This window comes from Cricetulus griseus, chromosome 10 (genome assembly GCF_003668045.3).
Source record: "Cricetulus griseus strain 17A/GY chromosome 10, alternate assembly CriGri-PICRH-1.0, whole genome shotgun sequence".
In the NCBI taxonomy this organism is placed as follows: domain Eukaryota; kingdom Metazoa; phylum Chordata; class Mammalia; order Rodentia; family Cricetidae; genus Cricetulus; species Cricetulus griseus.
The window spans coordinates 22,768,786-22,840,874 of NC_048603.1; the positions used below are offsets into that span (position 1 = coordinate 22,768,786).

Consider the following 72,089-nt stretch of genomic DNA (forward strand, 5'->3'; position numbering starts at 1 on the left):
ATGGAGTAACCTAAATATGTGTCCCCGTGCCATGGTCACTCATGCTTGGTTCAGGAATAAAGTATCTATTTCTTCCTTTGAGGTACGAGGTGTGCTTTTATATTGATATCAACTATCAAACGTTTCTACCAGGTTTGAGCAGAAAAGGAATGTGTGAAAGTGACAGATGACGTAAGGATCCCTGGGGAATTCAAAACAGTCACATGGGGAGAGTGTATATCCAGAAGCAGGGCTCAAACAACAGTCTGAGGTGTACATAGTAGGACCATCTGAAGTCATGCCTGGATGCAGATGGTTCTTCCACAACTCCTCGTCCTGCTGAAGAGACCAGCTCCCCATTTTGGCAGCCATTACAGCTGAACACATGCTTGTCCTACCTTGTCCTAGTCACTAGAAGTCAGATGCCTGCCTCGTGGCAAGGAACCAATCAGAAGTTAGCTGGTGGTGCTATGGCTTTACAGCTCTGGGTGTGCTTTACGGACAAGTGCACAGCAATGACGAAAGAGCATAGCAACCACCCTGGGAGGGCCTATGGGCCATAACATCCAGTTGAACAATCAACACAGGGCAAGTCCTCCAAGCCTGGAGGCACACCAATCCTGAGCCTGTGCGTACCCCTAGACACTCCCCTTATGCTGCCCTACAAGGTCTCTCGGCAGCTGGTTCGAGTTGTCTTTGCTAGCCATCCGCAACGGCGGGTGGGTGAAAGACCCAAGCTAACATGGGGTTAGCTCGTAAAAAACAAACAAACAAACAAAAAACAATAAAGCCTCATGCAGTTTGCAGCAAGCTTTTGAATCTGCTTGGTGATTGGGGTGACCACAGTTGTGGGCTGAGACCCTGGAGGCCTGAATTTTTCCAGGGGTCTAACACTGCTAATGAGCGCTCGCACATGCACAGGCATGCATGCACACACACCCTTACAGGTCACAGCCCACAGCTCTTCCTCCGGCTCCTTTGATCTCCCTTCCTCCCACTCCAGCAACAGGCTGCTCTAACCATCCTACCGTAGTGCACATTTACACCCCACTAGTAGCCTTCAGTGCCCCTGCTACTCACTCCAGCTCCACTGTGGGACCCCTTCTACCTCTCCCCACCTGGCCTACACCAAGCACCCTTTGGTCTCCCTTTGCAGGAGGTTGCCAGGGTAGATGGACTGGCCAGGGTACATGTCCCTCTCTCTCTCTCTCTCTCTCTCTCTCTCTCTCTCTCTCTTTCTCTCTCTCTCTCACTCTCTCTCTCTCTCTCTTTGGTTTTTCGAGACAGGGTTTCTCTGTGTAGCTTTGGAGCCTTTCCTGGCACTCGCTCTGGAGACCAGGCTGGCCTCGAACTTACAGAGATCCGCCTGCCTCTGCCTCCCGAGTGCTGGGATTAAAGGCGTGCGCCACCAATGCCCAGCTGCCCCTTCTCTTTAAGTAGACTCTCTCAAATAGATAAAAAAAATAAATAAACTAGAGTCTTAGACCTCTGACTCCTCTATTTTCATTAAGAATTCCAATATGTTACCCAATCCTATAGTCTCACCTTCTGTGACATAGACATGATTCTAGCTAACAACCTACTTCCCGAAGAGCAAAGGAGAGTTTGGGGCAAGCAGGCTAGAGCACATGCAGATGAAATCCACCAAAGTAACTTAGCCTACACAGCTGAGGTGGTCCTCATCTGGGATCCCCAGTGGAAGTACAATACCCCTGGGGCATTCTAGCTAGAGATCCACAACCTGCCTCCTGGCGGGCCTTCACAAACCAGTAAACTATGAGAAACTCCAAGAAGTCATCTAGGATCTGCTTCCTGGCTGGTCCTTATAAACCAAACTACGAGAAACTCCAAGAGGGCATCTAAGACAAACATGAAAACCAGTCTCAATTCCAAGAGTGCCTTACAAAGGCCCTCTTACAATATACCAACCTAGACCCTGAAAACACAGAGGGAAAAGAACTCATGACCTATTTCTTTTCCCAGAGTTTCCCTGACACTAAAGCGCACGGAGAGAGGAACCTTAACTCCACAGGAAAAAGTCTTGGCACTGGCCTTTAAGGTGTACCATGGGAGAGATGAAAAAGTCCCAAAACAAAACCAACAAATGCTTTGGCCAAAGCCATTCAACCAGCTTTAGTGAGGGCCTGGGCTCCCTTGTCCTGAGGACCAGTCCATGCTTCAAGTGTAGTCATGAGGGTAAATAGACCTGGGCCTGCCCTAATCCCCACCTCTGGCCATGTCCAAAAGTGCCATCAAGAGGGACTTTGGGGTGTTGACTGCCCGTGTCCCTCATGGCATGGGGACATCAGACCCAAATCACCCTCCAGCCAATCTCTTAGGCTTGGCCATGGATGACTGGAGATGACCGGCTTCCTTTTGAACGACCACTGTCATCTCCAATAGGGTGTGCCAGTAGTCATTCTGGTATCAGGGTGACCCATCTCCTTCCTCCTGGACACTGGGCCACTTACTCAATCCTGACAGAGTTTTGGAGACCCAACTCTCCTTCTCATTTCCTTATTGTCAGAGTAGGGGACAGCCTTACTGAACTCATCAGACCCCAAAACTCAATTGCATTTTCAGGGGTGTTCCTCTCCTTCATTCCTTCCTGGTGGTGGCAACCTCTCCTGTTCCCTTATTGGAGAGGGATCGTGTAGCCAAAGTGGGAACCCCTATTGCATTTGCTCCCCCAGCCACTTGACCCCAAGCTTACCAGCAGTACCTCCCTTCCTTCTCTCTGCCACCCAACCTATCGGTTCCAATGTGCCTTTTCCTTTCTCAGCCTTCCAGGTGGACCCCCAAGTCTGATACCAGAAACCCATCTGTTAGCAATTACAGGATCCCAGCTGGTACATCACCCAAGCCCAGGACCCATTTTCACTCCAGGGCCTCAAGGGACTTAAGCCTATCATCTCTGACATCCTAAGGGAAAAAAAAAAAAACACTTTACCCCATGCCTTCCTCCTTTAACACCCTGGAGTTGAAGTTAAAAAGGCCCAATGGAGCCTACCACCTGGCTCAAGATCTCTGGCTCATCAGCTCTGCCGTGGTCCTCTGTACCCTGTTGTAGCTAACCCTACACACTCCTTTCCACTATCCTTCTCAGGGGCCACCCATTTCTTCATCCTAGACCTATCAAGGATGCTTTTTTTTTGTTTTTGTTTTTTTGTTTGTTTTTTCGAGACAGGGTTTCTCTGTGTAGCTTTGGAGCCAATCCTGGCACTCCCTCTGGTGTCCAGGCTGGCCTCCAACTCACAGAGATCTGCCTGTCTCTGCCTCCCGTGTGCTGATATTAAAGGCGTGAGCCACCAACATCTGGCCAAGGATGCCTTCTCGTCTATTCCTCTCAACACCCAGTCACAAAACATCTTTGCCTTCACCTGGACTGACCCTGACACCCACCTGTCTACCCAACTCACCTGGAATTGTCCTACCCAGGGGTTCTGGGACAGCTGACACCTATCTGGTCAGACCCTGGCATCTGATCTACTTACTCTCTTTGTCTCCCCAAATCTGGACTTGTGCAATATGCAGATGACCTCCTCTGTGGTCCATCCCTACAAACTAGCCACACTGATACCTCTGTTCTTCTAAAGTTCTTGTCAGGCTGGGTCTATAGAGTATTACATCTAAGGTCCAACTGTCTACCTCTTAGATCACCTACTTGGGACTAACTACAACCCCAGTCCTCAAAGCTATTACCTTGGATAGAAGGAAAAAAATAAAACCTAATGCAGTTCCTCAAGGTTCCCTCTGCCACAGAGGTGATGCTATTATTCCTGGGAATAGCTGGCTTCTTACGCTCCTGGATCCCCCCCCCTTCCCTACCCTCAGTAAGAGGTAGCCCTTAGCTCCTCCACATGAACCCCTTCTCATATCCATTACCAAGTCCCTTCAGAAGCTGCAAGAGGCCCTTGTTCAGTCCAGGCCACTATGCCTCCCAGACGTAATCCATCCCCTCTCCATCTATGCGACAGAAAAGAGGGATGTGCACTCAGGGTCCTAGGCTGCCAACTGGGATCTTCCTTTGCACCCATGTCATATCTGCCAAAGAAATTATACCTTACTCCCTGGGGTAGGCACCCTGCGTATGTGCTTTAGCAGCTGCTGAGATCCTCATTCTTGAATCCAAGATATCAACTTTGGGTCACCTACCACCCACTATCTTCTACCATAACTGTCCCACCACTTAATGTATAAATAGACTTAACTAATTCTACCCCCTCCTAGGTTCTCTTTCAGGTGACACCAATAGAAGAGGCCACACCTACTTTCCAATAATTCCCACCCCTCAACATCTCAGATCTTCCCAGACCAAACACAGACCACTCCCCATCTAATTTTTGCATGGAAACCTTAGAAGAACTAATGCGCCATGGATCGAGCACTTGGGAGGGCACATTGCCTCAGGCCATCTAACCCCAGTGTATGGAAACAGCTCCTTTTTACACAAGAGGGACTGAAATGCAGGCTATGCCATCATGTCAGTTACTGTGGTTAAGGCACAGGTCCTGCCTGCCCATACCGACAATCAACAGGTTGAACTAATAGCCACTAAGTTTGAGGGTCTCCCTAGTTAGATTCACCAATACCACCCCAAGCACCTTACTAAACCTCCACCTCAAGATAACTTCTCTTCCTTAATACCAACCCCAACTAAGTTCCCTTATGTTTCAGAGGACACCAAGGTCAACCACCTTGTCCCCAGTTACAGAAGACGAAGCTTCACCCCAGCAGGTGTGCTGGGTCTTACTGGATTGGACACAGATGTTTTCTCCTTTCCCTCCTGTCTACCTCTGTCCAGGGCAACTCTTAGAGCTGGACTCATGAATGACTCCTCTGGCTCGGAATGCTTGAGTCTTATCAGAAGAAAATGCCTTTTCTTTGTCCAATTTCTTTTTCAACAGTGCTTGCTGGAAACGACTCTATTGCAGACACTCTTCTAGTTGCACACAGAGAGAAAGGCACACGTGGCGTCTGTCTTTGAGGAGATCAGTCTAGATGCAGAAGATAAAAACAATTAGGGAAGTAAGTGAGCTGGTAAGGTTTAGATACCAAGTGCTATAGAAAAAAAAAAATCACCTCCTGTAATGATTCCAAAGAAAATGGCCCCCAAAGGGAGTGGCACTATTAGGAGGTGTGGCTTTGTTGGAGTATGTGTGGCCTTGCTGGAGAAGTGTGTTATTGTGGGAGTGGTCTTATATACGCTCAAGCCACACCCAGTGTCAGAGTTCACTTCCTGTTGCCTTCATCATGTAGGACTCTTAGCTAGCTCTCCAGTACCTTGTCTGCCTGCACTCTGCCAAGATGAAAATGAACTGAACCTGCCAAACATTGGTGGCGCACGCCTTTAATCCCAGCACTCGGGAGGCAGAGGCAGGTGGACCTCTGTGAGTTCGAGGCCAGCCTGGTCTCCAGAGCGAGTGCCAGGATAGCTCCAAAGCTACACAGAAAAACCCTGTCTCGAAAAACAACAACAACAACAACAAAACAAAAAAAAAAAAGAAAAAGAAAATGAACTGAACCTCAGAACTGTAAGCCATGTAGCTAAATATTTTCTTTTATAAGAGTTGCTGTGACCATGGTATCTCTCCATAGCATTAGAAACCCTAACTAAGACACCTCCTTAACAGAGACTAAATTCCTTTGTTTAGTTGCTTATACATTTTAGTGAGGTAATATATGGAAAACATTACCTGGGTGTAGTAAATGAATGCACACACCTTGTGACTGTATCAAGCTGACAACCAAAATTAGTCAACCCAGGCCCCAATTCTGTACACGAATGGTCTACTCTTATGATCTAGTTTACCTCTCAAAGGGGTTGCCTTCTGATGGTGAAATCACCTTGGGGTGGGGACAGCATTGCAATATATGAATTTTGGAGAGACAAAAATTCAGCACACCAATGCAGCCTATGATGCATTTTGCCCATGCTCTGTTCAAAGCAGGTCACTTTGAACGATGGGAGACAGTGCTGGTTCAAGAACTCAGGTCTTAAAGAGGATGATGAATGAGAGGTGCTTATCTCATTCTGACATTTCACTGACTTCTGAGAGTCTACAACTTTGGGTCTACAATTTGGCTGTTAAAATGGGATGAACCACGTTTAACATAAAAACAATGCAGAGTGATTGCTATTAATTTCACCAATCTGAACTGTTTAAGAAGATTGTTGGTCCTGGGTGTCTAGCTCTTGCTTTATCAACTACATGCAATTATTGGACAGGGGATGGGGGGTGGGATTAGGGAAGACAAACCAGTTTTAGTAAGGTTCAGCAACTATTACCAAGCCTAGCCACCAGTTTTGTTTTTCCAAACAAACTCAAGATTCTCTACTAAGTACCCCACCTGTGTGCTCAAAAACACAGTCATATCAAAGGCGAAAGGACTCTGCTGTGTTTCTTTTTTTCTGTTGCTAGCTGTGTAAGTGTTTACATGCAAGGGCCTTAGAACAATCTTACATTCAGGAAACAAAGACACCCTCTGTGGGCATGGCGTGTGTGTTATGAGTGCATACTTGTATCCACAGGAGGGTAGATGCTGGAGGCCAGTGTCAGCATCTTCTGAACTTTCTCTCCACTTTACTTTTTAAATGAAAATTTATTAGTTCTTTGGGAATCCAATTCAGTATATCTTTTTTTTTTTTTTTTTTTTTTTTTTTTTTTTTTTTTTTTTTTTTTTTTTTTTTTTTTTTTTTTTGGTTTTTCAAGACAGGGTTTCTCTGTGTAGCTTTGGAGCCTATCCTGGCACTCGCTGTGGAGACCAGGCTGGCCTCGAACTCAGAGATCCGCCGGCCTCTGCCTCCCGAGTACTGGGATTAAAGGCGTGCGCCACCAACGCCCGGCCAATTCAGTATATCTTAATCATGTTTTCTCCCAACTCCGGATCCACTCTCCACTGCCTCTCTCTCTCTCTCTCTCTCTCTCTCTCTCTCTCTCTCTCTCTCTCTCTTTCTCTCTCTCTCTTTCCATCAAGACCAATATGTGTTGCCCAAAATCTTCAGTGTGAGGTCTGTCCCAGAGAGTGGTTGACCTCCCAGGTATCACGCCCTTGAAGAAACCCAACTTTGCCCCTCTCAACAGTTGTCAGTTGCCAATAGCTTCTGAGATAGGGGTGGGAATTTCTGCCTAGCTTCCTGCTTTGTGCTGGGATTTTGTGTGACTTGAGCTTGCACAGGTCTTGTCATGCTATCACAACTGCTGTGTGCATATGTGTAATTTCTCTGCTGTGTCTGAAAAATACTGTTTCCTTGTAGTCATCCACTGCATTAAAATCTTACTTATGCTATAATTTTTTTTTCCGAGACAGGATTTCTTTGTATTGCTTTGAAGGTTGTCCTGGCACTCACTCTGAAGACCAGGCTGGCCTCGAACTCACAGAGATCCACCTGCCTCTGACACTCCGGAGTGCTGGGATTAAAGGCATGTGCCACCACTGCCCAGCAAATACGTTTTGTTTTTTTGTTTGTTTCTTTGTTTTCGAGACAGGGTTTCCCTGTGTAGCTTTGGAGCTTGTATTGAAACTAGATCTTGTAGACCAGGCTGGCCTCGAACTCACAGAGATCTGCCTGCCTTTGCCTTCCAAGTGCTGGGATTAAAGGTATGTGTCACTACTGCCCAGCTTTATCCTATAATCTTTTATCCCACTTTTCTGTGATGGTCTCTGAGCCTTAGACAGAGGGGTGTGATGCAGACATCCCATTCTGGACTGAATGCAATCTCTTAGTCTTTGGACTAGTTAATTAATTGAAATGTCTTACAGTGTCGGTGGTAGGTTGTACAGAGACAAAGGTGAGCAAAAAATAAAACCCATATTGAAAGTAGGCAGAATGTTGTGTGGCCCTACATTCTGTGGAGAAAGATATAATGAAGGGTAAAGAATGCTCTGATGCGGAGAGTTTTAATTTTTAGCTGAACAATCAGGAAACAGGAAGGGAGAGAGATGCATAGGGGATGGAAACAGGGAGGGGTGGAGGGAAGGAGAGAGGAAAGAGATGATTAAGGCATACTGCATACATCTACGGAATGAGAATAAAGCCAAAAGGAAAAACAAAAAGTTGACGTCCAGGCAAAGGAGCTAAGTTGCTTGTCTCCTTGATGTGATAAAAATATATGACAAGAGCAACCTAAGGAAGGGAAGGTTTGTTAGGCGAAGGGAACCCGTGCTGTGGGGCCGGCACATGCAAAGGTTCTGAGTATCAGGTCTGTCACGGCAAGAAAGCCAAGGAGACTGGATGGAAAGAGAAAAGGGGATGGTTAGTCAGCAGATTAGCCTCCCAGACAAACTTCTAAGAATTCTACCCTTAGTATATCTTCTGGGACTGGGGAGACAACCACAGGATGACTTTGGGACTCACTGGGTTCCCTGGACCTACAGTGGGTCAGACTTGGTCTGAAACATCACTGGTCACCTGACCTGTATCAACCCCTACTTTAGCTGGAAGGCCGTGATGCTCAGTAGGGTCTCCCAGAATTGGCGTCAATTCAGAGCTAATATCTAGTAGTGTCCCCAACTGCCAAGTACGATTATTTCCTTTACCTTAGCATAAGGTTAGCCTAGTAAGAGGCCACAGGTCCCTTTGGGGAAGGTTGGGAAAGAGGTTAACAGCACAGCCCTTCTGAAATGGGAGCTGGTCTTCCCTTCAGTCAAGGATAGCTTTACTTCATCTTTGAACTCCTAGGTTAAAATCCACCACTGAGGAAAGGCAGAGCACGTACTCAAGGAAGGAATCTGGAGGCAGGAACAGAAGCAGAGTCTTGGAGGGACGGTGTTCACATGTTGCTCCCTGTGGCTTGTTCAGCTTACTTTCTTACACAACCCAGGGCCACCTGTCCAGTGGGCGGGGCCCTTCCCACGCCAGTCATTATGAAAATGTCCCCCAGAATTACATATAGAGCAATCTCATGGAGACAATTTGCTTTTTCAATTTAGTTTTTCTCTTCCTCCCCTGGAGATTCTAGCTTGTGTCACACTGACAAAAATTATTTGGAAGAATGGGACATGATTCTCTTACTGTGATTCAAGTTAGCTTTTTTCATGTTTTTTTTTTTTTTTCTTTCTTCCTGTGCAGCGGCTCAGGTCTGCCTTCTAGGATCAGGTAGGTTAGGCTGGGCCAGGTTAGTCATCCTCATGTAATAGGCACCGGGACCTTAGTGCAACTGGCACCATGTTGGGGGCCCAATTCCGACCTTAGAATCCAGCGCATAGGCCTGAACAAAGACCATAATTCCAGGATTCAGGAAAGGCCCTAGATATGCTAGCCTTGCTTTTTGGCTTCCATAGTTTCACTTCTCAGTAACTATTCTTGCTAACTGAAGCATGTTAACCTCGGGTATTTTTTTTGTGCATGAAAGACCAAGCGCTTGCATGATTTTGGCTAGCTCCCCGTTGTAGCTGCTGGCCGTTGTAGCTGCAATACAGACTTTCCATCCAGCTTTACGTGTGTCCATGTACGTTCTCTGGTGCAATTACGCTTCCATTCAGAGGTTGTGGGGGACACTTATAATACATGCAGTTCACCAGGGGACAGCACCTCAGCAGCATCTAGGCAGCTCTTGAAGGGGCCCCAGGTTTGGTTGACATCCCTGAACACTGAATATGCCCACGGACCTTACAACTTGAAACTTCTTCCTTGTTTTCTTTCTGCGTTGATCTGACTAGTGTTTAAAAGCTCATCTCAGGAAGTATTCTCAGGCTCTTCAGTGTATATTATGGTTTGTATAGGAGATGCCCAAAAGGCTCACAAGTCGAGGCTTGGTTCTCTCTCACTCTACCCGTGCTCCGAGATGGAGTGATGAGATCTTGAGGTCTCTGATTTCATCTGTGGATTAATCATTTGACTGATTAGTAATTTGATCCCACTTCCATAATACCACTTGAGACTCAAACAACTGGCCATGGACTGATCTTAAGGTACGAACAAAATAAATCTCCCCTCTTTTGAACGGTTTGGGGTGTTTATCTGAGAGATAAAAATCCGACTAACAGAATGGAGTGTGGCTTTCTGAACACTTCAGCTTGCTTCTCATACAGTCTGTTTCCAGAGGTGAGATCACCCAGTGGTCTGGGCCCTCTCACACCAAAACTTCAGAAAGTGCAGATTTGAGTGTCTTAAGCACCCTGCTTGTAAGTTGTCTCCACACCTGGCCATCATCTCTCTTGAATCTTGCATCTTGAAGCTAACTTTTGGAAGCCACGATTCATGTCCTCTTAGGCGATGTTCTATGTCGCCAACGCCGCACAATTTTAGGCTTGCAGCAGGTATCAAGTTGTTATTTTCACATTTTGAATTCTGTTTTAACTGTGACATTTCACAAATTTACTCCTGTGCTCTGATGTCTCTCTTTGCCCTCGTAACGGGATAAAAAAATGACATTTAGACCGTGGGTGCCGCCTCCTCCACTTCTTCTGACATATGCCTGTGTCTAATACAACTCTGAGCTCTAGTTTTTTCTTGAATGCCTTGTTTAAGGTAAGAGCATCTATTCTTAGCAAAGAAACCTGCGCTGGGAAGTGCTTGCTGCTGACCATTAGATGGCGCTGCAGGCGAGGCTTGCAGACACGAGCGTTTTCTTCCACTTAGCTCGGTGGAGGAATGACGGACGCCTTTTCATTTTCACAACAGGGATTTATTTTCTGTCCCCTGAAGTGGTACTGTGACTGTTGATCAGTGCTTAGGAGAACCTGTAAATTCCAGTGTTAGAACTGAGAAATATTTAAATACACGTTACTCTCCAGCCAGGAAAGCAAGCATTTCTGAGAGTCCAAACAGAAGACGCTTACTCTTCTCCAGCAACAAAGCCATCTGAATCCATTACAGGCACAAAGCATCAGATCACACTCGTGAGTTGCTTCTGGCTGACTTCAACAAGTATCTCCTAGACCTGCATCTTTAAGCCCGTAGCTCAGGAGGCTGCAAAGAAACCACCCCAGTTTGGACACTCTGGGTTCCATCTGCAGACCTGCAGAAAGGGTTTTTGCTAGACGGAGCCACTGCCCATCTTTAGAGGTTCTCAAATGGCAACAAACCCTCATGTTCTTTGAGGGTGTTTCCATGGTCTGCTGGGGACAGCCTTTGGCCTCTGATGCTGTAGACGGTATCCGGTGACCTCTCTGGCTAAAAGCGCCTTCTTTCCTCCTGCACTACCCTCCTCAATAAGGAGTGAGAATTCTTCAGCAAAGAACAGGGGAGCCCTCATCCTTTAGAGTTTAGGTCAATGTTGGGAGCCAAATCTCAGGGCTTGGCATGAGATCCTAGGCCATGCTTGGCCGGCCACATAGTTGTATATTAACCTTTACATAGCAGCTCCTTAGAACCTCAGCTCAAGAAAAGAAACAACTTGACCTAGTCCCCCACTCAGAGGCTCAGCCACCTAGGCAACCCCTTCCTGGACCTCTTACTCATTAACTCTTTACCCTGCCAAACATCCTCTTTGTGGCTTCCTAATATCCTGCCTATACCAACACCTGGTGCACAAACAACCCATTCTGACCCTCCCCATATCCTGACTATATAACCTAGCCTGAGAAAAGTAAAGTTTGCCACTTGATCCGAATTCTGTCTTGTGGTTGTTCTTTCTGCATCTCTTGTTCCCATTCCCTATCCCCGACTCTCTTGCCCCAGGTTGACGTCCTGCAGGTCCAGACAGTTCAAAACTCATGTCTCCAATGACACGCTCCCCAAGCTTCTTCGATAAGGAAACCACACATTTCCCAAAGGGTTTACAAGACGTAGGTGTTGTGTTTGAGTTTTTCTCTCTGTCTCACACATTTGCTCTTTCTTGCAATGTGGTGCAGTCACCATCAGCATCACTTGTGTAGAGGAAACTGAGGCTGAGAGAGCACTATAGGTTACACGTGAAGGGCTCCTTGCAAAGGCTCATGCGTTTAAGGCTTGGTTCCCACACGCTGACACTACTGAGAGGTTGATTAATGCTGAGGTCATTAACTTCATTCATTGGCTGGTGAGTTCACAGTTGAATGGTCTATTGGAAGGAGGAAGTAGGAATGGAGTGTGGCCATGGAAGGTTATTTCTCATCTCGGGACTCTTCCTGACTCTCTTGGCTTCCTGGCAGCCATGAGATGAGCTCCTTTGCTCTGCCAAACATCCATACCATGGTATTGTAGCCTGTGGTAGCCCATCCATAAAGAGGCCAAAAGCCATGAGCTCACACCACCAGTCAAACCAAACTCTTCCTTCATTTCAGGGTACAGGTGCAGCATTTTGTCACAGTGGTAAGAAATTACTAATACACAGATTTAAGGCAATTTGTTTTAAGACCAACATTGGGAAAATGGTATGGCTGGGATTAGGACCTCCGTCTAGCATTTTGTTTCTTTTCCTATTACACATGTCAAATTAATCGTGCCACCATCTGTTCCCACAGACCTCAGCGTTCATTTACACTGTGTGGTTTAATCTGTAGCTTTCCCCAGAACCCCTGTGCTTTAGTTAGGATTCCGGTGTACACTTTCTGTTTGCCCTTGTCCATCAAAAGTAGACTCCTTTGAGAAGTGTTGTCTCTGTCAGTTGCATTTCCTTGAAGTTCCTGCAGGGCTACCTCATGGTGCATAACAGGACTCCCCAACATCCTCGTGGTCTCCTTTCCTAAGAATGAACCACTTTATCACTTGTACTTGACAATGAGTTAAGAGGTTGTACCTCGTAACTGTAATTTTGCGGCTATTGTATGTGTTTCCAGAAAATTCTTTTTCAAATGGTCTTAAGTGACCCCTGTGAATGGTGGGGTCGGGACCCGAAACTTGAGAGCCACCGCCTTACTTAATAGGAGGAAAAACCTTCACTTTCTTCCATTTGTGAAAAAAGTGAGGTGTGGAGAAGTTCAAGCTTCCGGACACTGGGTGGCGCTGTTTCCCTTCCAAGAGGACATCCATTTAAAAGCCCCGTCCTTAGGCTGCTCCATCCTTAGCTTGTGCCCTGGTGGAATCAAGCTTGCCTGGTGGGACAAAGGTGACTCACAGACATGGGAGCAACTCTTCCTCTGCCTTGATGCAATGAATGACGTCTCTGTGGCCTTTTCCAGGAAGATCTAATGTACGTGGCGCTATCAGTTCCTCTCAACATCAACTTCCTTGTTACAAAAATATTTGTTATACTCCTGACACAATCTGATGTTTGAAGGTCAGCACTACATTCGTCATCCTTTTTCTTGTTGCCTTCTCTGTCTCCCTTTTATCCTTGTTGATTTTTTTTTCATTTTTGTTAAGGAGCCCCCGTGGTATTCTCTGGCATGTTTCTGCCTCTCTTCTGTGGTCCTGATGTCAGGCAGGAGCGTTTCATCTCCGAGTCTTTAAATTCTGTCTTGCAGAGAACATTCCCAGAAGTCACTTATCAACTAGTAGCAAAGAAAGCAATGAAGAGGTATAGCAAGCATCGAGGGAATCCGGACAAGCCAGCGCTGAATGCTTCAGACACTGCTGGGAGGGACAGGTGACTTCTTCACAGGGATGTGTGGAGCTGGACCATGCTGCCTGTATCCACTGAGAGCCCGTTGTTTCTTCTGAGATCCCCCGTTCTTCCAAAATTGTTCCTTAAAACTTTTTTTTCTTTGTTTGTGTTAACAGTTGGGGAAGCCGAGTCTCAAAGAGGCCGATAGCCTGCCCTAAGATTGTGAAACTCTCTTTTTTTCTACCATCCTATCATTTATCATATGTTCATCAAATACTTGTTGGGAACCTGTTATATATGCTGTTGCTAAAAACCTAACTATCACAGGGAGCAAAATGCTAAATCCCCAGGGTGGGAAGGAGCTGTGCTTTAATGATAGGAGGGAAAGAAAGTAGACAGAGAACAGTTACAGAAACACGCAACTTGTCAAGACAGCATGTCATTCTGGTGTGTATCTGTGCGTACACACCTCCTTTATGTATGTGTTGTCTGGGTGGGTGTCAAGGAGATTAATAGAGGAAAGATAAGGGCTGGAGAGATGGCTCAGCCATTAAAGGCTGGGCTCATAACCAAAAATATAAAAGGAAAGATAAATATTTCCATCCATAATCATAAACTTATAGGTTTCCTTATTTTCATTTAAATTATATATACATATACATACATACATACATACATACATACATACATACATACATACATACATTTTAGGTCTGATTACTCTGTCTGCTTTGCATGTATGCCTACATGCCAGAAGAGGGTATCAGATCCCATTACAGATGTCCGTGAGCCACTGTGTGGGTGCTGGGAATTGAACTCGGGACCGCTGGAAGAGCAGTCAGTGCTCCTAACCAGTGAATCATCTCTCCAGCCTCGTAGATTTCCTTATTATCAAGATTCCCTTTGCGCAATGGCTCCCCACAGCTCTCCTTATTTCCTTCCTTCCAGAGAGTTAGAAGAACACCGCAGTTCTGAGGCAGCGGCTAGGCATTTTTTTTCACAGCTCTGTGGTATGAGGTGGACATAGGAGACAGTGGTCCTGCAGCAGGTTGTTTAGCTCAATGGCTCTCAGAGAAAAGAACTCTGACGCTGCTCATTAAAGCAGTGTCCCTGACAAGCACACGCTTATCTGTATCCTTCTTTCCTCTCTCTGCTTCTGAATCAGGCAGAAAAAAAAAATTCTGAGAATTTCTGCCAGTGGGTTCTCATTAAGTTTGTAGTACGCTTTGCCAAACATAGCCCCTCAGAAGTGACCGAGTGAGGGAAGTGAGGCCAAGGGCATTTCTGGGAACGGAAATAAATGCATTAGAATAAGTCAGTGCAGTTAACAGAGAAAAAGGCTGGAGGCATCCAAGTGGTAGGAGAGAAAATGAGAGGCTTGGGGAAGGCAAAACTAGGGAGGCCCTGATGGCGCTATCAGGCAATGATGGGGACTTAGGGCTGCTTTCAGGGCGGGTGACGACCTGTTTGACAGATGGCTAAGGCTGGGACGACTGTGGAGAGTAAGTTGGAAAATGACAAGCAAAAAGGAAACCAGAGGATGGAGAGTAGACCCTGAAATCACTGTGTTGAGAATGTGACGGTCAGAATTGCTTCCCTGGTTGGGTCAATAGAACATGTTAAGGAATCAATGTGTTCTAGAAACTTCTCGTGTCAACTCATACCGCCCTTCAAACAATCCCATAAGGCAGCCGCTATTGTAATTTTCTCTTAGAGATGTGGAAACAGATTTGGAGATGTTAAAAAACAAATAAAGGCTCAAGAAGACACTGTTAGGAAGGCAAATGGCTCTTCCTGGCTTGCTAAGCCTGATTTGTTATAGAACCCAGGACCGCCATTCCAAGGGCGGCCTCACCCACATTGGGCTGGGCATCCCACAACACAGATTAAGAAAATGCGCTACAGCCTTGCCTACAGCCTGATCTTACAGAGACATTTCTCCATGAGACTCCACCCTCTCCAGTGACTTTAGTGGGTGTCAAGCTCATGTAAAACTAGCTAGCACACAGGGTAGAGAGAAATATGAAATGCACAGTTCAAAGAGAAAAAGAGAATCAAGGAATGTAATGTTGGTGCCAAGTACTGTGCCCAAATAGAGAAAAAGCTTAAAGAAAGGCCTGAAGCTAAATGGAATTAAGGGAGTGGTGACCTCAGGGCAAGGCACCACCATCCAGCTAACCCTACAGTGTATGGAAGGGAAATGTTGCAGTGGTTTTTTCCACTTAAAAACCATCAACAGAAAACCTATGTAGATCTGATATAGGAGGAGGCCAGGTTCCAGTCCCAGCAAGTCAAACAACTTGGCAGTTTTGGCCTTGTGATTGTGGATTTAGAGTCAAGAAGGACACGGACAAGGGGTTGTGGATGGTTAAGGAAAGCCACTGAGGCCCAGCTCATGGGAGAACAATCCTCCATGGAGGCCCACAGGAGCCATTGCTCGAAGTTGTAAAGGTGAAACCTGGGTGACATTGGAGACCCCAATATTGGAAATCCTAGAGCCATTAGACCCTTGCCAAGGAGAGCCACAGACAGGATGTGAAACCATTCCGAAGAATTAAAAGTGTGTTGCAGTCAACAAAGCCATAGCAGTTGGAGTACTGAAGAGTTCTTTGACATCAGACATGGAGATGCAGAGTCTGGAGTTTGCCCAGCTGGTTTTCAGTCTTGCTTTAGTCCTGCATTTCCTCACTATGCTCCCTTTCTTCTCTTTTGGAACCGTGATGTATATTCTGGCCATCTTATGCTGAAAACGTGATCTTTTTTTTTTTTAAATTTTGATTTTATAGGGGGTTATTGCCTTGACTTTCAGAAGAGACTTTAGACAGTGTTGAGGTTGAAAGACTATGGGGACTTCTAACGTTGACGGCATGTGATTTGCATTATGGTATGGCTGCCAGCCTACGGTGGCCAGGAAAGTGGAACGTGATGGTTTGAGTAAGAATGGCTCCCACAGGCTCATATAGTAGAATGCTTAGTCACCAAGGAATGGCACTGTTTGAGAAGGATTATAAGATTTAGGAATGTGGCCTTTCTGAAGCAGATGTGGCCCTGTTGGAGGAAGTGTGTTACTGGGGGTGGCTTGGAGGTTTCAAAAGCCCATGTCAGGCCTGGTCTTTCTCTCTTCCTGTTGCCTGCAGATCAGGATGTAAGCTCTTAGTTCCGTGCCTGCCTGCTTGCTACCATGTTTCCTACCATGATGGTAATGAAGTAATCCTCTAAAACTATAAGCCAACCCCTGATTAGATGTTTATTCTATACAAGTTGCCTTGGTCATGGGATTCAAGGTTTCACTCATATGAAAAGTGTTCCTGTCTAGGTTTGCACTGTTCAGACTTTGATTTCCGCAAACATGTATTCCAGTCCTCAGGTGGTCTGTGTGCCTTCAGAGGACAGAGACCATTCATTCCAGTTACAGTTATGTTGACAACACTCTCCTCAGCAGTAACAACCATTTGGTTTTAATACTCATTGACTTTTCTTTCAAGGATCCAGATAGTGAGCTGTGGACTTGGCTTCTCTTCTTTCTGGCATCCGAGGCCATGATTTGGGTGACTCAGCCAGCTGAGGGCTGACTCATCTGGAGGTGTCTTCATTCACAAGTGTGACTCAGCGGCTGTGTCGAGCTAAGACTGTCAACTGGTCATCTATGTGGCCTTTTACTCTACTGTTCAGCATCTTGGTTGAGTTCTAAAGGGAGAACCTAAGAGCAAGGAGAAGACCAGCTTTTCCCTAACCAAACAGAATGAAGAAGCTGAGCTCTGTGTCCTCTTGTGAACTCTTCTGTTGGAGGAAAAATTGTGAATCACAAGCCTCTCGGGGCAAAGCCCAACATATAAGTATCAGAAACAGGAACAGCTACTGATGGCCATAAAGAAGGGATCATACGTCCTCATGGTAAGTATTCATCCTTGAAAAGGGTGCATTTATAAATCCAAGGGACAACAGATGACCTGCAAGCTGTGCACAGTGTGTGTGTGTGTGTGTGTGTGTGTGTGTGTGTGTGTATAAGGACAATTTGCAGGAGTCAGTGTTGTTGTTTGCTGTAGTTGTGGGCAATGAAAAATGAACCATAAAACTCAACAAAACCCACATGGAGTATATTGGGGAGGGGAAGTGAGCGAAAGGGTTGGCGTTGGCCCACTGGGAGTGGAAATGGAAAGAAAGAGAACAGGTGGGAGGTGCTTGCTTCAAAGGGAAAGCTTGCACATAGGTACAGAGTCCTTACCCAGCCATGTAACACATGAAGTAGCCACACAATGCAGGGCCCTTTGAGCTGTCTAAGTATCTGCCTGAATGCAGGTGTGCCTACTCTGTCAGTTGTCAGGGGCCTGGATCAGATTAATGCCACCATATCAACAGTCAGTTCTTCTACCATGTGGGTCCTAACTCAGGTTGCCAGACTTAGAGGACAGTGACTTTACCCAATGAGCCTTCTCACCATCTCTTTCAGTTTCATTCTTAAGTCAGGTATTCTCTGAATAGCTGAGTTTTACGAATTCTTTCGGTATTTCAGATACTAGCCATTTTGTCTGGTATGTGGTTTGCAAATGTTTCTTCCCACTTAATGAGATCTCTTTTACTTTCTAGATTTTTTTTTTTAACACAAAGATTTGCTTTTGATGAACCCTAATGCATCCATTTTTTTTTTCTTATTACTTAGGGTCATATCTAAAAGATTCATTGTCAAATACAAGATTATAAAACCTTACCCTTTTGTGTTCTCTTGAGAATCTCACACAGTGTTAGCTCTTATGTTTAGGTCTTTGATCCTCATCTTCTACTTGCTGGGTCTCATCCTCATCAGTTCCTTCTAGTCCTCATCTTTACGTGACTACGTCAACCTCATGGCCTACCCAAGCTCCTTCTCTTTCAGTCTCAACCACTTTACCTCCAAAATCCTGTGTTTAGTTTTATGCTATGACATTCATATCATTCTCAAATTATTTCACAATTGCTCATTTTAAGTAGACCTCCTGAAATTTCTCTCTGGGCCCTTCCTAAAGGGAAGACAACTCACATGACTTTAACTTATAGATGCCATTTGTACAATAAGATAACACATACAGGTATTTTTGTGATGTGATGTCTCTCCATAAATAATTTGATTTGTACTTTTATATAATGCATAAAGCTTGGTAAAGTAATTGTGATGTTTTTGGTGGCAAAAAAGGTCAACTCCATAAATATGTCTAATTGATAAAATGATAAACATAGACATGTAAACTAGCTCAAAAGCATGCAAAGTTTTGTAAGAACCTGATGTAATGAATCAACATGACCTTGGCCACATTCTATCATTTTCCCCAAGATCTTAGTGCTTTAGGTTTACATGTAAACGTCAGGTGGGCCCTGTCATTTGGTAGATATTTAATTGCTACTGGAAGATGAAAAGTTATATTTTTTTCTCCTAAATTTAATTTGATTCTGCTGCAGTGATGGACAATGAGGAATAGTTGGTAAAGTTGAGTTTTGATTGGTAGATGTAATGTAATGTTGAGTTATCTGGAGAATTTTGCTAGCATTCATAAAAGGTGTAGACTGAGAGAGAAAATGCTAAGGATTATGTCACAGAGTATCATTCTTATCAGTAAGACTCAGACAGTTGCTATCTAGAAAGTACACCATACTCCTTCTAATTCTGTGTAGTGCCGTACAGGTTCTTAAAAATGTTCAGCTCTCACGTATCAAGGTCTAGAGGTGAAGATACTTGTCATTTGTATTTCTTAATATGCAATATAGTATATCTACTTTGAAGTTATCATAAAGAAACAGCCTCATCATAAGGAAATTAAACACAAAGATACTATGGGGGCAATAGCTCTGTATTTACTGGTCAAAACCACCCAGTCTTTCCTTCTTCATTGGTTTGTCTGAAATACTGCTTACCCTAAGTTGTCTTATATCCTGTAGAGTGCACAGACCACCACACCATTGTCTCCAGGTTTTCCTAGTGCTTGGTTTAAGGCTGTGAGACTGAGCTCTTGACATAGGAACACATGTGCGAGTTGTGCATGGCATTCCTAAGCAAGTGCCCAGATTTCCCATGGAGCTTTCTGTGTTCCCCTTTCTCTTTTATAGAACTTCCAAGACTGATAGCTGAAACCACATTAGTTTGTATAATTAATACAGACTTAAAAATAAAAAGAATGAGGACAATAGCCTAAATGGATCCTGGATATATGAATGACCATGTGGACCAGAGCAGAATTCTGTCTACAGTGCTGGACGCTGAGCTCCACATGCAAAGTAATTACAGGTGGTACACATCCATTGATTTGGTTTCTGTCTTGGTGTTTATTCTAATATATTTGGCGTTGCTACCTCCTTGTGTTTGTGTTATTAGAGTAATCAATAAAACACAGGGTAATTAATAAGTGGTTTGATGCCACTTTGAGGGGTAGCCTTTAATCTTAACACATGAAGTAGCTGACCAAACATGAAAACCCCTGAAGTCATCCTGGACCAGAGATAAATAGCATTTTGGCATGAGTGACATCAGAAATCACCAGCACTTACGTTCCTTTCCTGGCAGTATTCTGGGGCTTAAATGGGAAACTACCAATGACCTATAACAATGATAAATAAGAGACCTTGAAGGGAAGTCACTAAGTGTGGGAGGTTCTACCGTAGAAGGTGTCTCTGTTGGGTATTGGGCTTTTCTTTATTACAAGTGTTTTACTAATTGAAAGGAATGCATTGTCTTTTGTCAAAGGGACAGATAGTTGGGCTTATTGAGCTTTCTTTTAGAAAATCCCTTGGAGATCAATGTAAATCTTCATGGTCTTGAAGAGGAAAACAATCTAAATATAAACTGTCTCACCTGAACCTAAAGGAAAATAACAACCATCACCAGAAAACTCCTTGGTCTCTTTTCATGTGTTAGTGTATTAAGTTGTGCAACGTCCATTTTTTCTCCTAACTCTTTCATCTCTTGCTTTTTGGTTTGCTACGCAGGCATGATTGAAACCTTTGCATACTTGAGGAAGCTTTTGGGAGCACTTAAGAGAGTCGGGGGTCCTTACATGTGTGCAACTATAGTGTTTTGCTCATAATTGTATTCAATTCTCATAGTCCAATTTTTTTTTTAGTTATTTGCCCACATGTCTTCTGTCCTCAGGATACTCTCCTATCAGCAGTGGAGAAGAGTTATCAGGTTACCTCTTAGCTTACACACTAAGCATTCAAAAATATCCAGTGAATTCTCCTCTTTGTGGAAGAGAGATTCTCACTGAGGAAAATCAGAAGCAAAGTTGTAATGTATTGCATTCCAATTTTTCCATCATTCTGTCACAGAAGGAAAACAGACTAGTTTGATGCTATTGATTTTGTTCAAAGTCCTGCTGTGTTTTCACCCCAAACCCTGTGCTCTCATGGCTGCTTAGGAATTGATTTGTAGAGAGGTATTCGGTTTGTTTGTTTGTTTCGCAGTACGGTATGGTGAGGGAGCCGTAGGAGGACATACTACCATTTTTCTTCTTTGATGAGAATGGACTGTAAATTGCTCCTGTAATGTGTTTTGACCACCTCCTCCAAGCTTCCAAGTGAATTATTTCAAATTATCACTCATGATTGTAACATCCACAACTTGACCTTGAATAAAGTCAACCTTGCTCATTGAATGTATGTTCCACTTAAGACCTAAGCAAGACTTCCCCTGGTTATACACACATAACAGTTAAAAAATGGAATTCTCTTAATCCATTGTGGCTTTGGTTACCCACAAAAGATTGTCTCTGTCACCATCTCATCACGCATGCAAAAAGATGTCAATGCCACCACACCTCTCATCATGGTCCTGTAGGTGCTGACGGAGGAGGATTCATTTCCATCAGCAGTGTACTAATAAGATGCTTGTGTTTCAAGAAATAAAACCACCATTCAAGTTCATGCAAACAACAAATAAACTTAGTGGGAGAAAAACTGAGTTTTTAAAAAAATTTTTTCAACATTTTTATTTGAATTAGAAACAGGATTGACTTATATGACAATCTCAGTTCCCTTCTCCCACCCGTCCTCCCTTAATATCCCCCCCAACTAAAACCCTATTCTTTCTGCTCCCCCCTGGATGGTGAGGCCTTCCATAGGGTGTCATCAGTGTCTATTGTATCCTTTGGGATAGGGCCTAGGTCCACCCCCTTGTGTGTTGGCTCAGGGAGTATTCCTCTATGTGGAATGGGCTCCCAAAGTCCACACCTATGCTAGGGATAAGTACTGAACTTCTACAGGAGGTCACATAGATTTCCGAGGTTTCCTCACAGAAACTCATGTTCTGGTCTGGATCAGTCCCATGCTGGCATTCTAGCTATCAGTCTGGGGAGCAAGAATTCCCCAATGTTCAGGTCAGCTGTTTCTGTGGGTTTCACCAGCCTGGTCTGGACCCCTGTGTTCTTCACTGGTCCTTCTCTGAATCTGGGTTTCAGTTCAGTTCAGTGATTAGTTGTGGTGTCTGCTTCTACTTCACCAGCTGCTGGATGAAGGCTACAGGATGGCATATAAGTCAGTCATCAATCTCATTATCAGGGGAGGGCATTTAAGGTAGCCTCTCCTCTGTTGCTTAGATTGTTAGCTGGTGTCATCTCCAGCTTTTCCCTAGTGCCTGATTTCTCTGTAAACCAAAAATGTCTCCCTCTATTAAGGTATCTCCATTCTTGTTATCATCTATTCTTCCCCTGACTCAACCTTTCTGCTCCCTCATGTCCTCTGCATCCTTCCTCTTCTCCCCTTCTCATTCTCCTAGCTCCCTCCCCCCTCTTCCCATGCTCCCACTTTGCTGAGCAGGTCTTGACCTTTTCCCCTTCTCCAGGGGACCATGTATGTCTCTCTTAGGGTCCTCCTTGTTTATTAGCTTCTTTGGCAGTGTGGATTGTAGGCTGGTAATCCTTTATTCTATGTCTAAAATCTGCATATGAGTGAGCACATACCATGTTTATCTTTTTGTGATTGGGTTACCTTGCTCAGAATGTTTTCTTCTAGTTCCATCTACTTTCCTGCAGATTTCAAGATTCCATTGTTATTTTCTGCTGAGTAGTACTCCATTGTGTAAATGTACCATGTTTTCTCTATCCATTCTTCGGTTGAGGGGCATCTAAGTTGCTTCCAGGTTCTGGCTGTTACAAATAGTGCTGTTATGAACATTGTTGAACAGATGTCTTTGTTGTATGAATGTGCTTCTTTTGGGTATATGTCTAAGAGTGGAATTGCTGGATCTTGTGGTAGACTCATTCCCATTTTCTTGAGGAGTCACCAACTGATTTCCAAAGTGGCTGTACAAGTTGGCACTCCCACCAGCAATGGAGGAGTGTTCCCCTTTCTCCACATCCTCTCCAGCATACACTGTCATTGGTGTTTTTGGCCATTCTGACAGGAGTAAGATGGTATCTCAGAGTTGTTTTGATTTGCATTTCCCTGATGGCTAAGGATGTTGAACACTTTCTTTTGTGTCTTTCAGCCATTTTAGATTCCTCTATTGAGAATTGTCTATTTAGTTCTGTAACCCACTTTTAATTGGATTGTTTGGTGTTTTGGAGACTAGCTTCTTGAGTTCTTTGTATATTTTGGAGATCAGCCCTCTATCAGATATGGGGTTGGTGAATATCTTTTTCCAGTTTGTGGGCTGAAAAACTGAGTTTTGAAAATGTTAATAAAAAAGTATGTTTTTGCTTCTTCCCCATAAACTATCATAAAACTCCCATCTGATTCAAGTTTATCCCCATGAATCATTCCTGAGAGACACTGAGACTGCCTTCTGTATATGAGAACAAACCCTCTGTGCTCTATTATTCTACCCTGTCCTTCTAAGGACATTATATTCTAAGATACTGAAACATGTTGACTATGGCAATTTTAGAGGGGCTTCAAATAGATAGGACTTCTGGGATTGTAAAATGAAGGATTAGGGAATATAACACTGGAATTTGTACCTATTTGTGGCTACTAGGTTGTTATGGTTTTTCTGCCTGGTTCTGCCGCTGCCTCAGAGCTCCCAAATAACACACAAGACACTATATTGATTATAATCTGTTGGCTGGTGAATAGGCTTTCTTATTGGCTAGCTTTGTCTTAAGTATTAACCCATAACTACTAATACATGTATTTCTACAAGGTCTTATCTTACCAAGAATGCCAGACTCATGCATCCTGTCCTGGGATCACATGGAGACCTTACTACACGTCCCAGAATCCTCCTTGTCTCCGAGTCCCACCTATCTTGTTTCCCTATTGACTAACAGTGTTTTTGTTCATCAACCAATAAGAGAAACCTATGTACAGAAAACTTCCCCCATCACTAGGGCTTATGACCATATGCTTACGTTTAGATTATTTTCCATCGCCGGACCACCTTTAGATCTAGACTCATGGTCACAGTGTTTCACTCAAGAAACTGAGAATTGTCCTGATCCACAGGACGTCAGCCTGGAGCAAGAGAGTCAGGGATAGGGAATGGGGACAAGAGACGCGGAAAGAACAACCACAAGACGGGATTCTGATCAAGGGGCAAACTTTATTTTTCTCAGGCTAGCTTATATAGTTGGCAGAGCAGGATATGGGTAGGGGCAGAATGGGTTGTTTGTACACCAGGTGTTGGTATAGGCAGGATATTAGGAAGCCACAAAGAGGATGTTTGGCAGGGTAAAGAGTTCATGAGTAAGAGGTCCAGGAAGGGTTGCCTAGGTGACTGAGCCTGTTGGTGGGCGACTGCTGTCAAGTTGTTTCTTTTCTTGAGCTGAGGTTCTAAAGAACTTCTATGTAAAGGTTAACGATGTGGCCGGCCAAGCATGGCCTAGGCCCATGCCAAGCCCTGAGATCTTTGGCTCCCAACAGAGAATTGTTGGTGAAAAGACAAAACAAAACAAAACAAACAAACAAAAAAACAAAGCATTTGCACCAGGATACAGTATTGTCCCAGAATTGGTTAACTGATTGCCATTGTAAGGTTACCAATTTCTGAGATAAACCTACCATAATAAATGATTACTGGGGCTGGAGAGATGGCTCAGCCATTAAGAGCATTTGCGTCTCTTGCTAAGGACCTGGGTTTGGTTCCCAGCACCCATATTGGGTGCTTCACAACTGCCTGTATCTCTAGTTACAATATATCCAATGCCCTCTTTTGGCTTCCCTGGAACTTGCACACATGGACACACATAGAGCGAAGCAGGCGCCCACACACATACATAAAAATAAACATGTTTTTTTTTTACAGAATTAAATAAATGATCCTAGAGATACAAGTCTTTCCTGCTGTTTAATGAACTTCCTTGCTTTACAGAAAGTAAAAGGAAAATGATACCACGCTCTTAAATTAACCAAGGAATGTTTGTTCAGCAGTTACTTTGTAGGAAAGCCATCCAGTTGGCAGAAATGATACACTAGATGCAGATGAAGGTATCTACAAGATAATATTGTAGAAAACAATATTGAGGATATTAGTGTCGAGGAACAGAAGTATATATATTTTACCATCAGAACTAGCCTTTGTAGCTACATTCGTGCTTCATGACGCTGTAGCTGTTGGAACAGGTTGCTGTAACAAAGTATCAAAAGGTACAAATGGGGATCTGTCTTAGTTGCTATGCTGTAGGAAGTCTTTAATTAAAAGCAATGAAGCTTACAGGGGTTGAAGAGAAGGCTCACTGGATAAAGTCAGGCAAGCATCATGATCTGAGTTTGGATCTCTGTGCGCATATGCAAAGCTGGGTATGATGAAGTGTGCTGTGTGTGTGTGTGTGTGTGTGTGTGTGTGTGTGTGTGTGTGTGTGTGAGAGAGAGAGAGAGAGAGAGAGAGAGAGAGAGAGAGAGAGAGAGAGAGAGAGAGAGAGAGATGTGGAAGGCTTTTGGCCAGTTTGTCTTGACAATTGATTAGTTCCAAGTTCAGTGAGAAACTCTGTCTCAAAAAATAAAACTGGGAGTGATAGACTTCTGGCTCCTACCTAAACACATATGTACACACACACACACACACACACACACACACACACACACACACTGAGTCCACTTAGGGATGATATTATGTATATATATATATATATATATATATATATACATGGATGTAGGGAGAAATCCTGACTAGAGGTACCGCTGACCACACCCACTTGGACCTGGTCAGAGTTATGTAACAAGGGTTTAAGAAGGAGGGAGGCAGGCAGCATTCTTTCTCCTGGCTGAGCTGACTAAGAAGCATTTTCAGGGTCTGTCCTGCTCCGGGGCAAACCTGGTCTCTGTCTCCCTTGTGTGAGTATTTTCCCCCATTAAACTACTGTTTATCAACCTATCTCTGACTCCACTTTGCAAACGTCAATACACGGAATTAGGGCCATCTACTGAAACATGAGTAGCCTCTGCAGAGTCACATTCCTGAAGAAAACTAACTCTGTCCACCCAAAGGAAAACCTCAGTGGTCACTAGCTCCTTAGACAGAAATGGGGTTTCATGAGCCCTCTTATATTGATGCTAGCTAGCATTTTGGTCTGATTGATCTGAAGCACAGGTCTTGCGTGTACAGTCACAGTTGCTATAAGTTCCTGCGTCCAGTGGCACTGCTATACCCTGAAAATGCTATTTCGTTTCAGATGTCCATTGCCTCTGACTTTTACAGCCTCCACCTACTCCTTGCCTCATAATACTTCTTGAGTCTTCTCATACTGTTTAGAGCTGAGCACCCCACAGTGTTATTCTTTGATGTGGATCTCTGTATTAACAGCCATCTACTGAAGAAAAGAAGTTCCTCCTATGAGGGTTGAGAGAAGCACTAATCTTTGGGTAAAATATAAGAACATGGGCAATTTAATACTGTGTCCATTTAGCAGAACAATAGCATTAGGCTTTCCCCTGGGGCTTATGGCTAATGTTTTTGGCCACACTAACAGTGCCAGATACATGTTCTATTTTGTGGAGTGGGTTTCAATTTAATAAGAAAATGGTTGGTTACCCTAATAACTTTGTACCACTGTTGTACACCAGGGACTCATCTTGCCAGGTCCATCATTATAACGCTCAGGATTCACAGCTGACTGAGATTGTTGCTGGCTTTCCTCCCTTGGTGCCATGTATACAACCTCCTATCACCATCCAAGCTAGCCAGCAGGAACAAAACTTCCAGGTTGGTACCAACTTGATTTCCCCAACTTGACCTTTACTGAAGTTTTTTTTAAATCATTTTTTTATTTGAATTAGAAACAAGATTGTTTTACATGACAATCCCAGTTCCCTTCTCCCTCCCCTCCTCCCCTACCACCCCCCAACCAAAACCCTACCTATCACATATTCTTTCTTCTATTTTTCCCCTGACTCAACCTTTCTGCTCCCTCATGACCTCTGCATCCTTCCTCTTCTTCCCTTCTCATTCTCGTAGTTCCCTCCCCCCTCTTCCCATGCTCTCAATTTGCTTAGGGGATCTTGACCCTTTCCCCTTCTCCAGGGGACCATGTGTGTCTCTCTTAGGGTCCTCCTTGTTTACTAGTTTCTCTGGCAGTGTGGATTGTAGGCTGGTAATCCTTTTCTCTATGTCTAAAATCCACATGTGAGTGAGTACATATCATGTTTGTCTTTTTGTGATTGGGTTACCTCACTCAGAATGGTTTCTTCGAGTTCCATCCATTTTTCTGCAAATTTCAAGATTCCATTTTTTTTTTTCTGCTGAGTAGTACTCCATTGTACTTACAATGTACAATGTACCACAATTTCTCTAACTATTCATTGGTTGAGGGGCATCTAGGCTGCTTCCAGTTTCTGGCTATTACAAACAATGCTGCTATGAACATGGTTGAACATATGTCCTTGTTATATGAATGTGCTTCTTTTGGTTCTTAAGCAATAGGAATTTACCATCAAGTTCAAGAGCAATGATAATTCCCTGCCATGCTTGTTTGTTGTCAACTTGACACAAATTTGGATATATTTGGGAAGAGGGAATAGTCCATAGACACATCTGTGGGGAATTCTATTGATTAATGATTGGTGTGGGAGAGTTCAGACCACTGTGGGCAGTGCCACCTTGGACCTGTAGTTCTGGATGGCATGAGAAAGCGGGCTGAGCAACCTGTGGAGATCAAGCCAGTAAGCAGCACTCTTGCTTGGCCTCAGCATTGGCTCCTGCTTCCAGCTTCCTGTCTTTAGTTCCTGCCTGACTTCCCTCAGTGATGAAGTTGTAAGCTGAAATAAAACATTCTCCCTGAAAGCTACTTTTGATCATAGTGTTTTCCCACAGCAATAGAAACCCAAACTAAGACACCTGTAATGTTTTTCTTTTTCGTGTGTGTGTGTGTGTGTGTGTGTGTGTGTGTGTGTGTGTTTGTGTGTGTCCTATGGGATACTAATGAGCAACAACTCAAGAAGAAGTAGCCCATACCTGATATGGGTTGGCTTTTTATTTGATAGCGTATGGTGTCTGGGAGAAGAACTGTCACCATTATGGGGTAATTACACTTAAATTATATATATATATATATATATATAATATATATATATATATATAATTTTAATATATATATGCTTGTATTTTAGGAAGCTTCTGCAGTGGTAGGTTTGCATATAATATTTTCAAGGTTTTAAATGTTAGATAAAATTTCCCGTATTTTCTACTCTGCCCTCTCATTCCCAGCCCCACTTAACCCTTTCTGTTTCTTTATCTCCTTCCTCCTGAAAGACCCCAACTCAAACCCAGCCTGAGACCCACCAGCATGTATTTGAAAATTACTCTGGCCACACACACAGCTCTGGGAAAAAGAACACATGAAATGGTCGGTCATGATGACCAGTCTCTGGAAATTGTTTTTATTACTAGTTTCCAAGGAATGTTATTATCCTCCGCAAAGTCTGGTTTCTAAAAATTGTTATGGGTTTACCCTGCTCGAGGGCACCCAAGTTTTGAAAATATGTACAAGCCACTCTGTTCCCGGAAAAACCACTAGCTGTCCCATGGCCTTGCAGGTGTAAAATCCAAAATAACATTCTGTAGGGGACAGTAAGCCACTCCTGTTAGAGCCTGGCTACAGGTGTGCCTGACCACGCCTGTTAAGGCGTGGTCAAGGTGAGGTCAGGATGACCAGTGATGGGCTCTTAAGGGGCTGCGAGCACATGGGAGGCTCCTTCTCTTTGGCCTCGCTGCCTTGCTACCCTGCCGTGTTACTCTGGCTTGCTTTTGGCTGGTATTTATCTGAATAAGGAAATCTTAAACCTACAGGCTCTTGCGACAACATTCCAAACCCCTCATGGGCAAAATTGTAAGTTCAGTTCCCAACCAATCAGTAAATGACTCATGTATATTATGGTCAATCAATATGTTATCTTACTCCTGCCTAGTGACCAAAAAGATATAAAAACTGCTTGCTTTGGAAACTCGGGGTCATTCTCTTCTCACAGAAAGACTCCAACATGTTGGAATAAAATCCTTTTGCTTTTGCATCGAACTTGTGTCCTGTGAGTGACTCTGTGGGGTGCATCTCCTGAAGTTGGTCCCCCTTTTGGGCCCAACACTTCCTTCCCACCACATGGTTTATATTTTCTGTTTTCTTGAAATCCAGCCCATGGTCCCTTACTAGTGTCCCAATTTCCTGAAATTTCTAGGCAAATAGATGGGGCTATAAACAATTGTTCTGACTGCCATGACCCAGATCCAGGAAGACAAATCTGCATGTGTTTGTTCATAACTGGATGCTGGTTTTGAGTCTTTAGAGACGGGTGTTTTAATTGCAGTGCCCTGGAAAGTCTGCAAACGAATAAGGGACCATCGAGAGGATTTGAGGGAAGAGAGATAGAAGGAAGACAGATGAAAGGGCTCCACTTCCATAAGAAAGCTTGGTTTCTTTTCCATTGCCTGTCTTCAAAAACACTGCAGTTCATTCAGAGACAAAGCTTATGTGTGCTTTCATTCGATGAATGACCAGGATGGAGGAAAGAACGAAGAATGGAGGTTTTACACGTGAGATACAATGTAGAGGAGACACACATGTAAAACAGGCAACAGGATAGTGTAGAGAAGAGAAACAGGTACTTAGCTTTGATGGAGAGCTTTTCTGCCCATACAATACATTTCAGATAGGATGGTGTTTAACTTTTATGACTCTCAATGAGGCACCATCCTGGTCCTCTTTAAAATGAAGATACAGATTCAGAGAAATCCATGTTTTCTGATGGTTGAACCTGTGGGCGATACAGTCTGTATTAACCACAGGACTCTGCACAAGTAACTTTTCCATTTTTTTGTCCTATCCTTTGCTGTCTCAAGGAAGCCCCCTTTGGAACACACCTGGCAGAGTAAGTACAGCAGTCATATCAGAGCTGCAAGGCATATAAAAGATGGAATCTGAAAGTTGTATTTTGCACTGGAGATCTGTGATTGCTCAGCTTTCAAATTTCTCATGGGCTGTGTCTCCTTATTTATAAAAAGGGATAATTAATTACTTCACAGAGTGATTGTGAGACAAAGTGTGTGGTTTCTTGACTGGAGATAAGAATGGGCTTCTCAATCAAAATTTGCAAAATATTGTCCAAGGTAGACATTGAAAAAGAAGTCAAGTTTTTTTTTTTTGTTTTTGTTTTTGTTTTTGTGGAGGTAGAGCCAAATATGTATTAACTCCCAATGTATTGTTCAGCTGGAGAAAATGAAATTTTACTTTATACCTCTGGCCAAAAGAAGTGCAAGAGTTTTAAGAAATGAGGTCCATCCCATTTCCATCACTCTTGTATTTCCTTAGTGGAATATCAATATTACCACAATGCTGATGTCTCATATCCTGTAAGCCTGACATTTCCTGAGATTATTCATGGTGAGTCAAGCGCCATAGAATGCTAAGTGGATTGGTAGCTAAAATCTAAATCCAAGAACAAAGTGTAAGAAGAGGACAGCACTAAGGAGCCAACAGACAGCAGGTGTAGACATCTCTCTCAGCCATTTTAAGTTGTAGATCAAGATGAGGAGCCTCTTCAGCCATTGTCATTGTCACTCTCACGGTCTTCCAACCCTGTAAACATGGTGATGAGACAAAGAGTTCTTGGTGCTGTCAATCATATTGAAAATGGTGTCTGTGTGTGTGTGTGTGTGTGTGTGTGTGTGTGTGTGTGTGTGTCAGAGTGTTTACTCTCTACTGTTCCTACCACAAACCCAAGCTATAGAGGCTCTGAGAAAACTCATGGAAGCAGAGGTAATTAAAAGAAGAGTTTAGTCTGGTTAGATTCTGCTTAAGGACCCCACCATTGATTTAATAGTCTGAGCCCAACTGAGAAGGCAACAAGACCAGAAAAGAGTGTCCAGACAGAAGGTGGCAAGGTGGCCTTATGCTCCCACTGTTTGCCTTCTATATGTATGTGGAACTCCTGTGTACCACAGCCAGGGTTTGGCAGTGAAACGGGAAGAACCAGTCTCCATGACTTTGAGATGCGCCTTTGGTGGAGAACCCTGAGGAAGAAACAGTGAGGGGAGGAAGTGAAACTCATCTATGCTTGTACCCGGCCACATTAGGGCAGCTCAATAGACTAACTCCGTGAGGTTATAACAGAGGCATTGATGAGTGAGAAAGATTCTCAAAACCTATGCTGAATTTTACAGTTTACTTTCAAGACAGCAGTAACCCGTTTATTAAACTTGTGACTTTTGTATGTTATAAATTATTTCTGATTTTCACAACACCTCATTATGGCATTTTTCTCTGTCTTCATTTCAGTTGAGGAAACAAAAGGGCCAACCTAGGTTCTAAATCCTGGTCAAGGGTGTTTGAACTGGAAGCCCCTGTTCTTTCTGTAATCCTCTCATTGGATGTTGTGAAGTTGAGAGTACCTTTGCCTTCATATTTATGAAGAAATCCAGGATAACAAGCAATAAAAGGTGGTACAGAGAGGTCTGTGTTCTGAAAACCCACTAGGCTGATGTGCCAGAATGCGTCTTCTCTTCTGCCTGCCCAGCTATGTCAACAATTGATTTCAATTAATATTGAACTGCAATGTCATTAAAGCCTCATTGACTACAGAGTCAGTGGCTCATTGATGGCTGGGGCATCAAGAGAGGGGAAAAGTTCTGTTATTTTGCAGAGGATTATGGAAAGGGGACATACAGCCTTTTGCTGGGTTTTCTCATGTTCCTGCTCTAACCCCCACACTTGATGCTTCTGAACACTTCAAGGAAGTATGGTACTTTTTGAGCCAATTTAGTTCAGTCGTAACTCTGCAAACTGCTCCCCATGCAAATGATGAGTCTATACCAGGCAACTTCAGGTTACAGAAATCTTCCAGAAAACATTATTGATTTTTAAATTGAATCTTCACATAATTTTTTTTTTTGGTTCATGCAAATAAAAACAAGCAGTGCTATGTAATTTTTCTTCTGGTTTTAATCTTCACTAAACATTGAAAAGGGAAGAGAAATATTTTCTGAAAGTAATAAGATTTCCCAGGGCTCTTGCTAAGGGGTTTTAGAAAAAAATTATTTCCTCTTAATGTAACCTTCAAATTGCTAGTTCCAAAGCAAGACTGTTGGGCCATTATCCCACTTGGGAAATCTCATAGATGCCCTGTGGTATCAAGGCCCATGTGCTTGACCTGTGAGTGGACATAGACGTTGTCAGCATTGGAGGTTCAGGCATTTCCCTGTGCCTGGACCCAGATCCCATGCTCATGGAAACCACTACCGGGGTTTGGACTTAGAGTGACTGCCCACTTGAGGGATTATGGGGTGGATGCTTCTTGAAATTACCAGGTGCCGGTTGTTTCATTGCATTGTTTAGAGAATGGAGAGAAAGAACATCTATCTGCAATGTATTTCGCAACGTATTTCATTTGAATTTGACTCAGCTGGCAGGTGTGGAATCTGCAGCTATGGAGGGCTGACTGTGTTGAAAAGCGCACTGGTTTTCCTATCCCCCTTGTCATGTTGCTGCTTAACACCCACCAGTATGCTTAGAATCTACCTATGTTAGGAACACAACCAACGCTACCTTCTTCATAGGCAGCCTCAGCCAATGCCGAGCAAGGAGGGATATGAAGTTGTTTAAATGTTTAAAAAGTTACAATATAATAAGAAAAATTTAAAAAAATGAAACAGTTAATTTAAGGGCCAAGGAACAAATATTCTTGTTCTTGCCATGGTGCATACTGAGTGGCTTTAGGTAGTCACATTCCCCAGGGCCAGTGTTTGCTCCTGGATTTTGTCTGAGCAACGCCGGAAGAATCATTTGGATGCATTCTACATTGGTGGCTAACGGTAGACCCTATTTTTCTGTGTTGAATTTTCACTCATACTCTTAGCCTCTTCTGTGCAAAGAAACATCCTTTCTGCATGGATGTCTCTATTCAGTATCTAAAGATCTGAACATCTGGAATCAGAAGTTCAAGTGCCACTCTCTCTAAGTGACAATATGGCATGGGACACATTTCTATCTTCCTGCGCCCGGATTTTTTTTTCTCTGTAAAAATAAGATTAAAACACATCTCATAAGATCATAAGTACTAAATGCAACCATATAATTGAAAGAACATGATATTCACTTTATCCACATTTCCTGTTTGTTGTGCAGTTACAATGCCAGACGTGATTCGATATTTGACAATACCACATTATTCCCTACACACGGTGCATGCACAGTGATGGTAGAGAAGCGTTTGCCATATGTTCTTCTTATTAATAGTTCCAAAGTCTAATAGTTATAGCCTTTGTGCTAGTAATTCTCTAGTAAAGCCTCATTTGAAATATTTTTGATTCAAAATAACTTTGAGTAAAAGTGTCACAACTGAATTCATAAAGAGATTTAGAGGAAAAAATTGTTATATGACATCCTAGGCATCCAATCTTCTCTAGCTCATGTGAAAAATAGTCAGTGGTCTCTGTTTGCTGGAGAGCATTTCAGAAAACCACCAGCAGGCCATAGTGCAGAGATCAAAGGATCGTGCACAGCCCGTCTATGATGTACACATCTACAATACAATTTTCATGACCAAGGTTCAGAGAACATCTCAGAAAAGGAGGCAGGAAGAGTGTAAGGGCAAAGGGGTGTGGAAGTCTGTGAGAGAATGTGTCTCCTAGAGATGACAGGAAAGCTGCAACCAATGATAGCTTAATACTACAGCTGCTGAACCAAGACCTAAACAGTGTTGCCATTGTCTATATCAGTAGACATGGTAGTGCATAAGGGTGAAATTTCAAGGGGTCCTACCCCTAGATGGGAATTATATTCAAATAAGACTGCTGGGAGAGGGAGAGTTAGTCTCCTCTAGGGAGGAGCCCCCAATTGGTTAGGTCTTAAATTATATCCACAGCAGCCGCACCAAACAGACATAAATGGTTGTATTTATATATTTATACATTAATATGAATGTAAAAACAATAATAAAAACGAATCCATCAATTTGAGAAAGAGTGGGACACAACAGAATTTAGAGGGAGTGGTTATGAGAGATATTGGAGGTAAGTCAGGGAACAGGGAAGTGATTAAATTTTAGCTGAAAATTAAAAAGAGAATTTCAAAATGAAACAACCAATGGACATTTGCAGATTAAAAGAGATGGAATACAGAATAAATCTAGAGGCTTCCAAAGGCTAGACAGCAAACTATACAGGTAAACAAACAACACCTGTCCTGGTGATTTTCACAGAAAGTCTACAGTATCAGAAAGCAATCAGCGTTTTCGGCCTCAGTACCAGGAACTAGCAGGAAGCGTTTTTTCAAAAGCTCCAAAAGAGAACCGTTTTCAACTGATAAGTTTGTATTCACCAAAACTAACAATTAACAACAACAACAACAAAAATGGAGAAGTGACTTTTTGAAATTCAGACCATGGAGACCTCAAGTTTCACTCTTAAAGGCTGTGAAAGGAGGATTGGATTCCCTGAGTGAGGAGGTACTAAGACTTCAAAGAATTAAAGCAGTTGAGCAAACAGGATCCAGCATGGTGAGAAGCAGGGTCCCTAGCTTGACAGGAGCACCGCCCAGGACGGCAAAATACCGAGCCTAGAAGGCAATTTTCTCTATTGGATGAGAGAGCACAGACAGCCCCCACAGAGATGTTTCGATGTACTTGGAGCTGCTGAGAAAGTGAGTAAGCTTGCTATTTTTCAGGCCTGATAATTAGACATTATGCCATTCACTTTAGCATGTAAAAATGAGAGAAAAACAAAAATCAAATAGCCATAAAAGGTCTGTTGTTTTTCAATATTGAATGGTACTTACATTGGTATGTGGTTGAAAACTGAGGCATAGATTTGACTGACGTGGGACATGTGGATGGCACAGGACAAGCAAGTGTCTCTGCAGTGGGAGTATGAGGGTAGTGGATGAGGCAAAGAGTTTAGACGTGAAAGGGAGAGGATTCTCATCTTTCATAGTAAGAAGACAATTGGTATTCCAATTACTTTAAAATTTTATCTATCTTTTGGCAATTTCATACTTATATACGTTGTGTTCTGATCACTTTCACCCTCTATATCATCTTGAAGGCCTTCTTACTCCCCCTGGACTCATCTTCCTTCCCAATAAGTCCCCTTTTATGTCACTCTTAGGACTCACCGAGTTTAACTAAAGTTGCTTGCGTGAGCATGGGTGGGGGGCATTATTTGCATGAGTCTGGGCAACTTAGCAGTGGCTACACATACGAGGAAAATGTCTTCTTTGCCCCAGTAACAGTTAATGACCAATATTTCATCAGGGAGGGGTGGATCCCTCTGCATCCTTCTCCCATCAATGATAAAATGTTGGGGTACCATTTCGTGTAGGTCTTGCACGAGTAAAACAGGTAAAACCACAGCTGTTGTGAGTCAGTGAGTGAAATGGCTGTATCTTCAGACATATAACTAACTAGCTCTCATAATTAAATCAAACCATTCCTATTTTTCTAGATTTTACCATGAGACTTGGGGCTTGTTACCTCACATCTTGCTTCCCTCGCAGTCACGTGGTGTCTCTCTGATACCACCTCTTTTTCTCTCTATTCATTGGTGCTATGGAGATCCAAAGGCCTTGATTTGGAATGATAAAGTTACAACATATTACAGCATTTGGAATGATAAAGTTACAGCATTCATTCTTGGGATCCATCATGGAGTCCCCTGATAACTGCCAAACCCATGGGTTACTCAGAGCATGTTACAAATAATAAACCCACATGGGTTAACCCATAATGATTTTGGGCTGTGTGCAGCTCATTATAAACCCAACCCATTCTCTTCAGTACTGACTATATACAGATATGACCTGAGAAGATTCAGAAGAATTCTTTTATGATTATCTCTGAATATAGCAGTGTACTGCTTATCATTCAGAACAGAGGAGGGCATGTTTAGGCAGAGTAACACTCTAAATGATTTGAATCGGAAAAAATGGTTCAGGTGTCCCAAACGATCAGTTGAGGGGTATAAAGATTAAAGCAATGCAAATGTTCTCATAGATACTGAGGTCACTGGGAAAGATCTGTCCAGACAGAGTGGGCTGCACTCACAGAGCCACAGAGATGTACAATGTGACCTTCTGTCTGAAGAAGCATTGTCTTGGTGGCAGACAGCATGTGCTCTGTTTCTAGTTTTAGTGAGTGTATTACCTTTCCAGGCTAATTATCCTGCTATTGAGTAACTCAAATAGCTACAAAAAACCTGGAGTGAGAGGGCAGTGTGCCATCTGGTAATTGTTTTCACTTCTTTGTCCCCATTTTCTTCTCTGGAGATACTAAGATGAAAATGAAACTTTTTATATGATAATTTTCCTAAGGTTTAGGATGCTTTCCTGTCTCCCTGAATTCTGCAGAATTCATTTTTTTTTTTTTTAGTATTCATTTTGATGCTTTTAAATGTGGTGAATTAGTTATGTTTTTCTCACTTACATGACAAAATGTCTGACTGGAAGCACCTTAAGCGAGAATGGACTTACTCTGGCTCACAGTTTGAGAGCATACAGTCCGCTATGGAGGGAGTGTGCGGTGGGAGGTGCTTCACAAAGAGAGTGGTGGGTGCTTGTTCACGTGCGTGGGGATCAGGAAGCAGAGCTGGATTATAATATATAACAATTTCCTGTACTCTGCGACCTACTTCCTCCTTCCATGCCTTTCTCCCAAGGGTTAACAAGCTCCCCAAATGGAATCACCAGCTGTAGCAAGCATGAGAGTATTAAAAGTCAATTTTGTGAATGAATGTGCAGGTCAATCCAGAGGCCGCCAGCTGTACTCCATACTCTTCTTCAAAAATTATAAAGGACAATTTAGTGTCCTCATTAGTCAGCATTTATTAAATACTAATCTTTTCGTTGAATAACTACCAATAAATACGTAAACCGACTTTCTTTGCATAAAGCTCTCTGACTAGGCAATTTTAGCATTGTCTTTAGTTTGGAGCCGAGGATGACGGATGACGAGCTTTACAGATGTGATGTAGTCCGCTCAGTTGTGTGGCTAAAAGTGGCAGAGTCAGAACTGGAAGTTACTCATTTGAAACTTGAATGCGTGAGCTGCATGGCTTTCAGTGCGTCTTATGTTCTTGTCTGACTCTCTCGCCAACACTGAGAAGTGGGCATTTCACCTCGTTTCACACCAGCGAGTCACCAGCTTGCTCATCTCAGCACCGGGAGTTGTCTAATTTCAGAGCTTCTGGCTCCTCAGTCCTTGTGTGCTCTTCTGCGGAGAATGTGTTTAGGAGCCGATTTGGGCAGCATTTCCTTTTTCTGATAGGAAACACTCTAATTCTGTGTTTTCTTTGTGAACTTCCCTCATTTCACTCAGATCAACGTCCAGAGAACTCATTAGAAAAGCAGAGGCCGGGGGCTGGAGAGATGGCTCAGAGGTTAAAAGCACTGACTGCTCTTCCAGAGGACCTGAGTTCAATTCTCAGCAACCACATGGTGGCTCACAACCATCCGTTATGAGATCTGGTGCCCTCTGCTGGTGTGCAGATATACATGGAAGCAGAATGTTGTATACATAATAAATAAATAAAATCTAAAAAAAAAAAAAAGAAAGAAAAGAAAAGCAGAGGTCACAGTGTTGCTTACTAACAAAGGTTAAAGGTTTACAAATGCACACTGACAGCTGGAATTCACATCTTCTCCACCTGTTGATTTTTTTTTTTTTTTGCATACTTCATCTTTGGTCCTATCAGGGCAGGTGGGCGGAGACCATGCACATATACGTTACTTTGAATTTACGTAGGAGATTTGAGCTCCAGTTCATGAATGGCCGTCACTCATCTTTTGCCTTGTGAAGGTTGCACCTTATTTGTTTGGAGAAGAAGCCAAGCCCCGAGATGATGCAATTGTCGTCACCGTTCATCGACAGCTTCGGATACGATGGGCACACTGATAAACTCTGTTGTATTTATTCCTCATGGTAAGCTCATGATTGAAAAGCGACTATTATTAATTGAATTCTATAGAGGCACCAAATAACTCCATTCCTAGATGGGATGAGCCGCCGTCAAAAGTGGTGTCATGGGATAGTGTGATTTTAGAGAGGGAATTGAGGAGGTTGGACTTTGGACTCCATATTAAGTTTTCACCCAGGAAATATGATTTAAACAAGAATCCACTTAATGGCGTACTTCTCATTAAAAGAGAAAGTATCTATGCCATTCCTTTATAACATGTATTTTTTTCTTTTTTTATTATTTTTTTATTAGTTCAAATTAGGAACAAGCTTGTTTCACATGTCAATCCCTTCTCCCTCTCCCTCCCCTCACCCCTATCCCCCCTCCCCCACCCCGACCTACCCCCCACCCCATCCACCCACCATTCCCCAGGCAGGGTAGGGCCCTCAACGGGGGCTCCGCAAAGTCCACCATATTATCCTGGGCTGGGCCTGGGCCTTTCCCCATGTGTCCAGGTCAAGAGTGTATCCCTTCACGTGGGATGGGCTCTCAAAGTCCCTTCTTACACCAGGGAAAAATACTAATCCACCACTAGGGACCCCCTGGAGTGCAGAGGCCTCCTCATTGACATCCATATAGCATGCATTTTAATAATGTGTATATACATATTCTGCCTGCATCTATGTGTGCACACCATATGCATTCCTGGTGGCTGTGAGGCATGATTGAGGTATCAGATCCCCAGGAACTAAAGTTAGAGATAATTGTGAGCTGCCAGGTGGATGCTGGGACTTAAACCTGGGTCCTCTGCAAGAGATGATTAAGTGCTCATGTCTTCCATCTCTTCAGCTTCTATAGATACTATTCTATAGAATAGATCCTGATGCACAAGCTGGGCAGTAACTAACACAGTTACAGTGTCCGACAACAACTGACCTTTCGGCTGTGCATCACAAACCTTAAACGTCATATTTTCAGACTAAAAGAGATCTGAGAAGGTAACGTTAGGTTCTCCTTTAAGGAACTATATATTTGCCTTTATATTTGCGGACATCTAAGGATTAATAAATCCAGAGTTATTATTTTCTGTAGAGGACATGCCCTCCTAGATGAGGAAATATGACACTTGAAATGTTTCATTCTTTAAAAAAAAAAAAATCTCCAAAGGAAACAAAAACACAAAACAGAATGGAAACAGTTGATGAGGCAATACCCCTTCTTTCAGCCAAAGGCACCGACGCATTGCCTGGGGGCAGCATCTCCTTTGCTGCCAGGAGCTCAGTGGAATTCTTCTGCTACTGGAGGCTTGTGTGTTCATCATCCAGCCCTGCACTTTCCACATCAGTTCCTTCAGAATAATTATCTTTATGTGTCGTTCCTAGCCCACAAAAATAATGCATTCAGCCTGTCAGTGTCGAGCAAGTGGGATGTACTTTCCTGCCAAGATTTGCTGCATAGATTTCTATTTCCTGTCTATGCCAAAATTAAGAGTGACATGAAATTTTCTGTAAACAAGAAAATCTACTTTTAGAAGTGTGTGTAAGTGTGTGTGTGGGGGGTGGGGTGGGGGAGTAACTCGGCTTTGGCACAATGAACACAGTTGGTATCATTGTGTTCATTGGCTTGGCGATGGTAAAACAATGAATTCAGTAGGCATATTTTAGTGAATATAGGTATATTTTAGTGACTCATTTATTGAACTATGTTGCATTAAACACACTTAATATGTCTATATCATGCACTGGAAGCTTAGCCTTAAATTAAATACAGGCCACAGTTGGTATGACGTTTACAATCTGTAGTATATCAATTAAATATTACGATACCAGCAGACTCACCCTTGCTAGACGCGGTGGTGGTGCATGCCTATAATTCCAGTTCTTTGGAGGCTAAGATGGGAGGGTTATCCATGCATTACAAAATGAACTCCATGCTAACCCGGGCTACATAGTGAGTGAGACCTTGTTTCAAAAATGCTTAAAATAAATCAATGAATGAATAAATAAATGCCCAGTTTTTTTTCTTAGCAAAGCAGAAACAGAATCTTATCATTATGTGACTTTTTAAATTCATTTACGAATTGAAGCAATCATTAATTAAGTCATAAATATCTCTTGGCAACCTACTCTGTTTATATTTGGAACTGCTAAATGTATGGATGACAGGGTATAAACCAGTGTCTCTATACCTTGTTGTCACTGATGTTTGGTCTGGATAGTTTTTAATTGTAAATATTGATTCTGTAAAAAAATATCAATGGTCTTGCATAGTGCTAGACTCTACAAGCTACAAATCAAACCTGCCAGGGAAGATGCATCCCCTGGTGCTATAGTGGCAAGGTTATATGGGAATAACCAACTGTTCTCTTGACTGGATTTAAGCCATTTCACAGGTTCAGGCTTGGTACTGTAAACATGGTCAAAACTCATGACTGGGGAAGCCACAGACCCTGGGCAGAATCTATTGATGTTGCTTTGCTAAATGGCCATGCTGTCCAATTGCCTTCTACATATCTATGTTTTTCTTCATAGTTTTGTGCCAATATCAGCCTTAGGCAGAGAAGCTTCTTAGTGAAGTGGCTGTGGCTAATGCAGAGACTTACACCAGTTAAAAGTGCTATGGACAAGTTGAGTTCAGCTCTCTGCCACAGATGGGATATTTATTTGGCCACTGTCCCCAAGGTTGAGGAAGCATTGAAGAAGAGGGTTGGAAATAACGAAATTGCAGACAAGGAAGAGGAGTGATTTCAAATGCTATAAAAATGGTATGGATGCTGTACACCCAGAGTAACAGGGATCAACAAAACTGCTCATTGATGTCTTTTCACACCAATTGTTGCAGTTTCCTAGTAAAAATGCACAGAAATGGATGTGAAAACAGGATCCATCCTTCCGTTGCACCCAAGAAACATACCTTAACATCAAAGGTAGACATCACCTTAGGGTAAAAGGATGAAAAACAAATGGACCTAATAAGCAACTGTTATAGCTACGTTAACATCTGATAAAATAGACTGCAAACCAAAATTTATCAGACGAGATAGGGAAGGACACTACAAATTCATCTAAGGAAATAAACCCACCAATTGCAATTCTTTCTTTTTTTTTTTTAAATTTTCTTAGGATATATTATTTATTTATCTATATACTTTAAAATATATTTTTGCTGTCTCCCCTCTTTCCTTTTAATATTTTTTGTTTTTTCCCCTCCATCCTACTCCCCTCCCATTAGTTGCCCCATGTGTCCTCTATTCGCTGTTTCTCTTTGGTAGGGGCAGGTCTCTTAGGGATATCAACAAAACATGGCATATCAAGTTGAAGTAGGATTTTGATTTATCTCATTACAACTTGTTTTGTCCTGTTTGGCTGTTGTCTCTTGGAGGCCTGTTATTTTCTAAAGAGGGAATGGAGGGGGGAGTGCACACAGAGGAGAGGGGGAATGGGGGTGGGAAGAGTAGAGGGAGAGAAAGAGAGAAAACTTTCCAATAAATAATAATAATAATAATAATAATAATAATAATAGCCAAACAATCCTGAACTCCATCAAATTGGAAAATCTAAAGGAAATGAATAATTTTCTTGAAACATACCACTTAACTAAAGTCAAAACTTTCACAGATCTATAACCCCTAATGAAATAGAAGCTGTGATTTAAAGTATCCCAATCAAAGAAAATCCCAGGGGCCAGATGGTTTTAGGCTTCAACCCAGAGATGCAGAGATGGTTCAATATAGGAAAAAAGTCAATAAAATAATCTACCATATAAATGAACTGAAAGTTCACGTGATCATCTTTTACAAATTCCAACACCCCTTTACAATAAAAGTCCTAAGCAGATTAGGGGTATAAGGGACATAACTCAATAAATAAAAGCAGTTTATAGTAAGCCTAAATTGAAAGGAAATCATAGCACTTTCACTAAAATCAGAGACAAGATTGCTCATTCTCTCCATACATATTTAATGTAGTATTTGAAGTCTTAGCTAGAGCAATAAGACAAGGGGATACAAATTGGAAAGGAATAAGTCTAAGTATTTTCATTTGCAAATGATATGACAGCATGCATAAGTGACCCTAAAATTTCCATCTGGGAACTCCTACACTTTCATCAAAGCAGCTGGCTACAAAATTAACTCACAAAAATCAGTAGCCCTCCTATATAACAAGGGACAAGCAGACTGAGAAAGAAGTGAGGGAAACAATACCTTTCACAAGAGCCCCAAATAATACAAAATATCTTGGGGCATCATTAACCAAACTAGTGAATGATTTATAAGATAAAACTTGTAAGGATTTGAAGAACGGAACTGAAGAAGACATCAGAAAATGAAAAGGTCTCCCATGCTCACGAATCAGTAGGATTAACATAGTAAAAATGGCAAGCTCGCTAAAAGCAATCCATAGATTCAAAGCCATCCCCATCAAAATTTCCAACAGAATTTTTCACAGGTCTTGAAAGGACAATTTGTAGTTTCATAAAGTAACACAAAATCACAGGATAACTAAAACAATCCTGCATAATAAAAGAACTGCTGGAGGTACCATGATTCCTGACCTCAACTTTTGCTATAGAGCTATACTAATAAAAACAGCACATTATTGGCACAAAAGCAGACACGTTGACCAATGGAATTGAATTGAAGACCCAGACATAAATACCAACACTTATGGAACCTGATTTTTGCTAGAGAAGCCAGAAATTCACACTGGGAAAACGACAGTATCTTCAACAAATGGTGTTTGTCAAACTGGATGTCTGCATGCAGAAGAGTCCAAATAGATCTGTATTTATCACCCTGCACAAAGCCCAACTCCAAGTGGATCAAAGACCTCAACATAAAACCAGATACATCAAACCCGATAGAGGAGAAAGAGGGGAATAATGCTGGACTCATTAGAATTGAAAAGAATAGAACATTGTTAGTACAGGCAATAAGATAAACAATAAACAGGGCCTCATGAAACTGAAAGGATTCTACATGGCAAAGATAACATTATTCTTACAAATCAGCAGTGTACAGAATGGGAAAATATTTCTACCAACTGTAAATCCAAGGGAAGGTTAATATTCAAAATAGGAAAAAAATTCAAAAAACTAATTATCAGGAAAACTAATAACCCAATTAAAAAATGAGGTACCAATCAAAACAGAAAATTCTCAACAGAAGAAACTCAAATGCCCAAGAAAAAAAATAAGTGTTCAGCATCCTTAACTATTTGGGAAATCTAAATCAAAACTACATCTTTCACCTTTCAGAATGGCTAAGATCAATAAAAAACAAGTGACAGCTCATGCTGGGGAGGAGTCAGGAAAATACTCATTGATTGTCGCTGGGAATGCAAACTTGTACAACCACTGTGGAAATCCATGAGGCTGTTTCTCAGAAAAAAAATAGAAACTGAACTACTTCAAGATTCAGCTATACCAATCTTGGGCTTATACCTAAAGGATGCTCCATCCTCCCACAGAAACAGTTGCTCAGCCATGTTCTTTTCTGTTTTATTCACAATGGCCAGAAACTGCAAACAACCTAGATGTACCTCTTCTGAAGAATGTTTAAAGAAAATGTGGTCCATTTATACAATGGGGTATTTCTTAGTTGTTAAAAAAAATGAAATCATGAACTTAACAGGGGAATCAATGAAACTTGAAAACATCACGAGTGAGGTGTCCCAGACCCAGTAAGACAAATACGATATTAATTTCCTTATATGGGATACTAGTTCTCAGTCATTGATAATCATGCTAAAATCTGTAAAACCACAAAAGTTGGGTATAGAGTGAGGGGCTAGTGGGGACAGGCAGGAAAGGGAAATAGAATAGATAGTTATAGATGGATGGGGGGGCTAAAATAGGAGCGTCATGTAGGCAGGGGAGCACAGAGTGGGATAAGGGGGGAACGTGGGAAGAGATGGCTAAAATTAAGGACCATTTGCGGGGTAGTGTGGAAACTAATGTAATAGAAGCTTCTGAAAACATGTACATATGTGAGACAGATCTAACTGAAATCACTAAATAATGGACATAGAGCTTCCAGTCCCAGGAATGAATTACATGGAATTGATGTTGGCCAAAGGGGCCAAAGAGAATGATCAACCCAGGCTGCTTCCAAGACTTTAACTTGTTCTCTACAAACCGACAACAAACTCCCATCGCTAAAGACAACACCTACACAAATCATTAAATGAAAAGTCAAGCTGGCACCTACAGAGAGCCTTCACCCCTACATTCTACATTCTAGGTGTGGGATGGTACTCTGCGTGCTACTAAGGGAAAACTGTCAACACCAACTAAGCCACAAACCCTTTGATCTACAAATTGTGTCATGCTGCGCTAGGGCATTTGTGGCACAAAGCTGTGTGAATAACCAACAAACACCTGATTTGCATTAAGACCCACTGCAGATCCAACCCTGCTTGGGTGACCAAGAACCTGAGATTAGATAGTTCGAAGACCTAGAGTTAAAAACCAAATATTACTCTTCTTAAACAAACAGAAATGCACCAATAAAGTAATTCCTAATGACATTCTGCTATACCCATAGACCAGTTCCTTGCTCCATCATCGTTAAGGAAACTTTCTCCAGCAAAAGATGAGAAGAAATACAAAGACCCATAGCCAGGCATTTTCAGAGAGGGAGGGACCTTGGAACACTCAGCCCTAGATGGTTTGTCTTTGTAAATCCTTCTCCTTAGGGCTCAGGAGAAACTGTGGAAGAGGAGGCAGAAAGAGTATGGGAATCAGAGGGAGTGGAGGGGATCAGGAAAACGAGGTCCTTCAAATCAATCACGGTCAGCACAGTGTGAACACACAGAGACTGAGGTGGCATGCACAGTGCTTCTGTGTTTCTGCACCCGTTTTGGTCCTCGAGCTCGAAGGGTTAGACACATGCCCCCATGCCTAACCCAGAAGCAATGTCCAACTGATAACCATTTGCAAATGAGAATTTAATTTCTTCCTAGGGCGTTTCACTGGAGGCACAAACTGTTTTTTAATGGTATGCATGCCTAGCAGCAGTGGCCAGCAGAATAGGAACTCAGCAGCAACTTTGGCGGTCTTTGACTCACAATGTGGTGTTAGGGCTTTTCCTGTTTTAAATTTTTTTCTTACACACACACACACACACACACACACACACACACACACACACACACCCTATTTTTATCCTACAGGTTCTTTGTGTATACATTATGGCTTCCTGTTTGGTGTTTCATGGGACTCCTGGGTGTGTGAATGAGTTGGTCTCTGTTTCTTGTGTCTTCTCTTTGCTCCTTTCCTCCTATTGGTTTGTTTTATCCAATTCCTATGTGTTAGCTTTTTTTTTATCGTATTTTAGTTAATTATTAACCCTTAGATGCCTGCTTGTTTCTAATGAGAGACAGAAAGGATTGAGATTGGAGTGGAGGTAAGAAGGGGCTGGGTGAAATAGAAGGAAGGGAAACCATAATCAGGATATATTATTTGAGAAAAAACACATAATATCAACAAAGAATAAAATGAGTAAAAGGAATCACAGATACAATAAACATGACTTTGCCCACGATATCAGAATAGGTCACTATAATAGTACTTAACAGCTTCAACAGTAACCACAATGGATGGGACCATTGTGCCATGGTATTTTGGCTAACCATGCTTAGTAGAAGTATTCTATAACAATAAACATCTGTTTATGCATCTGTGAATGTTTACAGTGGACATCTCTACTTGTGATTATTTCTACATGCGTTAGGGATGTAGCAAGAATCAGTTTTTAAACTGTGTAAAGAGGGGCACCGGGGACTAAAAACAGAAACCAGACTGCTTGATAGCATGCGATGACACCGCAAACATACAAACTATTATTATGTAACAGTACACACACACTTCCATTTCTTTGACTTTAGCCTCTGCTGGCTAAGATTTCCTTTTGATCACTGGAGTCTTTAATTTCTTTTTCTGCACGCTGAATATTGAGCTTTTGATCTTGTGTGTGAGATTAAGCAAGCGCTCTACACTGAACCGCAACCTGAGTATTCATTTTTATTTTATTCTTTTTGCGTTTTTAATTTTGAGATTGAATCTCACTAAGTTGCCTGTGGGCCTCCAGCTTGCTGTCCTGCATCAGACTCTTGAGCAGTTGAGATGAGGAGCTGATGCAACTAGAACCAGTGTCATCTCTAATACTTTTTCACACTCCTTTTATCTTCACATTTCCCCTGGATAAAACCTCACACGGGACCCCTCTTCTCATATTTTCTGGGCTTCATAGCAATGATTGATAACCAAACTTCAGAAAGCAAAATTATCTTGGTGTGTATCTAGTGTAGACCACAACTTATGGATGAAGGGTACAAAGTTAGCTATGGGGACCTGAATTGCTACAGGTGAACTGATCAAGGAAACATGGCCTGTCAACCAAATTTTGTTTGTTTCTTGTTTTTCCAAATAAAGTTTTATTAGAGCCCTCTAAGCTCACTTGTTCATGTGAGCAGCCCAGTGCTCTTCCCAAGGTACAGCTACAGTACAGGTTAGCTATGATAATGGTTGTATACTCCTTAAACCTAGAATATTTACAGTTTCCTTTGCTATAGAAAATTAACGGCTGTAGGTCATATCCCTATTAGAGACAGGCGAGGCTATAAGTCAAATTACCTTTTACTGCGTAGCTTTTGTTGGAATGGAAAATCCCTGGAGTTTGGAATTGGACCAGATGAGAATCTTGTCTCTCCTATACTCTGTGTGGCTTTGGATGTATAAAGGATCCTTTTGAATTCTAATTGAGTGAAATCAGGATAAAGTTTCTAATTTTGTTTTGTGGTTCATGAAATTTTGATAAAGTTGATGAGATATCCTTGAAATAGGCAACATTAAGACACAATGCCCCTTCTACTTAATAACTCTTACTTTTTGAAAAATTGTCTTCAAAGACCACAGTGGGAAACTGGGAGATGGGGAAAATGAGGAGACTAAAATAAAGAAACTCTAGGCATTGCTCTAAATTCAGCCAGATGGGTATCAGGTAAGAATACAAACCCAGATCACTATATATGGTTTACTGAAATAGAGGACACTTAATACAATGTTTAAGGAAAATACAGGGATTTTCAGGCATGAAAGGGTGTATATACATTTTAGGCGAAGATAAAAAGCAAGAATAAGGAGTTTAAGACTGGAAGATCATGACACATCAAAAAAGTTAAAAAATAAACAAGAAAGAAAGGTCAGTGAATTTGACTAAGAGGTCAAACTGGAAGGTAGGTGAGGAGATGCAAAGCAGACAAGATGAACAGGACCCAGTGCAGCAGCCATTTGCTCGTGTGACAATATATCCACCCCGGGGTTTACAGCAGATATGTCTGCACAGCTGAGTGGCCCAAGGTGAGTTTGTGATTGGGATTTGGCTAAAGATATGTGAGGACGGAGTTTTAGATCTTTCAAGACAAGTTCCCCAAATGAAAACTCCCGCACTTGGCAGCTTTAGCTGTGGACAAGAGGGTGATGACGTCTTGGTCTATAGCATTTTGCCATCTGAGGATGGAATAGAGAACCTCATAAAGACTCAGTTTCGGGGGGCAATCTGCCTGTGTTTTTATCGTGGACCAAGCCTAAATATGTACAACTAGGAACTTCTCATTGCCTGAAAGAAAGGTTTATGTGCCAGGCTTAAGTAAAACCTCCAGGGAAATGGAAATGACATGGTCCCTAGTGTCCTCTTTGCTACAAACACCTGGACTCCAAATGGGATAGACTCAATGCACTAGGTAATGATGGATAGATTAACTGTGAACAGCTCCAGCCCACATCTTCTCTTCGTTCCCTCAGCTGCAAAGAAATGTAACCATCTAAAGGGTAAGTTGTAGTAATTAAGTCATCTATAGACCTGGAACACAGGCAGGGGAACATAGGTGTTCAGACCGGTAAACATTTACAATGAATTCTGCTCTTATTGTATTGCTGAGGTCAAATTCTTAAATGATGTTGTCATTCTTTTTTTGTTTGTTTGATTGTTTGTTTTTGGTTTTTCGAGACAGAGTTTCTCTGTATTGTTTTGGAGCCTATCCTGGAACTCACTCGGTAGACCAGGCTGGCCTAGAACTCACAGAGATCCACCTGCCTCTGCCTCCCGAGTGCTGAGATTAATGACCCTCAGGTGTCAGGAATCAGGATTTTCCTGCCCATTGCATAGGAGGTTGAAGGAGATGTTCTCCAAAGCAATGTTTTGTTCTTCATAAACTATGTATTATAGCTCATTAGTGTCTCAGGGAATTAGTTTGTCTTAGGAGAGGTCAAAACAGAATTGTCCGAATGTATAACATGTAGAAAAGGTAGAGATTACTCCATAAGCAAATTGTTAGATGTGCTTAGATATGATTATTGGGTTGCATTTGTAAAATGTGCTTGTGAGTTTGGATTACTTCCTCCTCCTCCTAAAATTGCTCTAAGTTTTCACGAAGCTTCAGGCTGTGTGGTTGTTTGTTGATGGTGTGGTCCTAGAAATCCAGACCTTTATGTGTTGACTCAGAATCAGTGGGCAGGCCCTTTCCTCTTTACCACTGTCATATGTCCCATTCAGTCTGATTCATCTTTTCTTTTCTAAAGGACATTCCCATGAAATCTTCCCCCTTGTGGCATTTTGTTGGAAGACAAGGGACTGAAATCACATATTATTGTTTCTAATCACGTGTTAGACTATCCTTTTCAAGATAATCGCCTTAAATTTGGCATTTATGTGCACCCCAAAGTGTCTCTAGCCAAAATAAAGGATTAAGAGTTTGAACTCTGTATTGAATCCGTCATGTTCACACATTGTCCCCAGAATATTCCAGCTCTTTGATTTTGAAAATTTTCTTAAATTTTCCATGCCTCAGTTTTCTCATCTATGAAATGATGACAGTTATCTTCTGTGTTCAGTTGAGTAGTTTTGAAGGCTTAGTGAGTACTAGGGCAAATTCCTAGGGTATAGCATGGAAATTTTTGGTTTTTAACTGGAAAAGTAAGGTCAGGATTTTTCTTTCTGGACAAGATAATTCTTTGATAAGGAGCTTTGGATAAGCATCAGTTTATCAAGATTGTGTGTGGGTGCAAATGTGTGTGCATGCATAAACACACACACACAAACACACACAGGCACACACATGCATGCACACACACATAAACACACACACACACACACACACACACACACACACACACACGAGGCATATATTTTGAATTTGTTGTGCTCACACTATCTTTGGTCTCGCTGCATTGGAGACCCATTTGTTAAAACAAAATCTTGCCACTCTCTGCAGGGAATCAGGATACAGTACGATTGAAATGCCTATGAGGAAGAACACAAAATGGAGGTAAGAGGCAGAGTCCCAGCAAGACCTGGAAGCCGCTGTGTAAACAGAGTGCAATCCTTTCATCCAAGTAAGAGATGGTTTGGCTTCATATTATAAATGTGCAAAGAACCCGAACTAGATTAGTGAGAATGTTAACTTATCCCATAATTCTGTCTCCTAGTTCTATATAAAATTCTTCCTCTCTGACACATTTTTCTTAAATTTATTTTCAAAGGAATCTTCACAGTGTCATTGAAGATAATTGACAATGGAGGCAAAGAACATTTTTTCAGTAATACACAAACAAAGCCAGACTCAGATCACACAAATTGCTTCATTCGTGAGGGATAAAACTAAATTGTTTGTCAAGGTAGGGAGCCAGAGAGAACAGAAAAGATCCAGAGGGAGCAGTGGAGGAATGCTGAGTGAATTTTCCTTATTATGTCTGCATTTGTCAAAATGGAATATACTCTCCTTCCATTTTATATTCTTAGCACTATACACCAGGCAATCAATAGCATTATAAATAAGTCTATTTTTGTTATGGGTTTGAGACAGCTCAGGAAATGGAATAGAAAATCACTTTTTAGTCTAGCCTCAAAATCAATTTTTTCCAAATTATTTTTCTTACAACATTTCTATTTGTCTCTGGAAGTTTCTTTCTCTCTGGTCTTAAGGTGTTCCACTTTGCCATTTTACCTCTGAGATCTGTATCCTAAAACCAAGCTCTTATCTATGCATCGCCCTCCTTCTCATCTAGACTGCATGATCCTAGAGGGCAGGACTGTTTCTTACAATTCCCTCTGTCAGTGTGCGATGCTAGAAAAGGTCATCAAGTTCACAGGCGTGCAGGGAAACAACAGACTGCCACCATTTGCAGAGCCCTGTCACACTACATTGCCCGCCTGTGGCGTGGGACAGAGTTCTCCTGTCCGTCATTGACAGTGATGATACTGGAATTCCCTAGGCTGTCTTCTCTCCAACTCCAACTGTTTCCAGGCCTTGATTGATTAGTTTGGGAAAGAAAATATTGGCTTATTAGTAAGAAGAACTCAGTTCTGACAGGTCTGGAGGTGTGAGATCTGAGATCGTAGGGCTGACAGGTCTGGTGTCTGGTGAGGGTCTGCTTCCTGATTCACAGATAACCTCCTAGAAGGGTGCTGATCTCATTCATGGAATGTCTACACTCATGTCCTGGCTACCACTCAAAGACCTCCTTTCCCAAAGTCATTGTGTTGGGGGTTAGGTTTCCATTAAAGGATTTGGGGGAGCTCAAACACTCATTCTCAGCAAAGAGAAAGAAAGCTGGTCAATCAGAAGCGTGAGTCTAGCGTGGGCTATGGGTCTCTGTGTCATTAGTTTTTCAGGCTTTATCAACCGAGATTCCTCTCCATACTGGGAAGCGTTGGCCCCAGACTCTGAGTTACTTTCGTTCTCCTCTAACCTTGGCTCCTGCCTTAGGAGTGGAGGAACAGGTCTGATGGGCGGAGAAACCACACTTCCTCACCACCATCTTTTCTTTGAGCCAGCCCACAGCAGCCTCATAAGGCAAGCATCCCGCTACACTGTACGCTGAGCATATAAACTCAGAGGGCCAAAGCCACAAGTGACAGTTTTCACAGTGGAGCTTCCCTTACCAACTTCTCAGTTTTTCACAGAGTCAGCTTCAAGTAGGTGCTTTTGCATGAGTTCCCGTGAGCTAACTAAGAATCGGTTCCTACAAGATCTGTCTGCTCCGTGCAAATCCATGTCATACCCAAACCTTTCCAGGGAGTTTGGACCATCATCTCTCCTCCTCCTCACCACACTGATGGCCAGATCAAGGCAGCTACGGGTCAGATATGTGACTCTGGGAAGAGAGGAGAACTGAGTCAGTGTGGCTTTTATTACCAGGAACCCGAGACTGGCAGAGGCAGGTTGTGGAGAAGGACGGAGTGGTCAGGATGGTGCCATGGAGACTGAACATACAGGTAAAGCAGTGTGCACAAGTGAGACTTCATGCTACAGGGAGCGGGAGGGGTCCTTGGGTAGAAACAAATGGAAGGAAAAAGGAGAGCAGCAAAGGCTCCCTCCCTCCATGCCTAGGCTGAGCAAGGATATCTCTCCATATAGTCAGTTTGTGTGTTAAGGCTTAGATCTTGGTCCCACTTCTGGTGGCCTCCTATATTTCCCCAGCTGCACCTTTGGGAGACAAAGGGACAACACACAATGAAAACCATGCTGCATCAGTGGTAACATAGGGTTTATAAGCAAGAACAATAACATATAATTTCTTCTTCCAGTGGAGGGAAGAGTGTAGCTTTCAGGGATGCATCAGAGGCAGCTGAAATTAGAGTTTCATGGAAGCAGGGAAACAGAGGCCCAGGAAATCAGTGGAAATGGATGTGGACCTTGATTAAAATGTGCCCGGAATCACTGGCTAAGGCATGGGAACCAGGAGTGAATAGAAACCAGCCAGGAGAGGTATTGTGCTTTTGTGGCATTGGCATACCTGTAAATCATCTGCATTTCAGTTATCATACTCATGACGTTGCAATTTTCATCTTCACAGTGCTTCAGAGCATGGTAAAATTAAAGGGGGGGGGGTCACTCAACATGGGGTACATGTGAGTTGTTGGAGTGGGTGCTGGACAGAGTGCAAGGTAGTGTTCTTGTTAAGTAGTGCCTTCACCATCTTTGGGACCCAGCATCAGTCTCAAATACATCCCTTTGCAACTGATTACGTCCTGACTTAAAATATCTCTCATTTAACTAGTAACTTTTATCTTTTCCACTACATAAAACATGGATTTCCTCATTTCCTTGATGATTGCTCGCTCTCTAACAAATAGTAAGCTGTCCCAAGACATGGTAGAAAACACATCATCACTTCCTGCCTCATTTATGCCCTTTTTGTCTGTAACAGATAGTGACATCAGCAAACTGTAGTTGCCAGAGCGACAGCCGGAGCTTATCCTGAAGAACCCTCCCTCTTCCACAGGGATCCAATACTAATTAGTGGCCAAGACCAATAGCCTCTGCCAGTCTACAGTCTCCCTATACGTTCTGTTGTTATTTGAGTGTGTGGGTCACTCTTCTCACCCACTGGCTTCATGTAACAGTGTTTCAATAGATTTTCCTCTGAGCAACCTGTTCGCTCGGATACACTGTTCATGTTGCAGCCGGAGTGACCTTTTCAAAGCTACAATGGGAATTAGATGATGTCTCTTCATCATTGGCTCCCGCTCCTCTGGAATCATCCTCCATTAGGAGAAAACCATCCCTAAGGGTTTAAAATGCTGATCAGAGAGAGACCAGAAGGGAAGAAGTGAGAGGCATATTTCTCAGTCTCCCTACTCAAGTGAGAAGAAATACAAGAGAGCTAAAGATATATGGCTGTTGTTCAGGGAAAGAAAATGCAAGAGAAATTGTGTGGGAAGATGACATCTTAGCCCATGTCCATGCCAGAATGCCCTGTCTTTTCTCATTTCCCGATGGCAGACCATTTTGGGCCACCCTTCCTCACACAACGACCATCCCATTGTACCTTCTGCCTGGCCCTTATTGCCTTGCATCTGCTCGCTGCTGTCATTCAACAGATTTGTTTGTAAAATCCATAATCCAGATTGATATAAAAGTTCATGCTCTAGGTTCACGAAATTATCCTGATTTGTAATTCATTGTTTGTAAATTCTTAGGCCAGGGACTTTTGTTGTTGTTGTTGTTACTTCTGTATCTCTAGATGTGTATGTTGGTACTTTAATTTTGCAGATTTAATTTTGCACCTGCAACAGATGCAAAAGAGACTGGCCAGAAATCATACATGAGCCAGGGTCAGAAATGTCATTAGAACAGGTTGCTTCACTAATGCACTGGTTTATCAATGACTTAGCCAACTGATCAGTTATATTATCCTACCGATAGGAAGATAAATGGTAGAGAGTTCCCATGATAGCTCCAGAGATCACAATCTACAGTCTACTTGAGCAATGGACTTGAACAATTCCAAAGCAGAGAGACTATGGACTCAATAAAGGAGTACTGAACATACATAGGGTGTGGGCTGGTTGAGGCTGCACTCTTAGGAGATAGGACTCTGCACTGAACCTCTCGGAATGAGTAGGCACGACTTACTTCAGCAGTGAGAACAAGGAGTCTCAGACAGCATCAAATACAGAGTCCTCCTAGGGTCCTGGACATCTTGCTATGACACTGAACATTGGTTTAAAAGAAAAAAAAAGGGAACAAAACCAGACAAGATAAATGGAACTTCACCAGAAAAAGGTGTTAGGAGCAAGGAAGCACAGTCCCAGAATGAACAGCCCAGGAAGCCTAATGTCACGCAGGATAATGACATTGCTGGGGAGGCAGATGGAGAGGGGACTGCAAATCGAGCTCCAGCATCTGCTGGACCCGACTACTGTTTTTTTCTCTGTAACTCACCTGCCACTGTTAATCTGGGAAGCACAAGCGTGCAGAGGCAACTGAACTTGCTGAGCAATCGGCACCTTCGCTTGCAACCTAGAAGGGCGGGGTTGGGGAGGGAAAGGGCGGGGCGTTTTAGAGGGGGATGCTTTGCAAGGCATGGTCCTGGTCATGATCTTTGCCACTCTTGCTCTTGGCCCCACTGCCAGCTCAGACAGACTGCTGAGGACCAACCTGCTGAGGGAGGCAAGAAGGTCAGTGCGCATTGTGGGCAGTAGGTGGTGCCGTTGTTTCTGTCTCAGAACCCACACAAGTTTGTTTCTCTGCTCTGGAGACCTCGGCCTCAGAAGAGTGATGTCTTGCATCCTATAAATCCAGGAGGAGAGAAACGACTAACAGGTGTTGAGAGGCTTTGCCGTGCCAGGCATGGGAAAAGCACATGGATACAGAGAACATTATCCGGTCCACACAGCTCCCTGCCCCCTTCTCCAAAGTGTCCTCTTCTGCTTCCTCTCTTCACGCCTTGTGTCTCAATTTTTGTCTTTGACATTAAAGCCGTCGTTCATCGAGGACTTCCTATGAACCAGGCACCGAGCTGAGACCTCTCGGACATGATTTCGTTCAGTCTTTAAGTCACACGTATCTGCTACACTTCCGCTGCAGAGACAACAATGATGGGTAATGAGTTTGGGACCAGGTTTTCATGTCTGAAATGCCTCATCTCTTTCCACATCATGTTTATAATTTATGGTTCAGACTTACACGCAGTCTGTTTTCCACTGGGTACCTCTGAGGACTTCTGCTTTGAGTCTGAGGGTTACCCTATACACAGAAACGAGCCCATTTGCTTCTTAGAACAAGCAAGGGATTTACAATACCATCTCCGCACACCACCAAATCAAAAATATCAAAATCCAAAATGGTGACATGGAGCTGACTATGTATTTATTTCTGTCCTTGTAATCCTCGACTTGTGTCAACTTGTGTCATTAACTGTCCACATATATTTCTTTTTTTATTTTACTTTTTATTTGGATATATCCACATAGGTAAAGATTTCAAATATGAAATTTCTTTAGCTCTGTCAGGAAATTGGTGAGTAAGTGTAGGTAGTCAACAAAGCATTTAAAGGTATTTTAGAGTGTAATTACTAAAGTTGTTTGAGAAAATAGTCATCCAAGAGTACCTGGTAGTAACAGACAAGTGATGGAGCTCGGGTCACTAATTCTATTTTTTATGCTTTTAAGTGCTGGTTTTTATTTACTCCTGTTTTAAGAAATAATCATAATTGGTAACTAAGATTCACCATTTGCTATGCTGCAGCAGCTTGGAAAATATTGCAGGCTCTAGGAGGGCTCTTGGAGATGTTAGTGAAAAGATAAAATTTTGGCAACCATACAAAGCACACAAGCCTTGAATGTAGAACTCAGTAGGCTGGGGGAGCCCAGCTTCCCGTCCATCTCAGGGAATATGTGGAGAGTGATACAACATGGTACCTGAGGTATGTCTCTGGCTACCTTGTGCACACATGGTAAACATATACCTACATATATATATATATATATAATATATATATATATATATATATAGAAATTACGAAAGATTTAAAAGTTTAGATAATAGTGCAAATTCTTTGTAGCAATGCTATAATATTTTAGTTTTCAAATGAAAACTAGATTGTATTAGTTACTATTCTCGTTGCTGTGGCAGAATACCCACAGAAGCAATTGAAGAAGTGATGGGAAGTACTTCTGTGTACACACAGATATTTCTTATGATGGACTCTATAAATATGTTGCTTACCTATTCATCCTATTTGTCATACATCAATTAGTTGATATTTAATGAACACCCACATAGCAGGCTTTGTATTTTTTTAAATCATTTTTTATTTGAATTAGAAACAAGATTGTTTTTCTTGACAATCCCAGTTCCCTTCTCCCTCCCCTCCTCCCCTACCACCCCCTCCCACTAAAACGCTACCTATCACATATCCTTTCTTCTAATCTACACCTGACTCAATCTTTCTGCTCCCTCATGACCTCTGCATCCTTCCTCTTCTTCCCTTCTCATTCTCGTAGCTCCCTCCCCCCTCTTCCCATGCTCTCAATTTGCTCAGGGGATCTTGAGCAGGCTTTGTTTTAGAGGACATTTTTTTCTTCCGGTACCACCCCTCCTTAGATAGGGTCTTGCTAGCTAGCTGGGGATAGCCTCCAATTCACTGTGTAGCCCATGTTGGTCTCAAATTTATGATCCTTATTCTCCTGCTTCAGCCTCCTGAATGTTGAGATTAAAGGCATTGCTTCCATACCTAAGAAAAGACGCATGCATGGTTTAATATAGACCTTGGTCTCAAGGATCTGACAGTACGGTAGAAGAGGCATGTTAGTAAATATGCCATCAGAAAGTGACGCAGTGGGTTTTATGATATAGGTGACCGTGTGGTGCTGAAAGACCATTACTGGTGTGGTCACCACACTCTTTGGCATACCATGAACTTGTTTTAAATGATTGTGTATAAACCCAGTTCACTGATCAGCTAAGTGTCTTGGGGGAAGAGATCTGAATCAGAAAATATAGGGCGAGTTGGGCAAGCGACAGGAGTGGTCCTGGGCAGAGCCAAGAGGAAGTGCTATTCATGGATGCCCCTGACTCTTCTGGGCTCTAGAAAAGCACTTAAATCGGTGTATTGTGCGCAACAGATGTTCAGTGATGCCTTGGGGACTCTCTAGGGCCTTCTACTCAGAACTGGCTGCTTCTGCCACCATTATCTTGATGGTTAATATCAATTGGCATATTGATGAGATCTAGAATCACTTGAGAAATGTGCGGGTGGATTATCTTGATGATAAATGAGATGGGAAGATCGGTCCACTGTGGGGGGCACCATTCTCTAAGCTTGGATTCTGGATTATATAAAACATGAGAGGCTTTGCCCTACCGGTTTCCCTACTTTCTTTCTTAGATCTTTCCTAGAGCATATTCTTTGTGCATGCAGAGCACAGATCTTAGCGTTCTGCATATAACCCTCCTCTCACCATGGGTTTGCTTGTACTTTACTCCATATGTAGTGTTCTTTCTCTATATTCTCTCTTTTTCGGTGGTATATGCCTGTGAATGAGCATTGTGCTCACAGGAACTGTGTCATCTTATTGCACCCATGTTTTATAGATATAGCTTAAGAATAATTAAGGGATTTGTCTAAGAACAATTAAAGAATTTGGATATGGTTACTGAGTTTGCAAATGCAGAAACAGTCTGAATCCATAGTTACTATCACACAACATCCAATGAGCATATATTGAGTTAGTTAAGCATCACATTTGCACCACCATGATATGAAAATATCCTACCAGTTACAGTTAGGTGTGTGCCTCTTCTCAGTGCCTTTCAAACATGTGTAGCAAAGAACAAGTCTCCCCCACCCCATCGAACTCACTGGACCAATACCTTTGCATACAAAAAAGGATCACTAGAAACATTTATGTGTTAGGACATTGTTACTATATATAAAATTTCTTTAGATCTCTGAAAATCTAGGCCTTTGTATTCTACCATGGGCCATCTTTGTCTTTCTGCTTAGACCAGCAATGTGTTGATGGATACCAGAGTGAATCACAAATGCTTGACCTAGGGTTTTGATGAGAAGAATTGGGAAACTTTAAGCCTTATGATTCTTTTTTAACCTTGAGAAAAGCTTGCTTGGGCCCCTCTGTGAAGGGAGCATTTTAATTGCTAGAGAAATAGGGCTGGGGGGGGAGGCTTGGCAGTGTGACATCCATGTTAACATTGGGAAAGGGAAATTGGATCAGAGCCTAAAACCAGTCAAAGCCACTGTTTGCACAGCATAGATTGCTCTTTGGTTCACAGATTGGATTTGGAAAGGGATGATGGACCTGGCCACTGATTCCACAAAGCAGGGCTGTTATTGATGAGTACTTGGGTAGAACATTATATTTTGAAAAATCTCATTTTGAAGTTTTTCATTGCACTTTAACACACTGGTTATTTCTGATGATAAATAGCAGGAGATTATAAAGAAGACAGGTAGGGGAAACACACCACATGCAAAGGTATAAACAGCCTCAGGCGCTGAAACTCGAAAGGATCCAAGGAGACTTAGCTCATTCTTTCATTATAATGTGAGGAGCCCCTGCTCTGGCAAGGTTAGTGGTGGGACCGTGGACACAGAGTTTGCCATCAGGTGAGCTGGAATGTGTCTTCTGATGTCTGGAAGATTCACCACCAGCCCCAATAGCTCCATGGGTGAGAACAATGATGTTTCCAGTGTGACTCATTGTTGGTCTACTCAGGTGTCCACCGTGGATATTCTCTGATGGGTCAGTACCATCTGTTTTCACAGTTGCCTCAGAAACATCTCAAGGAGAAGATGTCCCATGGTGGCTGGCCTTTTGACCGCTTCTATTTGTTGATCAATTACCATACACACAAAGTCTTAGTTTTGGCTTGGGTAATTATGTTATAACTTTGAACGATAACTGATGACTTTTCAAAGGCCAATAGATGTTATTGAGATTAATCTCATGGAGTTTAAATTTTGTACTATCCCGACATCTTTTTCATGTGTTCTTTTCTAATCAGTGATACTTTTGAAAACTAGTACACACAAACAGGAATCAGCAAAATGTTCTGATGGAAAGATCTCTTATTTGAAATATTGTAAGCCAAAATCTGGGAGACTATGTGTTGAAAATTTCTATGCTCTTAGGGATACAACACAGATCCTGAACTATTTGTTAAGCCCAGGATGGTGAAAAGGGCACTAAAGGGCATAGGTGTTTCTGGGATGTGCTGTGCAGACGGAAGGAGAGTATGGTAGTCAAAAACATTGTTTTTTTTTTTTTTGAGTCAGATACTCATGGGTCTGTTTTGCTAAGTACAAAACCTTAATGGGTCTAATAGTGCTTGTTTCATAGTATGACAATGAGAAGTAAGTGAAATAATGGATCCAATGTGAAGCCAGCTTCCTAGATAGCATGGAAGAGATGATGACTACCAACCACTCCACGAAGTGGTACCACCCTGCCATGATTGCTGCTCCTATGTTCAACACAACCACCATCATCTTGTCACTAATACCACCAACAGGATCAACATCACTAACTACTGCCACCATGAATGCCATGCTGCAAACCCACCTGGAAGGAACCACAGCCCTTCCTTAAAAGCTTGCCCATCACTTTCTCCTGTTAACACCATGCCATCTGTGACTTAGAGGGACTATTTGAGGAATGTTGGCCCTAAAGGCATCCTCCATTTCTTGTGTTATGTGGCTATCTCTCTAGTTTACACCTCCTCCTTTTGTTCTTGCCTTCTTATCATGAGGTTTCTTGTTGGGCACCATCTGCATCTCTTGGAATCTAGGAGCTGAGCAGTGAAAGAAAGTGTCCAGGCATCTGCTGAAGTCTTTCTGTCCTTGATCATGGTGTGCTTAAGGGAGGGCTAAACCTTGGATTGTAGTCTGATTTTCTCTGGGGTATGGTACCATCTTAGGCCCCAACCTCTCCTTTTCAGGGTCTGAAATCAAGTTCCTATCTAGGATTTGTTAACTTCTGGAAATTCAGCCTAGCTGGCTGGGTCCAGATGGCCTGTACAGTTTATGTACATCTTCCGTTCCAGCGGTCTGGACCCCCCTTGCTTTTATGACTCATGAGTTACTAGTTGGCAACATAGGTATATGTTCAAAATAAGCTCAAATTACTTCCAGTGTCAGTTTGTGTTAGTAGACTTCCTTGTTGCATGTGGCAAAAACTCAATTCAAAAAAGACTTGAACAAAACCAAAAGATGTTTGGAAGTTATTGGTATCGAATTTGGTCCAACCTAGGGGTTCACAGTTTACCGTTGGATGTATCTGTGTGTCTTGGTTCCTGTCCCTTTCCTGTTGGCATCTGTGGGCCCGAATGAGGATTTACTGTTCCCTGCCCACACTGCTGTTATCCAGGCACCACAGTGGGTGTGGTGGGGGTGGAGACAGAGAGACAGGCAGACATACATACACCCAGAGAGACAGACAGGCAGAGAGAGAAATAGAAAGATGTGGAGGAAGAATAGGAAGGAGAAAGGGGAGAAGGGGACAGAGAGACTTCCCGATAATTCTTAGTGATGCGTTGTGACTGACAGCCATTGTGTTGGCGTACTGTGAACCAAAACATGAGGTACATGATGACCAGTAAGGCATGAGGTATGTGATTATTTCTAAAACAGGTCATAGGTCAACCCTGTGTTAATCACTTGGTCAAAACTGAGGACTTCGGCTCATATCCAAAGAGGAAACTGTACATCTGAGGCCAGAGAAAGAGTATTTACTTATTGCGTAGACTGATTCTGAAGGCCTGTACCACCTTAACATAACCCTAAGTTCACTTTGCTAGGGATCAGGGAGGGAATGAGGTTGGAGTCAGCAAACCTGTCTCAGGTTTTCTTTCCCATTTATTTAATTGCTGATCTGTGTATTCTCATTGAAAGGGGGATGGTATGGCCTGCTGCTCAGCATTTGCTTTGGGGCTTAAATTGCATAGAAAACATGGTGTCTGTCATGCAGTAGGTGTTCAGGCAATACTGGTTTTCCTTTGTGTGCCACAGCGTATGACCTGCAATTGCATATGTACACACACTTTCAGCAAATCACTGGACTGTACCAGAGAGGCTGCCAATCATTTATTTACCATTTACTTTTTATTACCATGCCACTGAGATCACAGGTACTGTCTATCACCAAGATGAATAATACCAATAAGAAAAAGGGCAATGGTCTTCTCATTTTTCTCTGCCTTATCTGATTTTTCCTAGATCTTATCTATTTTCTCTGGACTAGAAGAAAGGGAAAGTGGGACGGAGAAGAGCATTAGGTCCTCAATGAGCCTGAGACCTTTAGCAGAGTTTTAAATATCTGTACAGCCCTCAGCAAAACAGTACTTGCTTTGCAGCTACTTTTTGCTTGTCTATTTTGGGGTTAATTTATGTCCCCTGAAGGTGGAAACAAAGGATCAGAAACTATAGGATCAATCCTAGTACTCTAAGTATGCAATACTACCAGTAAATATTATTTACTGTGTTTCTTCTATAAGTCAAGTATATACCAAATGCTTTACATATATCATTTAATTTGTTATCTACACATATACACATCAGTAGAACATGTCAGTCAATTTATTAATTCATCTGTCTGTCCAGTCACTCAATAGTAACCAAACTTTCACCAGTTTCAGTCTTTTTAATTTCTTATCTCAACAGATCCTTATCTTGTTGTAGGTAAACTAATGATGTCATTGACTGTCTGAAGGCCATATGGCAGATTTCCTACCCAAACACTCAGAATTATTATCAGGATTAAATAAGTGATGTGCAAAGCCAACAAGGCTCTAAGGTATAAACAAACAGAACATATTCTCTGGTCAACTTTCATATTCAAGGGTCGGAAAATGAAAGACTCTTCACTGACTTTTTAAAGTGTATCTACAGCAAATGGTCATAAAATTAGTATACAAAGGGACGTGCAATGACCATCTGTCTGTTTTGGAGGTCATACATATGAAATGGATCATCTGTTGGAGTTTATAGAGATATCTCCTTGAATGGGTGGGCTTTGTGGGATAATGTTTCCTTGCCCGAATTCTGCTTGTGGCCCTGTCACCTTTAAGGACAGAAATTATATTCCCATGACATCTTTTTCCATTGCTCATATCTTGTATTAACTTGTCTGCTTTCCCTTTCTGTCTTCCAGATAGCCTCCTATGATACTTATGAATCTAACTGGACGCACCTGGTTTATCTAGATTATCCAGGACAATCTACTTGTCATGAGATTTCAACTTAGCACAGTAGCCAAGTCTCCTTGGACCAGTTAATTGGAGTGTTTAAAGGTCTGAGATTTAAGACAAGGGTACATCTAGGGATTATTGTTTGTTACCACAGATGCTATTCCTGTGCACGTTTCCCCTTGGAAAGTGGCTAAAACTTAGTTGCCCAATGTGAGAGTTGGTCTTAGTAACAGTATTGCCATCATTGAAACTTGGTGTTGAAATGTAAAAGCACTCCTAAAGAAGTTGGTGGGACAGGCAGTCATAGCATCTGCTCACTAAAATGTAGATATGTATGGATAAGAAAATGACAATGATGACCCTCTGTGAACAGACTTCTATGCAGGTCTCCTGGAGGGTGGCCAGGTGGATGGGAAGGAACAGAAGGTCAAAGAGGTTCTCTCCATTGCATGCTTTTATTCTAACAAAGTCTAGAGATTGTTTCTGTAGTTCCTTGTCCCGCCAAGTCCTGCTGCCACCTCAGCTCTAAACAAGCACACAGATGCTATATTAATTACTAAACTGATGGCCGATGACTAGGGCTTCTTATTTTGGCTAGCTCCGTCTTAATTATTACCCCATTCTTATTAATCTATGTATTTCCACGTGGTCTTAGCTTCCCGGGGAAGGGTACAGACCTGCTTGCTACTCCTTTGGCAGTCTACATGGCAACTGTTCTGGTGGGCTCTCTCTGCCTACCTTTCCCATTTTTCTCCTCATCTCCTCACCTCGCCTACCTTCTGCCTCCACTGGCTATTGGTCAAACAGTGTTTTATTCATCAACCAATAAGAGAAACGTATACAGAAGAAGAACAACCCCCATCAAGAGATTGTCTTTGGGACATCTATCTAAGGCTCTTTGCCTAGAGCAATGATTTGATATAGGTACACTGCATGCATGTATGTAAAACAGATGTGTGCTGATAAACAATTGTAAAAGGAAAAAAAATATTTGCCATAGTCAGAACTTTAAGTTTCCAAGCGGTGTGTGCGTTCATGTTTGTGTTGGGGAATGAAGGGTGGGAGAGTGTGGGAAGAAGGGTACAGTGTCTTTGCTCAATGCAGTTAATACTTTTATCATTCAGAACATGAACATTTCGAGATTACTCCCTCCTTTTTTCTCTTCTCTTTTTTTCTGCATAGGAAATATCTGAATCTCCCAAAGCAATTTAGTTTTTCATTTGCAAGGTTCACAGGTATGACTTTTAAAAATTGTTCAGAATAAAACTTACTTGAAAATGCAACCAAACTGAAGAAATTGCTTGGTAAGCAAGGATTACATTCAGGAAGTGACATTTATTTGTCCCTCAACCACAGTGAGGTCTGCACTGGCACATGAAAGGACTTGGCATATTTGTCCCATCATGCCTTGTCCCTGCTGTGAGGGAGTTTTCTCAATCTGGCCATGCTGCATTTTCTTAAATGTCACCCATCAGAGAAGTCAAGAGCTAGCCCGTATCCCATACTGAGGGGTGCCAAGTTAGGTGGCTTTTTGTTTCACTGTGGAATTCCTGATTTCTGAGTGTGAGTAGTTTTACAGACGGTGGAAGTTCCCCTGCTTTAGAGGAAGGGTCTCTCTGTGTTCCTAGTGGTGTGAGAGGTCAGCCTGGAGACTCTCTGACCAGGAGTGTCTGGCCTCATAGCCAAGTCTCTTTCTTGAAACTGGATTGTTCAAAGTGATTATGCAAAGGATCTGTCATAGAAACAATTCAGAATTCTAAAGTGATAAGTTGGAACTCATGTAAATTGGTTATTTTAAGAGAAATAATTATATCATTCAGTGAGATGGTTGGAGAAGCAAAGGAACATAGGCCTGCTAAGTGTGTGTTTTATCTCTGCCCTATGGGCCACATGTGGGCAAATGCAGTTATGAATACAGCCAGAAACAAAATTGTGAACTTACCTAAAGCACTATGGCCTGTGCTTTTTATGACAAGAGTGCACGGTTGTCTAGTGTGGGCTTTGTAGATGACAACATCCTGTTACACATAAAAACCTGGACACACCTGAAAAGATTGTTATGAACTAACTGACTGTGTACTTGGACTCACAATCTAGCTCCTGGTACCCCAGGATGTAATTGCATTGGGAGATAGGAAATACAAAGAGGTAACTGAGTTAAAGCGAGATCACTGAGATGAGTCCTAGTCAGTACAACTGGGGTCCTTATAAGTGGTGGGAACTTAGATGCACACATGGAAAAATCCCTTGAAATACAGGGAGAGGACAGCCATCTGCACGCTCCAAAGAGAAGCCTCGGGAGAAACCAAGTACGATGACACCATCGTCTTGACTTCTAGAAGATCAAGGACTGTGAGGACAACACTTCTGTCGCTTTAACCACCCTACCTGTAGTACTTTGCTCTGAATGACTCGTTGCTAATGCACAGATGTCTGATGTGAATCTTGTCTCCTCTGAGTAGCTCTGAGTAGGAAACCATTAGCTTTTCTCCAAGTTTCATTTCTCCCTATGAAAAACAAAGTTGGCAATATTGATAAGTCTGCTTAGCTCACAAAATGAGTGTTCAATAAGATCAAGGCTGTGACTTCCAGCTCTACTCCACTAGCTATGTGGCTTTGGGGTTATTGCTCTGTCTGCTTTTCCATTCTTTTTCTGACTCATAAGTAGAAAATAAAAATCATGATGATTCTGCTTCACTGGTTGTCATAAAGAAATCACTTACATGCCTTCGAAAAGTGCTGTTTAGTAATCTCTCCTTTAGTTGAAGGCAGCAATGACTACCAAGAAGAAAGTAATTATTTTTAGATGTATCCACTGGGATTGGGATCCACAACTCTTCATTTTGATTGGGTGTAATTCTTCATAGTGGTCTCTGTCTGTTGCCAAGAGAAGTTTCCTTCATGATGGTTGAGGGATACACTAATGACAGATGTTTATAGATTGCTGTTTAGAACTATCATGGTTTAGTAAAGTGTGGTTGTACATTCTCTTGCAATAACCAAGACTGCAGTAGCACCAAACAGTTAGCTGGGTTTCCAGTACCAGACATGATTTCCCTCATGTTGAGCAGGTCTTAAGTCCAATTAGAGAGCTGTTGGTTACCGCCAAGGTATGTGTGTCTCTACTCCACCTTTATCCTGATTGTGCTATCCTGGTAATTATTGTAGGCCATAGGTGTCACAGATAGGTAGGTCTGCCGGTTGTCTCTCTCATTTGGAAACTTGGGCCATGTAGTTGAACAAGAGCGAGAAGGGGTACAGGAGAGGTTTTGGAGGGATGAAAGGGAAGGGATAACTGTTGTTAATTACATTATAATCTCAAAACAGCACAAACAAAAGAATGAAGAAAAGTCAGGTAGGGAGCTGGATCAGGTGAAAGAGATGAAGAGGAAGAGTGGAAAAGGAAGACACCGTGGCAGGATACAGGAGGTTAAGGTGCCTTCGAGTGAGATTCAAATATTGATATTCAACATTAAAAAAGTCTCTTGTTTATTTGGATTTTTTTTTTATTTGCTTAGAGTCAGTGCATACAGGGGTCAACAAAGCAGGTAGTGTTTGATTGACATTAGATGGGGACTTTTATGTACGGCTTCATGAAGCAACGATTGGTAGATTGAAAGAGAGAGAGAGGTGTACATTCTCGCTAAAGGTTTTCAATTCATTAATTGTAACGCACCTTCATAAATACGTATTGAACAGACCCCTTGGAACATGAGGGAGGGAGCACAGCTGTGTACCAAGTCTGTGATAAACATTTCCAGTTGCCCTGCCTTCCCACAGCCACCCAGGGTGCTGTTCCTCTCACCTCTGTTTACAGGTGATAAAGAAAATAACTCTTCCTAAGACACGGGGACAGGATTGAGTTTTAAATTATGATGGAATGCTCTCCGAATCTCACCACCTCTATTCCTATGTTACTCACGCACTTTGCTGTTTATTTGTGGGTGCTGAGTATCAGTTTCTCCCTCTGGTCTGCGAGATGCTCGGATTCACGAAAGGTAATCTGTTTATCACGGTATTGCTTATGCTTGGCAGCTGCAGGCAGAAAACGCATATTTTGAAAGAATGAAATTGTGCGTCTGGATTCAAGGGAAAATGGAGCATATGAAGTGGAGAAGAGGGGATGTCATAAGTGCCTAATAATTTGTGATATAGTTTTAAACATTTTGCAGGCAGCATCCAGCTTCTTCCTGTACCCCCTCCCTTGCAGAAGCCGAGAAGTGGAAACCTTTCATTTCTGACATATATGCAGTTTGCAGTTTCATGTGAATGGGTCTTGGAAGGAGCTGCAGACTGAGCTAACCCTGATGTCACCGAGCCTTTGACTCATTGAAGAACCTCTCAGAAGAACTAAACTATAAATTTATAGTTGTCTGTGCCAGAACTGTCTAGAGGTTGGAGTTTCAGCAGTGGTTGAGGCCGAAAGGCTGATAGGATTTTTATGGGTTTGCCCTTCCATCTCGTCTTGACTCAGATTTTCTCTCAGTGTAGGTTTAGTATGACTTTTCTTCCATGGCTGGAAAGATGAGACCCGGTAACAGGATCTGTGCTGCGTGGCTCCTGTTGCCCCTCATTCCTAAGGAAAAGGTGAGTGTCTAGTGAGCTTTAATTGTCAACTTGACACAGCCTAGAGTCTTGTGACAGGAAAGATTTGATTGAGGAAATTGCCAAGATCAGATTAGCACGTGGGCATGTCTGGAAAATTGTCTTTATTATTAATTGATTCAGGAGGTCCCAACCTACTGTGATTGATCATCACTATCCCTAGTCAGATATCCCTAGTGTAAGGAAGCTAGCTGAGCATGAGCCTGAGGCCAGCAAGCAGCATTCCTCCAGGATTTCAGCTTAAAGTCTTACCATGGACGGTGATCTGAAAGTGTAAGCCAAACAAACCGTTTCCTCTACATTGACTGCTTTATCACAGTTACAGAAAGCAAACAAGACCAGGAAGTATAACTAGATGCTCATTTCCAAGGGTTCTTGATCTATGAATTCAACCCAATGTATTAAAAGCAATTTTAAAATTTGCATCTACACTGAGCAAGTATGGACTTTTCTTATCATCATTCTCTAAACAACATAGGATGAAAGCATTCAGGAATTACCAGATGAAGATGGAAGCAATATTACAATGGTGATCACAGTCTCCTCACCACCACCTGGCCACTCATGTTCTACCCATTATTTTGAGTTTTTGAACATTCCCAGTCTCTCTCTGGCTTAATGGACTCAGCCATTATGTGGAGCCTCTAATCTCCACTGTTGTATGGCTTAAGGAAAGTCTGCTGCATCTTTCAATAATATCATGATTCTTTAAAACCCTGTCTTAGGTTATTTTCATTTTCTAGGCAAGGCCTAGGTCCAACGATTGTTTAAAAAATCAGGACTGCAGATACATCTAATAAATCAAGACAATCCAGGTAAAGGATGCAAAATCCAGGAGAGTGAATGTTACTAATTTACCTTGAGAGAGGGGAAAAAAAGAATAAACTGTGCTCTTTTTCTCAACCGTGGGGATGCTAATTAGCAATCTAAAGCTAATTCTCTGATGCCTGTTTTTTTTCCTGGAGAAAAACAAATCTAGTTGAGGAGGAGGCTGCAAAGGTCCCTGCAGAGAAGCCTGTTAATGAGTGGGATGCCCATTGGGGAGTTGGAAGGGGTTGCAGTTGGATGGGTGATGAAGGAGCAGTATTGATTTGGAAGGGGAAGCAGGCCTGCTCTGTGATGTTTGGGGAAATGACTGCAACTCTATACCAGAAATTCACTCCTGGAATCTGAGTTGTCTGGTGTGTACATAACAAGCCAGAACAGTAAACTCTATTTTCAGAGACATGCACGTAAGGGCTGGGTGTCCCCTATGAGATGTGCTCTGGAGGGGAGCCTCAGGGAACATAAGTGATGGATTTATTTTTTCTTTTTTTAATTTTAAATTAGAAACAAACTTCTTTTACATGTCAATATCAGTTCCCTCTCCCTTCCCTCCTCCCCTGCCCCCCACCAACCCCCTATCCCAACCCCCTTAAGTTCCCCCAGAGGGTGAGGCCTTCCATGGGGGATCTTTAAAGTCTGTCATATCATTTGGAGCAGGGCCTAGACCCTCCCCAGTGTGTCTAGGCTGAGAGAGCATCACTCTACGTAGACTGGGCTCCCAAAGTCCATTTGTGCACTAGGGGTAAATACTGATCCACTACCATAGATTGTCCAGCCCTCCAAACTGACTTCCTCCTTCGGGGGTCTGGTTTCCCAGCTGTCAGTCTGGGGTCCATGAGCTCCCCCTTGTTCAGGTCAGCCGTTTCTGTGGGTTTTCTGTGGGTTTTCTATGTAGTCACGGTGAAGCCCTCTGCTTCACCATTCTGACATTTGCTCTCAGCTTTCCTTCTTCCAAAATGCACGGTGATCAGAGTGTTTCAGTTTCATAGGCTTAGTTCGTTGTCGCCATGGTGGGGTTCATGGTGACACACAGTCAAGCACCGGTACTTGAGAGGTATCTGAGAATTCTATATCCAGATCCACCTAATCCCAAAAGGCCACTCTCTTAATCCTTCTCAGGCAGTGCCATTCCCTGATGCCCTCAAATACATGAGCCCATGGGGTCCATTTTTATCCAAACCACCACATATCTCTCCCTGACCTCCACAAGCTTGGAGCTGTGTCATAATGCAAAAATTCATCCAGTACAACTTTAAAAGTCCCCACAGTCTATAACCGTCCCAAACCTATTCAGAAGTCTAAAGTTCAAAGTCTCTTCTTTGATTGATTCGTGCAATTATCTTAACCGTGATAACCTGTAAAATCAAAATTGACAAGCAGATCACATACATGCAGGTACATTGCCATTCCATAAGGGACCAAAGAAAGACGGAAAACCAGCTGGGCAAACTCCAAACGCTGTGTGCCACGTCTGATGTCCAAGTGCTCTTCATATATGCAACTCCTTTCGGCTTTGTTGATTGCAATATGATTCTTTCTCTTGGGCTGGTTCCGCCCCCTGTTAGCAGCTTCCAGGACTCTGTCATCTCCAACATCTTGGGATCTCCAAAGAAATCCAGGCTTCACTTTCACAACTTAATGGGACGGCCTCTCTGGGGCTCCATGTAGGGACACCTCTGACACATGCCTGGCCTCAGCAGCTTTCCTTATTCACGAAGGGAGACTCCACAACCTCTTTCTTGTATCCTTGATTCTGAAGCCAGAACCACATGGCCAAAGCTACTAAGTTTGGCTGCTTGCTGGGTGCTGGAGCTTGGCCTCTCGTTCAAGTACATTTTCATTAGCTTTTTGTTTCAATGGTTTCCTTCACTTCTTAAGATTTCTTTAATGCCTTTTCATGAGTTGGGTGCTTAGTTGGGTTGGGTCTTGTCCTGAGGTCACCACTCCCATTTCTCCATTTAGCATCATCTTTTTCTTTAAACTTTTTAATCTCATTGAGTATTGGAGTTAGCATCATTATTCTTCCCGGTTCTCCTTTTCTACTTAGACTTTACACTGTGTTTTTCCTTGCTCAGTATGATTTCATGCATGTGTGCCATCAAGAGTAACAAAATCATAGGATCACAAACTAGAAGGTAATTGTTAAAGGCTAAGTTGGAGGATGGTGATTAGCATGGAACATGGGATATATAAAGTTCTAGATACCTGAAGGTATCTATCTATCTATCTATCTATCTATCTATCTATCTATCTATCTTCTATCATATATCTACCTATCATTTATCTATTTATCATCTATCTATCTATCTTCTATCATATATCTACCTATCATTTATCTATTTATCATCTATCTATCTATCTATCTATCTATCTATCTATCTATCTATCTATCATCTATCATATATTTACCTATCATTTATCTATTTATCATCTATCTATTTATATTTATCTATCTATATTTATTTATATTTATCTATATTTATCTATATTTATCTATCATCTATCTCTCTATGTCTACACCTACCTTCAGAACTGTACACTTCAGCTCACAATACTGATGCTTTTGCCAAATGAAACATTTAAGGAAAAATGAATGCTACTTTTAATAGCATTTATTCCTGGGTATATCAGCAGTAAAATTTCTAAATGCTAATTTCAAATAAAAGAGACAGACAAGAGATAGTTAATTCATGCAGGCTGTTTGGAACAGTACCTAACACAATCCAAGCATTAAGAATTAGTTATTGCACTGCTAATTAAATGCAATGAGATAAGTGATATTATAAACGAGCTGCAGAAAGGCATGGTAATAAAAACACAGTGTCTCAGTGAGGTCCCTGCAGGATGACCCTGGCTCTGTGAATGTGGCTGATTTGAACACTTAAAATATTCAGCTACCCTGCTTTGAGGGACTGCAATGGATCTCTCTTTCTCTGTCTTTCTGCCTCTCTCTCTCTCCTCTAACCTTCTGGACTAGAATTCAAGAGGGAAATTATTTCCTATCAGATTATAAACTCTTTGATTGCAGAGTTTATATCTGTCTTGTTCATCACTGTATATTTAATGTCTTGTATCAGAAGGAATGCTTGTTGAGCCAGCCAATTTACCAGTGTCACTGCTGGAGCCTAGAAAAGCTAATGGCCACTTTTCTGGTGGGTGGCAGAGCCACTGTCAAAACCATATCTGAGCCACATGGTAGAGCATACATGTATTATCAAGGCTGGAGGATTGCCCTGAGATTTACACCAGCTTGGGCTATTGCCTGTTTCAAGCAAAACAAAACAAATAAAATAAATGCAGGCCAGCTCTGACTAGCTACCCACTCTGTCAATAATGTTGTAATCTACCCTGTGGCTTAAATGCTACACTGATTGTATGAATGGGTCTTTATTTCCCCATTTCAGAAAGAAACTGCCTTTGAGAACATATTCTTAAACCAAATGGAAGGTCAGTCCCACCTCATGGCTCTCTGAATTGATCAATGTACTGTAACTGTTAAGGCTTCTGTGCCTTTCACTGTGCCCTGGCAAATACCAAGGGTAGAGTGTTTAGAAGCAAAGCATTGTGGGTACAACATGGTTGGCACCTGGACCTTGACTTCCTGAGAAGTTGGCTTCTGTTGGAAGAGGGGTACAAAGAGTAATAGTCAAGGCATGCAGTGAGCTCCCCAAATTGGTTGGCACAAACTGCTGCCCTCAGACAGTGTCACAGTGTCACACCATAGAAGAGATGTTGAAGCCCCACCCCTTTTCTTCTCAACAGGAAAGCCACTCTATTTGTCATATAGTGAGAGGTGATCAGCTATGCACTTCTGGGAGTCCTGGAATATTTTGTTTTCTTTTGAAGATCATTTTGAAATAAAAAATGTTATTATTATTATTGTTTTATTTAATATGTATGGTTTATGACTGAAGTATTTCTGCGTATCACTTGTATGCCTGGTGCTCACAAAGGCCTGGAGAGAACATCAGATCCCTAGAACTGGATCTACAGACATATCGAGCTGCCATGTGGGTGCTGGAAATTGAACCTTGGTCTTCAGGAATAGTAGCCAGTGGCTTTAACCACTGAACCATCTTTCCAGCCCCTGTTTTGGAGTTTTGTTTCTGAATCCTCTTGGCTTCAGGTGCAAGAATTCCTTGGGCTACAATCACTACTGGGCAGAGCCCTATGGCTAGCACCAGGCCACGAATCACTTCCTGGTCCTGGAAATTGATAGTGCTTTGACTGACAGAGCAGGTTAAAGGAGGTGATGAGGCTAAGCCTGTAGCACAGATAAAAAAAAAACACAGAGACAGATATTGGGGTTTAAGCTGAAGATCAGAAAAGCAAGCAGCCAGCCACTAGCTCCTATCTCTACAAGGCTGAAATGGAGATCCTGTGTTCCCTGTGACTAGAAACTAAATTTCCCATGAGACCCTTTGCTTCTTTCTTTTATACCTCTCTAGTGCTGGGATTAAAGGCTTGAGCTCTGTTTCTCTCTTAGACTCATCCACTCTTGTGTAGCCCCTGGTGGCCTTGAACTCAGAGAGATCCATTTGCCTCTGTCTTCTGAGTCCTGGGATTAAAGGTGTGTGCCACCACTGCCCAACTTCTACAGCCTGCTAAAGTGAGTAGCTCTGCATTCCGATCCTTTAGACTTTATTAGATCATAAAAAATATAAGCCACTTAGTTTCATATGAAGCCTCAGCATTGCCAGTGGTAGCTGAAACAGGAACGCTGGCAGATAGTGTGTGAGAAACAGCCTTCACCCTGTGAGGCAGGAAGAGTCACAATTGTCTTGCAGCATGCATACAACTGGCCGGCGTGATGGGCATGAGCACACATTTATTGACTAGGTAATTATTTGAAGTATTGCATATCATCTTAATGATGGTGTTTCGAATTGAGCAGTTAACATTCCCATTTTGTAGGAACAATTATTGGTGGCTCAGAGACATCGGGAACCTCATTGAGGTCATAGTGCTCTTCTGTAGGAAGATAGTGTTATAAACCAGCTTGGTGGATTTTGAAAGGCTAAGCTGTTCACCTCCACCAGGGAGTGGTGATATTTTGGTCTATGATCTAACAAATAAGCCTTGCCTGAAGATCAGAGTGCAAAGCTAGCCACACTAGTCAGCCATAGAGACGAGCAGTTGTGGTGCATACCTTTAATTCCAGCACTCTGGAGTCAGAAGCAGATGAGTCTCTGTAAGTTCAACTCCACCCTGGACTACACAAAATTGATCCAGCGTAAAAGAGAAACAGAGCTCACACAAAGGTGATCCCAGCACTCGAAGTGACACACCTTTAATCCCAGCACTAAGAAGGTGGAGACAGGAGTGATATGGCTGGGTAGAGAGAGGAATATTAGGTGGGAGGAGAGATGCAGTCTGAGAGTCTGAGGAAAGCAGTCTGAGGACAGGATCGCCCCTTCGGTCTGAGCATTGGTAGAGGTGAGAACTCTCTAGTGGCTGCCCGCTTTGCTTCTCTGGTCTTCACTTCAGCATTCACCCCAATATCTGTCT

General features: G+C 42.4%; 1 long non-coding RNA gene across 1 annotated transcript; it reads left to right on the forward strand.

Annotated features, from left to right (window-relative positions):
* Positions 1-16,880: 16,880 nt before the first annotated feature.
* LOC113837475 lies at positions 16,881-37,201 on the forward strand. The gene is made up of 3 exons (XR_003488056.2): positions 16,881-17,285; positions 26,352-26,490; positions 37,080-37,201. It is a non-coding gene; the product is annotated as an uncharacterized LOC113837475 (long non-coding RNA).
* Positions 37,202-72,089: the final 34,888 nt, after the last annotated feature.